Below are 72,089 nucleotides of genomic sequence, written 5' to 3'. Positions count from 1 at the left end.
ATTATATTTAACATTAAATCTAATTGAACAATTTCTAGGGAAATAAACTTTTCCTTGAACTTGCTTCACATAAGATGCTGATATTTTAATTTTTCACTTCAATTACAAATGAACTTTAATTTTTAAACACTTCGACTTCCTGCCAGCTAGGAACTTTGGCTCCTCAGTACCACCAGTGCAAGGTCAGAGTAGTTCACTGGAATCGCTGGTACCCCTCCAGCCTCTAGCTCCTGCAAGAGTGACTGGAAGACAGCCCACCAAACAGGTTATCATGGGGCGAAGCCAGCTGATTCAGCACAGAGCAGACATGATTAGCACACCGGCACTACTGGACAGAGCCTGCTCCTAGCTCACCTCTCAGTCTGCCAAATGGCTTCTCACCACGTGTAGGCAACTGGAAACATTTTTTTCCCTATTTGGTCCCAGTTTGTCAGTCTGTCCCTGAAGATATTACTGTTCTTTTCTATCTTCTGAACAGCCAGCGATCTCTATCTTGCATGTGCCACATACATTTACATACGTTATTAAAAACAACTCCATTTTACCCAAGTGCACTGGGAGATACATCACTTAAAGAACCATGTTAAGTCACAGCCTCAGCAGCACAGGCCAGGGGCCAGGAGCGTGGTGGCAGCTAGAAAGATACCATCTCTGAAGTGTGTTAGACTTCCCATGTACGACACCCGTTTAATCTGCAATTCAGTTGTTGTGCTTGCTCTGCAGCTGAAGTACCTACTTGCAAGCTTGAGCTCTTGAGGTAGGCAGCTTCTTGCTGTGCCCCACAGCTATACAAACATATCATTAGAGAAGTCTTCCTGAAGAAAAAGGTTTCGAAATTTTTTTGCACAGCTGCCATCTACCTTTCTTAAGCATTGCATTCATTTAAGTATATCTCTATCTATCTAAACTATACATATATATATATATATACTTATATATATACACACACACACACACATATATATAAAGTATATATATCCATCGCCAACATTTAGCCCAGCAAAATACTTTTGGGATTTTGTGTCTGTTTCCAGCCTTAATAGCGGATACACATGTAAAGGTGTTTGATCAGAGGGACTCAAAGCATGTTTAAACACTTAAAGAGTAGTTATTGAAGACAGACATACTCTCTTTCCTAAGAGCCCACCACACTTTCTTCTTCCTTGCCTTCTAGCTGACTTCAATTTATTAAGTCAGCTAGAAGGCAATTAATTTTCTGAAATGCCAATTGCATTTTCCTCCATCACTGAAACCCACATGCACTGCCTGGTGTAACCAGCCTCATTTTCCCCATCAGAAATGCTCTAACTGACCCTGCTTTGCACATGGAGGTTGGACTGGAGGTCCCTTCCTCTCTCAACTCCTTCCCATCACAACAAAACCAAAACAATGTGAGAGAAAAATATGAACAATAAAAATAGTTACTTCCAAAGGAATAAACCCTGTTCTTCCTACTTCATTCACACCCGTTTCCAGATTACCCCCCAATACTTCATACAGCCAAAACCCGATGTGTAGCTGTCAGCTGGATGCAGCCAGGAGTCTTGCCAAAATATTTATCAGGAGTCTTGTAATATTTGTCAAGCATCTTACAGCACCAACTGCGAGCCAGGTGAATATGGGAGAATTTTAACTTGCATTTGTTTAAACCACACACTGGTAGCTGTCCCAGTTACTGGAGAGGAGGAAGCGCTTAAAACAGAAGCCCAATGCGCCTGTAAAAACAGAAATTGGAAGACATTTGAGGGGCTTTTAGTCTAAAGTCTCATCATTTTTAAGGCTCTGTTTTGGTGCACCTGATTTTTAGTTTACCAATAGCTGGACTTGAGAATATTGATATTATCAACTGAGAAGGGTTTTGAACATGATAATGTAAAATAAACAGCGTTGCCTTATAACTGTAATTTTGGTATATTGCATGCATGTACACATTATAAAATATTTCAACCAGATTAGGAAACATAGAACACAAAGTAGGCTGAAAAAATATATAGTTAATTTCCTGGTCTTTGCAGGGTAATTTGAGCAGCTTCTTTTCTCCTCTTGCTTCACCAAAGGACTGTGACTGTGCTGAGACCCCACAAATCTAGTACCCTAGAGGGGATTTCTGAACAAACCACATATATACAATGGTTTGGGGAATCCCAGATCTGCTTTGGCCACACTGAAGGCTGACAACTGCCTTCCAGATTTTTCCAAATCCTACTTTATGTCTACTGACATTTTATTCAGAAGAAAAATGAAAAGCATGCCTTTTGGTTTACCTGTTTTACTGCACAAACACCTCTATACTAGCTTAGATACTTTTGAAAATGAGAAGAAGTCACTCACAAGCAGTAGGGATGCTGAGAAAGGCAGCAGGATGTCAATTTATCAAGAGAATTTGTCTGCAATGGTCCACACTGACCATGAAAGGATATTGGACCTAGCTATCCTTTCTGTCTGCACTTCCTACTAATCCTGACAACCTGCAAGGAAGCAAGACTTAATACTTATGATGTTATTACCCAATTCTTATATTTTCTTAAGAAGTTAGAAACAATCAAAATGAAAGTGTCAAAATAACTGGTATTTGAACTAATTCCTCAGCCCAAAAAACACATACGGCCCATTTTCTCTGTTAGCAATGACAGGAGAACCGAGTTAACTTGGAATCACCATTCTAATCAAGAATTTCCCTAAGAAGTGTTCACAATCTTTTGCTGCTGAGAACACAGAGTGTCTGTTTCTGGCACAAAAGGGTTAATAGTGTAATTTTCTTCTCAGTAGCTGGAATAGCTGTGGTTTGGTTTCAGTGCAAGACTTGTTATGAGAAGAACATTGATAAAAGTACTGATGTTATTAGTTGCTGCTGGAGCTCAAGGCCACCGTGTTTGGCTGTTCACAGCTGCATTAGGACTGGGAGGGAGAAGCGCAGTGGATGGCAAAGCCCAAACCTGGCATTTGGATGTGCCAGTGAGATATTCCATCATATCCCGTCATGTTTAGTGTATTATCCGGGGTGACCGGAAAGGGGGGTGGATTTCACATGGGTTTTCTCTCGGGCTCTCGCTCTTCTGGGATCGCGGTTTCGGTTCGGGATTGTTGCTCCTTCAGGATCATTATCTGGGAACAGACCAGGCTTAGTCGGCAGGTGGTGAGCAGTTGCACTGGGCTATCACTCATTTGTATATTTTATTACTGTTATGATTATCACTACTATTTTATTATTAGGGTTTTTTAAAAAAAGTTTTCTTTTATTTCTATTATTAAACTGTTCTTATCTCAGCCTACAAGCCTCCTAATCCTTGTCCCCCCCCCTGGGGTGGGGGAGAAGTGGGTGAATGGCTGTGTTGGCTGCTAGCCAAGGGCTAGTCCAGTGAAACTATCACACAGTGCTATACAGCTGACCTGCAGAATTTTGGTGGTTTCTGTTCCTCCTTGCTGGTCTTGGAAGCCGAGATACCAGTCTTATGAGTGCTGTAGTGAGTATCCTCTCCTATGCCCATTCCCCTCTGCATGCAACTGGCAAAATAGACACCACTGTGTATTTAATGTGCTGGGGTCACGTAGCCCATGGATTACCTTCTAGCATCATACCATCACAGGACACAGCCCTATGAGCAGCAGGGGGGTAGCAGTTCCTAACTGAAATGGCTCCTTCTCAAACAAGGGTGCTGAGCCAGGGAAAGGCATTTAGCCTCACGGGCTAAATGCCCCCCCCCCCACCTCAAGTCACTGCATCTTTGCCTGACAGCTCTGTTACTGACATGCAGCCTGTCTTTCCCACCTGATTGTGGCCAGCTCACTGTCCCTGCTGGCACACAGCCACTCTCTCTGCCCTGCCAGCACACACTGGCATTTGTGACTGCAGCCTTGAGGTGAATGGCAGGGACTTGGGGCAGGGAGTTACCACAGATGGCAGCAGCACCTTAGATGCTGACATGGCTTCACTCAGCACTCACAGGGTGAACGGAGCCACGCTGTGCTGCGGCTTTCTCTTGTTCTCACTCGCCCTGTAAAACAAAGCTCATCTTTTGTTTTGCCCCAGGAAAGTGCATGTCCTTGTTTGTGTAAGATGGAGCAAAGGCTTTTGCACCCCTGTTCTGGCAGCCCAACCTGGCCCAACATGGTTATGTACTCCATATTTTGCTTCTTGCTGGTCCTCTATGGCTTTGACCTTACAGTTATTCCTGTGCATTGCAGCAGCAACAGTTCCTTAATCTGGTGAACAAAAAGGGGAAGACTTAAAGGCAATGCTACCGATACAACTACCAGCCCTCTGAAGACAGCAGAGCATGCAATCAAGGGCTTTGGTAGGTAAGCAACATCTCACCCCTAGCAGCTTCAATCCAGGGGGCACAGCATTCCACAGTAAAGAAGCTGCAATATTCAAGCTACCCTGCTGCTGTCTGAGCGCTTAACACAGCGGTAGCATGTGGAAGCAAAGAAGCCAGAGGATATGTACACCCATGTTCTTTCCTTCAGCTGCAGCAGAGAAATATCCTGAGGTGCCCTCTCTCTCAGTTTCTCTGTAAACATAACCTATCTGTAATACTTCTTCCCTTCATCATACTTACAACTGAAAGGTGTTGAGATAGCAGGAAATGAGGGGTGTAAGAGTACTGCAGTGACACGTTCTACAGCTGACCCAGGAACTCCAGGGTGAAGGTATGAACCACCACTGACTGACAGACTTAGCTTATACATTCAGACCTAATGATTAAGACTACAAAAAAAAAAATTGTTGTAGCAACAGAATGATCCCGTTCTCTAACACATTTTCCACTTCCACAGAAAGCTTTATCTAGCCTTGATATCACTGATATGAGAAAGAGGTGTTCTTTCTGGGAAAGGTCCAGCAGCAAAGGCAAATTGTGTCTCTGTCATTTAAAGACGTACTGCTTGGAGGAGAGCTCATTGTACCATTAAGTGAACATTCATTTGCTGCATCTTTAAACTCTGGCACACTGTATCAGAAGACAACGCAGTCTTACCTGGGTCTCTCGTGTCAAGTACACAAGCTCCTAGTTAATGAGTTACTTAATAGCTCATAAAGCGCCCCTAGGCTCCCTATAACCATTCCCATGCAGTAAACCAAGCACTGATCACACTTACAGGTGTTTTTCATATCAAATGTCAGAAAGCAGAACAACTGTGCTAAGATCCAATAAATAAATTCTTGATACTTTTTACTGGGGGGGAATGGGGGAAGGTGGGCATCCTGCTTGCATGTTAGGGGACAGGTCCTTCTACACTGTTCTCTCATTTGGTCACTAAAATGTGGAGAGACAAAGCTGTGTAATCATCTCATAACATTTCAGCCTAAGCTTTACATCAGGATCCTTCTACTGAGCTAAACCAAGACACAGTTTCTGTTTTCCTGGATGTTAGGCACAACCACTCGCAGCTCACACAGACCACAGCAGGAGGTGTGTGGCAGAAGCTAAGCTTGATTTCCTCCAGATCAAAGGGTACAATCCATTGGCACCATAACCCCAGCTAAAGTGTCTGGATGGACTTTGAAATATGCCAGAAAACGTGAAAGTTTGCATATTAACTTTCACATTACATCCCACTCAGCTGGTGTGGAGTGCATTAGATGCTAGCATGGAGTCTGCCGTAGAGCATACTTGATGGAGGATGTTTAATGTTAACATCTGCACTTACAGGGTCACTGACAATAACAAGTGGTTATCCAAAGTGACTGATGACCCAAGCTTCTAGCACAAAGGTTGCTATTTCTTTCGTATTTGTGGTTATGTTCTGCTATTAATACATGTGGTTTTTTCCTCATGAACAAATCCTCACTAAGAAATCTACTAAGAATAGAGTATCTCATCAACAGTAACATATAGTACAGTAATGAATTATAAAAAAATGAACTACTAAGAATTTGAAACTATCTAGCATGTACTGTTAGGTAGCTATCACTCTCTCCTAAAGGGTTGTACTCTAGGAGAGATTTGGTCTAAGTAAGTATTTCACATGTAGTGACTTACGGATATGCAATGTATGCCTAAGCCAGTATACCAAATAATGAATAAAGTTTTAGCAGGGAATATAGTACACTTATTACAAGAAGGTTTTGTAGACAACTGTGATTTCAACAGTTACATTTGATTTATAAAGTACTTCAAGAGTCAACATTTCTTCATGGCACATCCTTACTACACTTCATAGCTTCAGCACTGCATGCAAAGCATGCATTACAAATCATGCATGCTCATGAGCAAGTAGCTCATATGTAAACATGCGTTTTCTGAACACATCCACTATACCTGTGCTTGCAGGCGCACAGTTTGCAGTATCCAACGTTCCTTAACTTTCTAAAGATCTATGGGCTGTTTTAACAAGATAATTAAATACTCTTTTCAGTAATAATTTCTCCTTCTCCTCAGCGTTTCTGGAGAATTTTGTTGATTTTTTTGATTATTTTTGCTGCCAAGCCATAAAATGCACACACTTCAGGCAGTATTAAGGTGGCTTTTGTCTTCTTCGTTTCCACCTTCAAGGCAGTATGGCTTCACTCAGTTGGTACACATGGCTGTGCTACTTGAGCTGCAGAGAAGGCCTCCAGGGCTAGGCAATTCAGCACGATACCAGCAATGATGCCATCCCCCAGTGATCCTTCATAAGCACCTCATAGGTTTGGATTGGGCTGAGCAGATCTGGATGAGTGTGGTCAGGCAGAGCTTTCCAAGAGCAAGGCAGAATACTGTCCCACCACAGGCTCACAGGAGGACAGCATCCTGTGTCCCTGCAAATGTGGTCCCAGAGCCCGAGTGCACCCAGTGGGAGAAGTATGTGTCGCTGGTACAGCTCCCAGGAGACACTTTTTGCTTCTTCTACCTCCTGCATGGGACTGTTTTAACACTCACACTTTTTAGTTCCTTTTACCCTTGTGGTAACAAGGGCTGTCTAGAGGGAACTGGTTACTTACTGACCTCTGATCCCACATCTGTAACTGCCTGCACTCTATACCCACACCAACCGAGGCCAAGCTGTGGCTGTGCAGGCTCCTGGGAGGCTCTGAACCCAGTCCTGCGTGGCTACAGAGTGGAAGGTGTAACTGAGCTGGAGTGGGCCTGAAAAACCTCACCATGCAGGGTGGTATTTGCCAAGGAAAGACGCAGGTTGACTTTAAAAGCATCATGATGCATTTAACCAAGTTGACAGAACGGGAAGAAAGAACAAGAAAAACTCAAGGCAAATTGCATTTGATCTGGAAATTATTAATATTTGAGACAATAAAGACAGACCCCCTGAATACTGTTTGCATAGAATCCCTCCTCAGAGCCAAACCACACTTTGAAGGACTTCATCTCGAAAGAGCACTGCCGAATTGAAACAGAGCTGCTACCATGACTAGAGGGTTGTGGTGCCAAAAGATGTCAGATTGAACACAAAACAGAATTTTCATTCTTTTGTGTACTCCATAAATATTAACAACTTGACACCCCATAATGAAAGCAAAATGCACTTAAGCACGGGCAGAAAAACCAAACTAGCCAACCATTCTTCTTTTAGGATTACAATTGGAAATTAGTTGTTGAGGTCAGAGTTTTCCAGCATCACTGTAGGTTGCTATTAACTCCACGGACACTGGGAGCACACAAGAGAAGAATTTGGCCTTGCGTGGTGCAAGAGGATTGCAAACACCACGAAACAGCCACTCCATCCTTCCAGCCCTTTGCTGGATGGAAGCAGTTGCCAAATCCATAAGTCAGTCAACTGGCCTCAGCCAGTGCTTGAGGCCAACAAACGGAGAGAGGTGCAGTGCAGGTCCACAACGCCCAGCAGGCCTGCTGAGGACCCCTCCTGAAGCAACCTAGCACCTGCTGTGGCCAAGGGGGACAGCATCACCCCCCCTCACATCCATCACGCATACTGACAGAGTTTGCAAGCCACACAACAGAGAAGAAACCTTAGTGACTGGGCAAGAAGTGTCAGAGAGGACAGTAGCCAGGATTTGCTGCAATGCATTGCTTTAATTCATATCAGTTGAGCATTTACCTACCAATTCTCACTTTGCTCTGTCTGGAATCTCTGTCTTTAGGAAAAAAGAAGCAATTGTACCCAATCTTATAATTTCAATCAGAAAAGATTTTTTTTAATTGGTCCTTATGCCCATCAAAAAAGGTTGGGCATTATCCTCTAGGCAATGAGGTGGCAGCAAAAAGGAAGTATTAACTGTAAGGGGGGGGAATAATAAAAAAAACTTTAAAAGACAAGAAGGTGGACTCCAACTGGTCTGTTTGGGTTCAACTTGGAACATCCACAAAGCATGAGACATTCTGAATTCTGTGTTTTGCTCCAAGCATCTCTCAACAAAACTTTTCTATATATCCCTTGAAAAGAGCTGAAGAAGGTGGGTAATTGCCTCCGTGTGTGGAAAGTAGCAGGGAATAAAAACTGGGAAATATTTGTTTCAGTTATTCCTACCCATTGCAGACCAGCAAAGGCTTCTTTTACACACTATTGGGGAAAAAAAGAAAATTATAAATATTTAAGTTATTGCCCAATAGAATGGAAGTCAGTTCTAGCACTGAGAAGGGCAAAAGTCACCAAAATATAGCTCTGTAGTACCATGCTGCTCCTCTTAAAAAGAAAATAAATCTACGAAGCAGAACATTTCTACCATCACATTTACCAGTGCCCTCACATATTTTCTGCCACCAGCTTTAAAGCCAACTTCAGGAACCGAAACAAGAATTAAAGGGGCATCAGGCAGTAAGAGTATTCCCCAACCAATCACAAATATTTCAACTTTTGACTCCTTCAGGCTTTGCAAGCCCCCAGAGAGCCTTTTGAATGCCTGCCCTTTGCTTACCATAGAGTTTCACTTGCTCTGTCTGAGGCAGGAGCAAGCTAACCTCACTGAAGGCTCTAGACACCAAGTCAAATAACATCTTGGCTCAAGAAAAGCTCCGTTTTGATAGCAAGGGTATGCATGAATGCTGTGCCTGCAAGCTCCTGTTGCAGGGATGAGGGCCTGCCTGAGCACAGAGTTGTTACGCTTCCACATGCCCCTCCAGCACAGGGGAAGGCACTGTGGAGTCTGTTACTTAAACAGCTCATTCAGGATTTATTATTGTATGGGAACAGGGTAGTCTTGGGTACATTTCTGAACCTCAAACTATGTGTTAGAAACACACAGGAGAGATGGTCCCAACCTCAAAGAAACACAGAAGACATAATCCTGTTGTTTCTAGCATTTAATGAAGTCTGTTTAAAGTCTAGGGAGCCCAGCAAGCAACTCTGTGGGAAGATATTTCAGCAGTAAGTCCCTAGAAATTATTTGGGTCACCACTTACTGCCATTGTCCTGGCTATTTCTTTAGTATAACCTTGGAAACACTGACCTTACCCATACCATCAAAAACAGCCCCCAGGAACACCTTCTATGCAAGTCTCAGGCCCTCCTGAGGTGAGCTCAGCACTGCCTGGAAAGTCCTACTGTCCCCTACTGAGACAAATCGTATTTTCATGCTCTGCTAAATAGAAACTGTGGGTGTACCTCCCTCAAGGAAGGGTTACAGCTCTGCAATGCTCCTAATCTCTAAATTGTTTAGGTAATTTCATTTGACTTCGCTGATAAACCAGGAATGTATTTTGCAGAATCATTTACTGATTGCCCATTTCATTCCTTTAGAAGTATTCCCAGAAAGGCGAGGAAAGGACAGGGACATTTTGTTCCATATTGCCTTTCCTCTACCTACAACCATTAAGATATTTGGATTTAGGTCTTGTTCAAATTTCCTCTCTCCATGAAAAAGTGCAATTTCTCTCTCCCTGCTTCTTGCTGCCCACCACTGCTCTTTCTACTCCCCTGGCAGCTGCTTTAGGAGGATGTGCAGGAGCAGCTGCTGTAGGCCCATACAGGGGACAGTGACCTCTGATAGAGGTAACTCACACCAGTACATCTGGAAGAGACACATGAGCCACCTCTTGCACTATCACCCTCTTAAAGCCCCTGCTACAAAAGCACTCTGAGCTCCCCCAGCTGCCTGCACAACAGTCCTTGACCAAAAGCAGCCCCTGTCTCTTGACAAAAAAAAAAAAAACAAAAAAAAACCCAAAAACCAACCAACCAAATAAAAACCCCACAAAAAAACCCCCCAAAACCCCAACTAAACAAAAACCACCGCACATCTCTCCCTCTCCCCCCGCAAAAAAAAAAAAAAAAAGAGTGGTAAAGGATTTTTACAGGGTTGTGCGGATAATTCACTGCCCAGCCAGCAACACATTCAGGTTGGGAGCTTCTACCTTAACCTCAGATGTTGGACCCCAGCAGTCTGTCCTACCCAGCAGATGCTAGCACCCTTCCCAGGCCTCAGGATGACTCGATCCAACTTTTATGTAAGAGTATGCAAGAACAATATAAACACATTTATATAAGAGACAAATGTGTGTGGTTTTTAATAAGTTCATTCCACAAACACAGGCTATTGAACAGCCCCATCTGCACACGGGAAGGCAGCAATGGCCAGGTGTGTGTGTAGGAGAGGGGAAGGATGAAGCAAGGAAGAAAAACCAGGAACAACTAGCTGAGTGCATCGTGAGGATATAGGAAGGAGGAAAGAGGACAGATCTTCTTAACACAGCTCAGCAGCAGACAGGGCTGACCTGCATCATTGCTGCTGAAGCTGGTGTGAAGTGGAAGGGCAATTCCAGCACTGTGTGCGAGATCCTGCAACCCCATCACCAAGCTTCACTCCTCAGGGGGTTTCTGCAAGCTGCTGGACCTAGGCAAGTCTGCCATTCACCTGAGAGTGTCTGGCAGCCCGGTGCTGTGACTGCCATAGCATTGCACTGGGAACAAACAGGGGCCTGGAAGAGTGGAAAAGGAAGAAGCAGACTGCTATCCTTGGGAAGGGAAACAAAAAACAAGCAGCCAATAATCTTGGTCCACCTCACTGCCATTTGCTGACACACAAGTGGCCTGGCTGGAGAAGGCTAAAGATTTACAGTAGCCCTAAGAATGGCCAGACCCCAAACTTGTTGGGGAACACGAGCTAGGGGCCAGAGTCCCCACCACCACTTCATGACTTTAACTCACACATCTCATTTGCATTTGAAAGAGGCTTTCTGAAACATGGTAAAGCCCAAGCTTAAAATTTAGAGGTCCCAAGGTGACATCTTTGGCTCTGACCAGGAACCCAAGATGGCAGGTGCTTAGGGACAGCAGGCAGATTCCTGTCAGAGCAGGAAATGCCCCCTTTTGAAAAGGAGAGCTGCATCAAGAGGGAATCCATAAACACTCAGTGCCTGGGTCTGGTCTGGAGCAAAAGCCACAGGGGGATCTCAGGTCTGTGTGCAATGCTCTACAGTTTAATAATACATGTCCTTGTATCATTAAACCCGAGGCATCTCTGCTGTCTGCTTAGTTGCAGACACTGTCTGAGCACTTCCTTGGAAAGGCTATGGCGTTATGTACCCAAATATTTGAAATTCAATGGACATTGGTCACATAAGTCCCACAGGGCTTAGCTCACAAGCACATTCTCAATTTCTATGCATCTTCACCTTTATACAGGTGCTTATGATGACCGAATACCAGTGGATTCCATTAGGAGTGTCACTGAAAACTACATGTTAAATATGCTTCCCCTGAACCAGCCTTAGACAGTCCTAGCTTTTTAACAAAGGAAATTGGAGTAAATAATTTTTTTTTAAATTACAAAACCTTCTAAATAGACAGACAAATTATTCTGTTAAACCTTTTGATACATACTAAAACCAACACTTTTAAACAAAATTACAATTTTGCTGGTTTAATTTAAACCAGACATTAAAACAAAGGATTTAACTGCAGCACAGTTAATGATTCCAATAAAAAAACCTAGCTAACCTAGCTGTTTAAATGTTTGACACAGAGGCTTTTCCTGTTCCCTTTGAGCTGTCCATACAATACACTGTTAACACTTAATAACACCAGATTAATATATAACAGAGAGAGGGTGTATTGTAGCCTCATTTGCTCTTTTTAGCTGTTCTATTAAATTCTGGTTTTCTCCCTTAGAAGATCATAAATATACCAATGTTCACCTTTGAGAATGGAAGTCTAAAGTGCAACTTAATATGAGGAAATCACTTGGCAAGTGATTTGTAACTCCCAATTTGAAATCATATTAAAAGTACCTATTCTGCCAAATGGGGGATCTGAGGCCAACTGGAGCATGAAACAGAAGAGCATGTTAGCTGCCCACTTCCCCCCTCCCCAAGCCTGTGAACCTAACCAAGAGCCAGGCTGGTCCCACACAGCCACTGCTGATCATGAACTGAAGAAATGCTACCTGCAAGCTTTGGCTTTCTGACAAATATTGCTGTACAGGCTGGCACTTTGGGGAATCTGTCCCTTGCCAGCTTGTGGTGATATCTGGTGGACTTTATGAAATTCCTGTACCAAGGAATCCTTGGACATAGTGAAGAAGTTGAGTTGCTAAGTGCTAGGGCACACATGTGCCCGACAGTGAGCATCACTAACATGGACTAACATAATAACTACCTCCCTCTTCTCCACATGGGAAGTGGGCAGCACAAAACTCCAAAACAGGGTTTGAAGCAGGGATTTTTGGAAGAGATATGTAAAGGAGACCACAGCTCAGGTTTCTGGGCATGCACAAGGATCCTCAACACAAGAAGGAAGGATCTGTCTTTGTAGCAGAACTATCTTCGTTTAACAGCAGCCCAAGGGCCTGTGCATGAAACCAGGTGCCCAGTGGGAGAATGTGCAGAGCACCCCAGGAGTATCTGTGCTAGAAAGATGCATGGGCACATCCATCATCCACACACAGAGCTAGACCATATCAGCAAGTCAGATATGGGGCTGCAGAGGGACCTCACCAAACTCACCATTGTTTGTAACTATCCTTTTAACCACCTCCTCAGGCTATGTTGACTTCCCACATCCCCTCCCAAAGCCAGAAAAGCTGTAAGAGCTGAATACTGCCACATCTGCACTAAGGGCTACTGTGCTGCAGATGTGTCCCCCAGGCACTCTGCTCACCCAGAAATCACACTGCAGCTGATTAGGACCACCCTGCTCTGAGCAAGTGGAGCCATCTCCCCGGCTCAGTGGAAGCTTTTTGCTGAAGTAACTTGGGAGCAGCCATGACTCGAGGCTCGCAACTTTATGTGGCTCTGCAGTAAGTATAGTAAGAGTAGTTTACACTTTACAACAGTCTAAACACAAGTTCTTCTGGTAACTTGTTGATGTGCTTAGTCCCTAAGATTCAAAGCCTATGTTACAGGAACAGGAAAATCAAATCCACAAACAAGTGTAGGAGGAGAAATACATTCTGGCTAAGATTTCAGCAGGGTTATGGTTCTCTCATGATAGCTAATGAAACACCTTCAAATATATGAAAGAACTATGAACAAAGCTACAAATACGTCTAGGTTTGAGTAGTAATGAGAAAGCAGGACTCCTGCAAGTACATTTCTGACAGTGCTGACCAACTCTCAGTGTTTTGGGGGTGGGGTGTGCATCTTAGCTCCTCCACAAGGGTCCAGACTCTTTCAAAGGACTTTTTATTGCAAGGCACTTAATGCCTCAAATTCTCACCTGAACTCCCACAGAACATAGGCACCCTCAGACATGAAGTTTAGTTCGGGTCCAGCTCTAACATGAATACATTTTTACCAGCTGTTCAAGGTCTAATGTAATAAATTATAGCAATTCAGCAGCAATTGAGCATGTATTTTTACACAGTATTCTAATAAACACAAATGAAGAGATAATTTCTAGATGTATCTTTTCTTTCTAAATCACAAACATATTTGTGATACATTCTAAATGAGGTGAACCGATACTGCTGCAACGTTACCGGAGCTCTCCTGCCTCGTACTGGGGTTGGGCCAGGAGAACCTGAAACTTCCCTGTGTTAGGAAGAGCATGGAAAGCCTTCCAGTGCTTCCAGTTGGCTGTACTATAAGTGCCAAGCATAATTGACCATTCCCTGATACACAGCTACCCAAACCACAGGAATACATAACAATTCTAGGCCCAATTCTCCACCACCAAGTTGCACTCGGCAAAGATGGGGAATACCTGCATCAGATAATTCAGTTCAGGGCAGATACCCAAGATCACTGGGGGCCTGAAGTGGTGCTGCCACACCAGCAGGGCGCTCTGCCCAGCTAATCAGCTGGTCTACAAAGAATTAAGAGCACTCCCAGGCCACTGCTCCCAGGGCGAGCACCCGCTTGCAGCTAGCTGCTCTGTGCATCTGTTCAAACATCAGGCTCCCAGCTTGCCTGCAGGTCATCTGGACTGTAACTTGCATGCACAAAGCAAAAGCACAGAGAAGTTAAGCTTTTCATGACAACCGCGTCTTTTCCCTTCAGAGGGCTTTACCAGCTATACTGGTTTTGGCTGGGATAGAGTTAATTTTCTTCATAGTAGCTTGTACCATGCCATGTTTTGGATTTGTAATGTAAACTGTTTTCACTGCACCGGTGATGGCCCTGGTTACTCATCCCTCCTGAACACAGACCTGCTGCAGATGAGCTGTCCCAGCTAGAGCATCTCAAAGGATTTGTTTGCCAGAGAGATTCTCTAGTGTTCCCAGATGAAGTTTAAGCATCACTCCCCTTTGCAGGTCCTACCAGTAAAGGTCATCTCCACTTCCCTATAAACACAGCACTTACACCGAGATCCAGCTCGCTAGAAACCATTACACACAGCACATAATTTAACATGGATGCTGCAGACTTAATAAGACACTGATTATACACAATTTCAGAAGACATCCAGCTATAATATTGATATGGGGTGGATCACAGGGCTGCAATGTTGCAGAGACGTTCCATAATCAATTGGCATTTAACATTACAGCTTGCCGGGCTACAGTACCTCTGTCAAATGCATAATAGGGAGCTTTAACTAAAGCACTACCCACAGTTTTGTAAAGAGCTAAAGACCAAGGGCCTACAACAACTGAAAAGAGATGAGGTTTGTCACGTTCTTGCTACTCTCAGACACACTATGAGCAGTGGTCACGTGCCAGTTACAGGTCTCTTACAACAGCACAGTGGGCAGTTTTCCAAACTGATATCTCCACTCCAGTCAGTCAAACTGCAGCTTATCAGACTCTGACTGTTAACTTTGTCCCTGCTGGAGATGTTTCCATAGCTCACCCTCAGGTCGTGGGAACTATAATATTTTATATTTCAAGCACTTAAGTCCTATAATGGGATACATTAATGAAGTTGCTGTTCCTCCTAGATGCCCATGTTGAGACATCACTCCCAGAACACATCTCATTTTGTGCAGGCAAAGTGAGCAGCAGTACCCATCTTAGTAGTGCCTACAGACTCACAGGTGATCCTGTTGTCCAGAGCACCTGCATTTGGGGCCAGGGAACCTGAGACCCAGACAGGTGGCTTCCTAGCTGCAGGAGCACTCATACAACTTGCAGCTGCCAACTTTTGACAACTGCATGGAAAGGATTTGTAGAGGAGAGACCAAAAGGCAGTGGAAGCTGGTACAGCTGCAGGGGCTGGTGACTGGCTGAGCATTCCCTGATGTAGGTAGAAAACACAATAATTTTGGCCCAAACTCTGGCCCCTTCCTGGTTGATAGTCCCATGAAATAACTCATTGTTCACCATGGCATTAGCTGCTTGAAATACACACCTTGCATGTACATTATTCTCCCAACCCATTCTGTGATTTGTTCTGCAGCTACTCCCAATTCCCCTGCCTGGGTACCCATTACAGTCATATGAAGGAAAAAGGTAAAGATTTATCCTTTAAGAGACTAGTGGATTTTCCCCCTAGCTCTGCACTGACTCTTCTGTGATTCTCCCTGTATTTCTCTAAGGCTGGAAATCCAGAAATGCAGTGTCCTGCCAAGGCCCTGTCCCTTTATGCAAACACTGTTTAGCCAGCTCTTTCTGTACAGCCCTGCCAATTAATTAGCAGTTACCCTACAGGATGGATGACAGGGGGAGGGTGATGTCTTATGGTTGTGCCAGTGAAACACAGGCTGCAGGACACCAGCACCCAACAGCAGCAGAAGGGCATTGGACAAGGCACACTATTAGAGCTGAGCCCTGCTGGGGAAAACCAGAGTGTGCTTCTTGCCATGGCATCTTCAGGAAGATGGCATGATGGGGCAATGCCAAGCTGGTGGCCAGCTGCAACAGCCCTAGGTGGTCTTCCCCTTTCCTCAGTTCTAACAGGGCAGAATTGCCAGCACTGGGCACAAAAGGCCTTTCTGTGAGACCAGAAATCTTGCCATGTTTTGCAAGTTAGCTTGATTTCACACAAGGAAATGTGCAAAAGTCCTTTCTAACGGCTGCTGAGCCTCCAGAGCTAACACAAAGTAATGGCTTTCAGGTTGTTTATTGCTCTCTGCTACCCCAAAACACATCTACCTTTTGCTAACACTGATAATTTATCATATATAGAGAGGTGTTTACAGTTTATTGTATTACTATTTCATATAAGCTCCAAGTGCTATTTGCTAATGGACTCAGAAGGTGTCTCTGAAAGCATTTTTGTTTGGTTCCCTTTCCAGATAGCAGAAATCCTAAATTCTCTGCATTTGGCATTGCATAATGTGTCAAAGAGACTAAATCCTAATGTACAAAACAATGACTATACAGTTACTTACCAGTGGAAATTACACATTAACAGCTGTTAATACAAAAATACAGTTGAATAGCCAAGTCTGAGGCTTCTCTCTTCTTGGTTTTCAGCTCAGTTCACACAACCCTAGGCCCTTGTGAGCTGCTTCTAAAAGGATCCACAAAAGATCTTCTCAGAAGAGCAAAATGTGTCAAATTTCATTCAGGATCCACATCTCTCCAGAAAAGGAAAAAAGCCACTGCTCCACATAAAAAAAAAAAAAAAAAAAAAAAGAGCTGTCTGTGTAATCAAGGCTTATATCATATATTACTATGCATGCTAAACCTACTGTTTATATTATAGCTATACCAAGAGCCTGTAGTTCTGCCCACCACACATTTGGATGCATGTGGGTTTAAAGCAGTTGTAGAACAAAGTTAATCTCACTCTGGAGCTAAGAAATGAATATAAGCAAGATTTTCATATCAGAAATCCTTCACATGGTTGTTATTACATGAATCCTCCATAATATTTTCTAGCAGGAATACTTGGCACAGTAAAAAAGTTCCAATGTATTTGTTCAGTTAAAAAAAAAAAAAAAAGAAACAAAACCAAAACAAAAAACCCCAAGAAAACCCCAACAAGTTAAGATCGCAAGGCCAGTCATACAGTCATATCCCCGAATATAACCCGAGACTCAGACAAACCAGTAGTGGGAGGACCATTTATACTTAGTGACTAGGTTGTCAGCATGAAAACCTCAAGTAGGTTGTAAGTGTAGGGTTGACTGTGTTTCGGGTTTTTTATATTTGCTGATTCAGCCCTGACGATCAAGGGATGTTGTTGTTTAATTTGACTAAGCAGACTAAATCAACTGATTTCATATTTATTTCAGTTTTGTTTGCCTTATCTCAATCCATTTGGCTGATAACTAGGACTGGCAAGAAACACTGGCAATTTCTTTAATGATCATCTTCTCCAAATATCATTTCACTCATTTTTGACACCATTGAAACCAAACATACACAAAAAAAGACCCCAACTATGTCCATTAGAAGTTAAAAATCCTCTGTATGCCATGCAAAGCCAGCACCAAAGGCACTTGGTCCACAGGAGAGGCTTGTATGCTAGTGTCAATTGCCAACCACACTGCCCAACAGATCAATAATGTCAGGATTTGTTTGTCTGGGAAGGTTTTTTTAAGTGCCCCTTAAATGACAAAACACTTCACACCATGTTTTCCTTCAAGCTTGGCTGTATGCCACATGTTGACCTTGCCCACAGTTATTGGTCACGTAATTGCAAATAGCTCTTCTTCCTTTTTCCCTTCCTTCAGAAAACCTTGCCCCTAAGTGATTCTGGTGCCATTTTCAGAGGGCCAGTTCAAAAAACTAAGGACAATAATTTCTTTTTAATTATCTCTTTTTAAAGGTCTAATGCTATTTTGAACATTCGTAAGCAGTCAGAACTTACATCACTTTTCTAACATATGTTCCTGAACATAAGTGGTGGGAATTTCAAAGCACACTTAGAATTGGTCTTTTTTCTTTTCCCACTGAATCAGTAGTCAGAATTCTATTGACCCTAATGGGAACTGAATTTCGTAAGTACTGTGAAAGCCTCACTCAAAGTAGAGCAATTAAGGATGTAGATGAAACCAGATGAAGCTTCTGTATTTCAGGATTAAAAGCAACACAAGACTCTTCATCTTGCTCCTCTTCCCCCATTTAGGGCCAGCATTGCCCAGGCTTCTTAGATAGTGCAGCCCCTGCAGAGCAAACACAGTCAGGGGCTTCAGAAGTCAGATTGGCTGCCTGAGCTCTCCTGCTCTCCAAAGGCTCCCTCACCTTCCTACACAGTATGAAAAAATAATAATAATAAGGCACTGTTTTGATAGAGACAAAATGGTTGTTCAAATAGTTCTGCTAATTTCACAAAGATGTGTGATAATGTTTCACATATGGCTCTGTGCCTTTTAATAACAAAAATTGAACACACATTTTAAGACAAAAATTTTGTTGATATGTTGCTGATAGTCCAGAGTAACTGTTTTCCTTGTGGTTTTAATTATTCTAAAGACAGCCGAGGGATCATTTACCCAGAGCTAATGGGTTTATGGGCTCTTTAAGAAGCATGATAAGCCCACAGATGTGGCAGTGAATGGCATGGGGGTCAGAGTCACCACGGGGGCCTATACTCTGGAGGATGGGAAGGTGGTAGGGAAGGATTTATCCTGCAGCCTCAGGCCTATTAATTATCACATGGCCATTAGGATAGCTGTGCACTGTGTAAATATCCCTGTTTTCTCTAGATGGGAGAGTGATCTCGAGAGCACAGTCCACAACCCCAAGAACCAGCTCCTGGCTTCACAGCAGCATACTCAAGGATACGGCTGGACCACTTGTGCCAGAGAGCAGGTCCTGGGGGTCCCTCCCTTTGTGGGCGGAACAGGGACCTGGCACTTGTCCACAGCAGTCCCCCCACCTGTGCTAGCGAGTCTCCCATACAGTCAGAATACATCAGGAGACCACAGCTGTTCTGCTGTCCTCATGTAAGTGTCTTCCTTGCCAATGCCTCACACCAGCCCTGGCCTGTTTGAGCTGGGATGGAGGCTGAACAGCTGCAAAAGGACAGGCTGCAACTAGTTACACCAGCTAAAATGACCACATGTTGGCTGAGAAAATAGCCAATAGGTTTTGGTTGCCATTAAGTCCCGTGCAAGGAAGTAGACCAAGACGGTGACAATGCTGTGCCATCAACTGCATTAGGGGGTGTGGGGAAAAGGGCCTGTATGTAGCTCATGTTTATGAACAGGGAGCGTGCCGGGGCCTCTCCGAAGCAATGAGGACTACTCCTCCTATGGCTGGAGCCTCCCAGTTGCAGTGCTTTTACCTGGATAGCAAATTTGGGGGGTTTGACACCACACCAGGATATTTTAGGCCCAACTCTCACTTAACACTGATCTAGCATAAAGTCACTGGCACTATTCCTGGATAACACCAGTAAAAGGCGAGTAGGAATCTAGCCCCTTCTATAAAGGCTGTGTTACACAATGTTAAGCATCATTCCTATTTAGAACATTACTTGTTAATCATTTGAGACAATTACTCATATTTTAGGGATTGAACATAACCAATTTATTGTATGAACCCTGGAAACACCTTGAAGGCAGAAGAGTTCAAAGCTTAGGTTTCAGAGTTAACAACAGATTTAAAGTGCCCAAAAATGCAACAGGCTGATTCTCCCTGCATTGGGAGAAAGTAGGAGACCAGCAGCTTCACAGACACCAACACAACCACACTTCTTGTCAGGGGCAGAAGGAGAACCCGGCCTCCCAGCTGCACAGAAATCTTTGCAGTTGATGTGGACCTTAAGAAAGAGATCAGGCCTGTCACATTAGAAGTTTCTCCTTCTTTGCAAGAGACCCTATCAATTTTGCAGAGGTTTTCAGCCCATTATCACATTACAGGTAGACAGTTGTCATAAAGCATTAGATCTAAGTGAGGCTGACAGCATAACTGCGGGCTAGCTCTAGGCTTGGCAGTCTGTGCAGCACCTGCAGGCACAGGACCAGAGCGCACTCCATCAAGAGACGGCCGGTGTAATCTGCTGTGAATCACTTTGAATTGCTGCCCTTAATTGACAGTGCACTCAAGACCTGGCCTGCTATGTAGACAAAAGCCTCAAAGTACTAGTGCACACACACTCCTGCTGGGAACCTGCTTGCCCTCAGATGAGTAACGGCTGGAGACCCACCTTTTTAACTAGAGTAAGAGCACTGCTCCTTCATTACTGCAGGCTCACCACCATCACAAGAATAAAAAACAACATTTCTCCTGAGAACTGTTGAGGTTTCAGAGGTGGGGGGGAGGACAGTCAACATGCTGTTACCCTGGGGAAAGGGCACACACACTTCAGGTAGGGTCACAAAAGCCCATACCCTGGAGAAGCTCATAACCAGTATCAACATGCAATGGGACAGCAACTAACTCCTCCAAGGCTCTCGGGGTGAGGTGGCAACTGCTTCCCTCTCTGGGGATAGCAGCATTCTAATGCAGCATTCAGGTTTCACAGCATATTCTCTTACCGATTGCATGGGAGAAAACGTATCCAGACAATACTGACAGCAGAGGACAGAAGTCATTGTCATCCTTGCACTCCACCTCGAGCCTAACCCTGCTCCCTCCTCAAGCCAGTCACCATTTGCTAGAGATTTAAATAGGCAGGTGCCAGAATTTCCTTGGCCAGGTGAGGAGGATTCCTCTTTTACTACTGCTGTCTCAAGTCACCTCCTAAGTAAACTCTCACCTCCTTGTGTCCCAAGCTAAGCTGTAAACTGGGCACCCCCTGTGGCTTCAAGGTTTGTTGTTCTTATTGATGTTAATTTTAATGGACTTTTAGACCCAAGTTCTTATTTATGCTGTACTGGAAGCATCAAGAAACTGAAACTGAAAGTGCTTAAACACCTAGCCCCTCTGCTGCCAACAGAGGATGTCGGGAGGCCAAAAAACAAGGGGTAGTCAGGCCTTAGAGGCCCCTTAGCAGTCTCAGTTTTTTAATTAAAGTTCCAAAAACGTTTGCTGAAAAGATCAGAGGGCAACATTGAGACTATGCTGGGGGAGGGAGCATTCTGGCTGTTGAGCCAAGTCCCTTCTCTGCCACAGAGGCAGTTGTTCGCTTCCTGGTGAGAAGCCAGCTGAAAGAAAAGCCATAAAGAGATCACATGGCTGAAGAAGCAGTTTCCATGACCAGACGAACCCTTCTCCTCATTCTTTTAAAGTCTACAGGGCCCACACTACAGCACCTGACCAGACCAAGAGCAGCTTGCTCAGAGCCACAGGATCTACCCAAGGCTGCACGCTGCGTCCTGCACCAGCTCTGCCTCCTTCAGCTTCTCCAGGGACCAGTCAGCCTCTTGGGCACTCGTTTAGCCCCACACATTCATTTCAAGGGACAATTTTTAAGAGGGACCACCAGCAACAAATGTCAGAACTGGTTTAGGATTTGGTTTGAAGGCATTTAGATAGAAGAATAATTGCACAGGGATGTGGTTTACTCTGGAGAAATAAAGTCTGTGTTTAAATGTCTGAAATTCCTGGTGACTCTAATAATTGCAACCTCCACCTCAATAAAATGCACAAATAATGTTATTGAAACATTTCCAATCAAAAGGTATTATTTTTGGTTTAAAACAGATGCAGTAGTTAGTATTTAAAAGGAAGACGTCTGGGCGGGCTTACCTCTATTTCAAGGGAAGAGAAAACTACTGGAACATTGGTTTAGTCTCTTTCTCTGTTTTTATAGCCTTCTTATTACAACATTATAACCTTCATACAGTTCCTCTGTTGCTTTTTCTAACCAACTGGAGAGTAGCTCTACAATCACACACTGAAGAAGTTTTATTACGTTAAGGTGTGTTTAAGAGTTTGACCTGGTAAGCCACCACATCCCCAGGGAAGCACTATCTGCAGCAGCTGAGCATCCTCAGTACCACACCGAGTAAGCCCGACAGGCACCAGCATTGCTCCAAGCATGGCTGTTGTACCAGTCTAGCAAGCACCAAATGAATTTAGGAACTTAAGAGCACCCGCCAATTTCTACTTGGAGTATCACAGGGCTACGTGACAATGGCTTGTAAGTTCAAGACTATATTTTCAGTGGCATCTTCACACTTCAAGGTACATCCAGGCACCTACTAGTAAGTCTCAGAAGGTATAAGCTGGTAAAGTGCCCACCTGCAGCTTTAAGTGCCTAAATATCAAGGGCTCTGCTTCTGAATAGAGAGCTCAGGATCCCCAGCACTCTTGGAATTTTGCCTTGAGCTCTCTGCTGACCTGCATTGCTTACATGAGCAAAGTCAGATGCATCTCACAGAAGCTGGCAGAAATTGGGCCAGCATTTCATGATTCATATGCCTATAGGATTGGCTATAATTAGTGTCTTCAAGGAAGACAATAACTGTATCATGCTATTGCACTCCATGGATGCAGTATCAGCACATATGGAAGACATTTATTACTATAAATATTCGGGCACTTGATAGTTATCCAAAAGTATAAAATCAGGTTAATCATTCTATCCTACAATTCCTGGCAAGAGATTTGAGCTCAGGTTTTTCTGGCTCAGCTTAAAGTTTTACATATATGATGACTTCTGCCAGCTGGCAGCACTAAAATCTTAGGCTGAAGTAGTTCTCTAGCAGCCAAATCTATCTGCATGGTAATGTTACAGAGCTTAGCTTTTTGCAAGCCATACACTACCAAAAGATACCTTGCTGTTCCATAGAGCTATGAAAGTTTCTGTAGGACAGGTAGAAGAATTACTTTTCTTTTCAGAGTTAATCATTAACATCTCTCAGGGAAATAAACAACTGAGGCTATTGTCTTATTTCCAAAGGTTCCCCAGAGTACATAATACAAGGGCAGCTATACTATCCCCACATGTGTATGTGTAAAATTGTTTCCAAAAATAAGCTGTGAAATCTCTGAAGAACACATAGCTTCTCATCAGAGTGAAGACAGGGGAACAAACCAACAAACTTCCCTTTTAAAAAAAACACTCAGCAACACCAGCAGCAGTGGTTATTCAGCTTCCAGTAACACAGCACACCATCCTTGGATTCATCAAATCTCCCACAAATGCAATAAAATTCAATGGCCATTTTACAGTCTCCTATTAGGTGTCATAAAAGCCACAAGACTCACGTATTACTCCCCAGCCCTTGTTCTTCAAGGGAAGCTACTGGGGTTTCAGTGCACACAGGTCCATGATTTGTGAAGTTAAAGCAAATACAGGCCCACCCTCAGTTCCTGGACCCACCTCAGCCCACCTGCACCGTCACCCATGCGCATAAGATGAAGACACTTCTCAGATACCAACTATTCAGAGGCCTGGCCATGGCTCATGAGCTCAGTCCCAGCTCTGTATTACACACAGGTCTGGGAACAGGACAGCTAAGTTCACGAAACACAGAGTCAGAGCCAAAGTAAGTGCTGATGGATCAGTGCCAGCCCAGCATGGAGGCAGCCCGGGCACCCCTGCAGTGAGCTTCTGGAACTGGGAAGCTGGCACAGAACCAGCTCAGGGCTCTGCAGGACCCACATGCAGCAAAAGCCTCCAGAAGGAGCCAAGCTGGCTCTTTGCAGAGGCTCTGTGACCTATCTGTGCCCCTGCCTTCAGGGCATCCCAGAGTGGACATACTACCCAGGTTGTTGCATCACCCATCAGCTTACAGCTAACTGACAGGAACCAGAAAAGCTGGTGGGATCTTGTTACAAAAGGAGATTAAAAAAGAAGATGGCAACTAATAGCTGAACACAGTGATGCTAGTGTCCCTCTAGGATGGGAAATCCCCCAGTCATAGAATCATAGAATGGTTTGGATTGGAAGGGACCTTAAAGATCATCTAGTTCCAACCCCCCTGCCATCAGCAGGGACATCTTCCACTAGATCAGGTTGCTCAAAGCCTCATCCAGCCTGGCCTTAAACACTTCCAGGGAGGGGGCACCAACAACTTCCTTGGGCAACCTGTTCCAGTGTCTGACCACCCTCACAGTGAAAAACTTCTTCCTAATATCTAATCTAAACCTGCCCTCTTTCAGTTTAAACCCATTTCCCCTTGTCTTGTCATTAGTTGCCCTTATGAAAAGTCCCTCCCCAGCTTTCTTGTAGGCCCCCTCCAGCTATTGGAAGGCCGCTATAACAGTCACATATAGCTGTTCAAGTGTTTGGCTTTAAAACAAAATGATTATTTTTTTTTTCTAAGTAGTGTCAACCTGACATCCCTGAAGAACAAAATTTCCCTGTACCACCACAGTACAGATGCCAAGTAGATAAAATGCCCGATCTTTGAGCCATGTGCAAGAAGGTTGGAGCAAGTAGAAAGTGTACAAGGTTTCTGCAGTACATAACATAGGGCCTCATATACTCTCCCTTCACTAGGAAACCTCAGGTAACTCAAATGACCTGTTCAAGGAGGTTCAAGTTTCCCCTTCCTGGCCTTCACCTACTCCACAGCTTACAGACTCACCACCACCTTACACACTTGCTCGGGAAGCACCCAGGCTCCTCCTTCTCCTTACCCCAGCTGCTTCCAGGATGAATCCACCAGCATGCTCCTCTTCTTCAGCCTTGCCTACTCCTCCACCAGAAGGCCACTCTCCCCTGCTCACCGTGCCAGGTCAGCACATAGCCACAGGCTACAGGGCTCCTTGCCCAGGAGACCACCTCTTTCTCTTGCCTCACATGACACTCCCCTCTAGAGTCCTTCACCACCTGCTAATTAAGAGAGCTCTCTTAAACCTTGGCAGCAAGACAATGGGCTGGTCTAGCCAAGCCCCCCTCACAAACACACCTTGAGGCATTTAAGCAAGTGGCCCCCTCCCACGCACCCACCTGGGTCAGGTCCCAGAGCAGAGCAAACCCCTATCTAGGCTGACAGCTGCTGTCCTAAAGCACCAATACCTTACAGTTCAAGCAACATGCCTCTCCCTGCACACCTTACCATTGTGTTCTGGGCAGTCAGGACAAAATAGCTGTGGAAGTGGATTGCAAGTTCCTTAGCTCAGTTTGGAAGGCTGGATCACCACCTGGATGTTGCAGTGGTTGATATATTTGTTTATAAAGCCATATATGCAGCATATACTGCATTTCACCCCATACATGCATTTGCAAGACAACATCGTCTATTTATCCATAGAACCTTAACTAACATTGCATCAGGAAAAAGAAAACCAAAAAACAACAAACCAAACCAATTTGCAGAGAGTGAGTGCCTATTAATCATAAGCTAAAGGGGAAAGGAAAAATTTTAAGTGAGATATAAAGGGAGGAAGTGACTCAGTGGGTGGGAGGGAGGGGACAAGCGTTCCAGACAGATGGGACATGAATAACTTTTCCATCTCCCTCTCTCTCTTCTCTCCCAAGTCTTGCAGGAACTGCTGTGTTGAAATAGTCAGTCATTAACTATTTGATGAGGTTTTAAAATCTGAACTGAATTCTCTGAACATAACCAACTATTATTACAGGGTCTGCATCACAGCAATGCAAGTGTTGGAGCCTTTTGGCAAGCCGTAGCGGTGAAGGCAGGACTAAGCACTCCGTAGGAAAAGCCACTAAATGGCATCAGCTGTTTAGCTCCGCGTAGCCCTGCTAATGCCGAAGGAATCAGAGCAGCAGTGATTAGTGAGTTTGCAGACCAACTGTGACCAAACAACAGGGCATCTATCTGCACAGCTGGCACAAAAGCTGATGTTCAGGCTCTGGTGATGATGCTCAGCCTGCAGGAGAACCAGGCCTCGGTACGCACCAGGCAAAGGTCACGCTGGAGGAAATTACTGTGGTCCTTCATAAACCCTCTCTCTCTGGCAGGGAGAGATGCCTCTCTCTTCCTCCAGTGCAATTCCTGGGACAGACTCTTCCACTTAACAGCATCCACCTTTTCCTAGGGCTGAGGCACAGGCAAAAATGCCTTCTGGTGCCAGTTCAAAGGCAGGAGTCAGACCGTGAGTGCTAATATGTTCCCCTGCTGCCCATAGGGAACCTCTCCTGCTCAGTCCACCTTATGCTACACAAACAGGGTCTGAGAAAACCTGAATGAAGCATTTCCCTTCCCGGATGCCAAAGGCTAATTGACCAGCACGAGACCTGCTGAACCTGGTGGAACCAGGGTGGATATAATCACTCAAGAGAGCCAATAACCAATTAACTGAATGGCTTCAGCAGTTTCGATATCTGCCCCTTTATTCAAAAGCAAAACAGAGATCAATTTCTTAATAAGCTTTGTAATATCTGCTATTCCTTCCCTCTCATTATTATTATTAGCATTGCAGCAGTGTTTTGTGTATGTAATGAAAGAGTAAGACAAGGGCTGGAATGGCCTGGCTGGTAGAGAAGGAGTGGGTGAAGTCTCAAGCCAAACACATGTACATAGTTATACATATATAAAACAGGAAGGCTGTACAAGTCCTCCACAGCACAGGCCCACCAAGTCATAAGAGGATACTTACCTGCTACCCCTGCTGATCACTTTTACCTGTATAGCAGAGGTGTTGCACGAGGAAAAACAAAATTTCTTAACTACAGTGACCTAGTGTGGAACTGTTGAGGCTCGGCCTGGCCTCCCCAGCACTACCACGATGGTCATGGGCTCACCCTAGCCCATGAGCTTGGCCAGTTGCTGCTGGCAGGCAGAAGCCAGTGGGAGCCAGTTAGTGATCAGGCATGGCAGCCCAGAGCCCAGCCTCTCACTAGCCCTGCTGCAGTGACAGCGTGTGGCAGGCAGGCCACAAGCACGTGCTTCCTTCTGCCACTAAGGACACTGACCCCTAGCAGAGGCCTGGGGCAGGTAATGCCTTCATCTGCCACGGCCACATCCACCACAGCCCCGAGAGATATGCTCCTCAAATCCCGTCATTGCATTGCCCTGCAGTTCCCCTATGTGTTTTGCTTTTGAAATTGCAGGTTCCTTCTCTCTCTGCAGCTACATTACCAACTGAAATCACATTGCCTTTGTCAGAAACCCTCCAGTACTCCTTGCAGTCTTCTCTCTTGCAGTAAGGTAAGAAACAGCAGAGTGATGTTCAAATTCCTCCCCGCCTCCCAATTCCTCCTTTTCCCCTCCCCTGAAATCAGGGCCACTTGGAGATAATGATCTCACCCATGAAGATACAAACAGCACCGTCTACATTTTTCAGCATCTCCCACATATACCGTCACGTGTTACCAGGCAGCCTTCTGGTGAAAGTGCAGATTCCCCTTCTGGACACATGACTGTGTGGCCCTGAGAAAGCCCCCTCCAAAATAGCAGCAGCAAGACTGCCTTCATTTCTCTAGTGTGCATTTTAGCTGAGAGTGTTTTACCAGACTGCACAACAAGCAAAACGTTGCAGAAGAGGTCTCTGAAGGGGAAACCGAGAACTCGGAGGAAGGAGATGATGCTGGAAGCCCTTTTTTTAAGGAGTTGTAGCTGGATAATTGTCCAAGACAGACAGGCTTGTTGACTTTCTCACAGCAAAAGGCACAGGGCTGTTTAATTGATTTTAGCCTGTAACTAAACATATACTTCCTTCAATATAATGAACAGCAATGCTACAATACTGCTCTCCTAATGTAAATTGATCCATTACAGATGAGTGTTTAGATCAATGTGTGATGTCCTGATTGGAAATAAAACTGTTTGCTCAAGATTGCTATAAAGACAATGGGCACTGATAGATGATATTTATGTGACAAGGAATTGCTCTTAAAAAGGAGATTGCCAAGACCATGTCCATCAATTATGAAACCAACATTCACCCAGCAGCCACGCATGCGTTTTTAAAGACAACAAGAAAGAGGAAAAGATTCCCAAGGCCTTTGAGATAAAACACACAAGGCACTAGAATGGCAGAGGGTCTTGTCAAAGGCCAAGAGAGCTTCATGGCCATACATAGTGACAGCAGAAGTCAGCCAGAGGAACAAAAACACCCACTAAAATTTCAGGGGCCAAATCCTCTGTGGCTTTAAGTGGATGAGAGGCCTGAAGAAGCCCCTAAGGCCTTACAAGTTTATAGCAGCACACACTTCCCAGGTCTTTCATTTCTAGTGTTCCCTTGAGAGAGCACCACTGGGCCCAGTTCCGCACGGTAGGCAAGGACTATAAAGGTACGGAAGAGGCCTGCTTACACCCCTCCCTCTGTCCCATGAGGACTGTCCCCGCCAGGCCAAAGCTGAGCTCTCAGCAGGCTGGCGCAGGTTGGCTTACCTCTCTCAGCTCCACAGTCCTGCTCACTTCCCAGCATGGAAACTTCCACAGCTCCAGACACGCTGGCGTGGGGGGCCACAGCTACCTGGGCAGGGCAGCCAGTGCCCGTGGCCACGTACGACTGAATGCTGCTGTTTGTCCACCCACATGATACTGGCGTTCAATTCCTGCAGAGAGCAGCCGGCCTCCCTGGGTAATTTTACCATGGTTTGTGTCCTATGTGCTCACAACCCATGTTTTGTCAACTCTGTGCATTTAGAGAAAAGTTAATGACTCCAGCTACCTTCCAAGTTGTGATTAATACATGCGCTTCTCTTGCTGGTAGCTATTCGTTATGGTCTTTCATTACCTCAGTTGCATGGGGCATTTTGTTTTCTTCCCTGTGTGCTGAGGAAGTTTTCTAAGAGTGCGCTGGATTGCATCCCAGCCATTCATTACTGGGGCAGCTGCAAGCACTTCTCTTTCTTCTAGGGATGGTTTTTGCCTTTGAAGCCTGCTGCCAGAGCCCATCCGGGCGCTTGGTGGGACAGGGCTGCGCCTACACCACCATGTGGGGCCTGGCGGCCTCATACACCACCGTGCGGGGCCTGGCGGCCTCATGTTGGGGGGACCCCTGGCTCTGCAGGCAGGAGACCCGGGCAGAGTGGACCCGCGCCTGCCCCACGGGCACGCTCTCCCATGGCAGGGCAGGCCCTGGCAGCGGCAGTGCTGGGCAGTCACAGCAACACGGCCTCCACGGGGGACTGACACGGCTAAGATGGCTGCCAGGGGGCTAAAATGGCCACCACAGAGATCACCACCACACCTCAGCAGCAAGCTTGTCCCACCCACCCTTGGCTCTTCCTCATCCCATTGGCTGGGGCACCAGCAGCACGGCTCCCGATTGGCTGTGCCTGCAGTCCATCTCAGCAGCACAGGGACAGCACGTTCCGGGGAGGGCGGCGTGAGGGAGCGCAGGCGCCCGGGGCCCGGTGTGGGACTGTCAGACCGCTGGGCTGAAGGCAGCTTCTGCCCTGCCGGCACTCCGGGTTCTAGAAGGCCTTATTTTGTCCTTAAATGACTCTGGTGCAAGAGTGGGAGCATGTGGGCAGCCCTGGTGGCTCCAGAGCTGGGGGGACCCAGTGAGGGTTGAGGAGCCACTGGATGGCCGAGGCCTGTGGTGACAGGGGTGAGACAGCACGGTTCAGGGCAGGGCCCGCAGCCCTGCACTGGGCAGGCAAGTGCTGGAAACCACGGGCTTGCCCGTCAGTTCAGTACCAGCCAGCCACGGATGTCCATGATGGGGACAGGGTTGAGCTGGTTCGGCACAGTGACGCTCAGCTTGCAGGGGTGCAGTTGCTGTCTATGAATATAATGGGTGGTGGGTGGCCAGAGGTCAGGAGGGGACGCTGGGTGGGGGAAGCTGAATGAAAGGACAATGTTGAGACAGAACAAATGATGCTAAATGGCTTGTGAAAATAAATCCATTAAGGGAATGATATTCTGCAACAGCCTTTAAATACAAATAGAGGAGACAAATAGCCTTTAAATACAGAGGAGAATTGGTCGGTTTGTGAAACCGATGGCTGGACCCTATGGTGAAGGATGCCATTTGCTGGTCATGTCCTGCTCCACTTTCCTTGCAAGAGTCTCCTTCATGTCCATGAGACCAATCTGCCGCATCTTGTCTTCCCCTGAGGGCTAACACATGCCAAACGCTTCTTCTGGTCATCTCTGATCATAAATAGCTGAGGCTGTGAGGAGTGTAGCATGTACTTGCATCACATAGTAAAGATGGACCAAGGCTGCTTTAAGGCAAGAAGAAGCTGGTCCCTCTCCTCTCAAAGCCAAGGGCATGTGCTCCTACTGACCTGGTCAGACTTGGGACATGGAGAGGTCACCTCTCGAGTCTAATTTTTAAAGAAGGTGTTTGGGGACATTGTGGCATCTGTTCCCACTCAGGCATTGATGCTCACCCTCAGGTTGCTCAATTATTTCAACCCAAGAGCAGGCATCCCGAGACAGTGACAGAGCAGCTCTGTTGTTCTCAGCATCATGCCATCTTATGCAACCTTGAATGGTGTCCCTCTAGCAGCTTCTTTCTCCCACCTCCATCCTTATAAAAGAAAAGCACAGTAACAAAGTAGGACAGAAGAGTTGCAAGTCTCTTCAGCACGTGGGTTGAGAAACAAGCAGGCACGGGCCTGCTGACAACACCTCAACAAGGCTGAGACTGGTGTCTTCCTCTGGAGGGGTCCACACAGGGAACATTATATTTCTGTATCTCTTCTTATCTCAGAAAGGTTGTGGTCCATGTATATGCACTTTGTGTTTGGCTGTCACTTTCCATGCTGAAGTAAGTCAGTCCCTCAGCCCCAGGCTGAAAGTTGTGCCTAAAGTCACTCAGAGAGGAGACGTTGGCTGATGGCACATTTAGTCTGGTGCTGTAATGGGAGCGGGTCTATAAACCTCCTCATGCTTACAGCATGGGGCCCTCAGAGCCACCCACTGTGGTCTTCCACAGGGCACACTCATCCTTGGTCTCGCTTTGGTCGCTCAGATAAGGCTCATTCTAACTGGCTCTTGCTCACTTCACCACAGCTTTTGCCAGCAAAGGAGCTGAGCTGGGTCTCAGCCAGGTAAACTGCTAGAAGGGGGATGCACGCCAGGCCCTGGCAGTGCCAGAGGTGTGAAGCACTTTCAAACATTGCCCCAGAACTACAAAATCTCCTTCTACTATTCTTACTTGATTGTGAAAACACTGCATGAGACAAAGGAGAAATTAGCTTGTCTGAACCTCCCTTGCCAATGTCCTTCTCGTGTCTGGATCTCTGAGCTACCTCATGGAGTAAACCCATCTGTTCTACTTCAGTTAGGGCTCTGATTTCTGTCTGAAGGCACCTGACCCATCCCTCAGGCTGAAGGTACCTTGCTGCTCATGCTGGTCTCATAATACAGCAGTTTACAGCAGCCCTGCAACTCTCTTGGTCTTGGGAGGAACGCTTAACCCACGCTGTGCCTCTCCTGTCCATCATCCAGTAAGAATTTGCTAGTGAACACTACCTGCATTTCTGCTTTTGCAAATGACGCTGTTTGTTAAGATTGGTTATAAAAATAAAGACTCTTTTCTGAGAACATTTCACTGGAGATCTTCACCCCATGCCAAGGTATGTCATTTCTCAGGGTTAATAATATGAGATGAAAAGCTACAATTACATAGCATATATGAAGAATAAAACTACATAACTTAAACAGTGACAGGTAGTATCTGTCAACATTCGAGGTTCACAAGCAGCAAATAGCCTTTTTCTTAAAAAGCTTCTCTTCCTGTAATTATCTTGATATATTCTCAAAATGAGTACAAGGGGGAAATCTGCCATGAGGTAGAACAGATTTTTCCTTGAAACAGCCACAATCAGCCTCCATTGAACACTAAGGTCTCAGTTCGGGAAAATTCATCTGATCAGAACAGCTACTTCAGAGGGCAAAAAATGTCCTTCAGTACCTGGGACTTTCACCCAGAAAAGAAAAGCCTAACAAAAAGCAAAACCAGGAAGGGAAAGCCAGACAAATTCCCCTTAGAATATGGTACAGATTTAGCAGGGAGAGAAACCACCATTGAAACAAACTACTGAGGGCAACAGTAGATTTTCCAGCTCCTGAGGTCTTCAAATCAAGACCAGACCCTTTCTGAAGGGTAAATCACACCACTCCTCTTAGAAGGAACTGTCTGTAGCTCCTGAAACACTAGCGCAGGACAGAGGGGGTGACTCTTGCTTTGAGCACGTGCTGCCTGGCAGAGCTGGCAGTCGCAGGGCCGGAGTGCTGCGTGCCTGGCGCGTGCGCGGGACCCCCGGCCGCGGAGAGCGGCTCGGCAGCAGGGCAGCCTTTCCCACCGCCAAACCAGCTGGGGAAGTGCAGCCACAGCTCACCAGCCTGGCACGTGAGCCTCACCTTGCCTCCCACCACCCTTATTCCCCCGGCTCCAGTGAACCACACCCGCCAGTCAGGCAAGACCAGCAACCAAAAATTTTGGAAGGAGAGGGAAAGCCTGCAGAAATCTGTGCTTGAACTGCTGCTGTCTGTCCCTCACCCACATCATCTTTTAGACTGAGGTGGGGCTGACTCACCGGCAGCGCGCTCTCTGGTTGGCAAGCTCCCTGCCCTCTGCACCACAGCTGAGGAGTGTGCACACAGGTTTTCTGCCATCGCCGTGAGATGGGCCTTTCACACTCCTGAACTGTCTGTAAGTGAGCAAAAAAGGGGATCTGGGCAGGAGCACCAGAGCCACCTCTTTCCATCCTTCCTTCCGTGAACTTTTCCAAAGGTTTCAAGGGTGGCCTGCAGTTGCTGTTCCCTGTTGTCTTTGTCACATTGCCAGCTCCCCAAGTCTCAGGCTGCCAGCATCTCTCCCCTGGATGACTTGGCTGGTGTTATTTTGTGTTAAAACCAGTATGTTTTTTTAATGGCTATAAATAAGTTAAAACTGCATCTTTAATTAATCACTGCACTTTATATTGTAAGTGGAGATTTTTTGTAATGACTCGTTTATGATTTTAAAATGCCTTTTGCTCACTGTCAAATGTATCGAGCTTTTATCTCTGCATGTTTGGCAGGTTCAGGATAGAAATAAAATTTCATCAATGGAGGATTCTGATCCATTTCATCTAGAGCAAACACTTGGTTACTAAGTAAGTGGGAGGAGATTGAGCGGATACTTTTATCTAAGCAACAGTGAACTTCAGGCAACAGACAGTATGTTCATAATCTTAAAACCATTTTAAAATAATCTTAAAATGTTTATTTTTTTACTCACACAGGTTTGAAATTGGAAATACATATGTCTGGATGACTAAAACATGAACAACATATAGGAGCAGCAGCATGTAAAGTATAGAGAAGTAGAAGCATTAATAGAAATATTTCTGCTATAGCAGCTATTAAATGATTTTTTTTACAGTTTGGAAGAAGAATCCATATGTTTACAGGATTTTTCCCCCCAATTAAAATATGTGTGTGTGTGAGTGTGTCTTCCTCCAAATATTATTTAGCCACATTCACATAAAGTGCATTTATAAAATTGCCTATCAGTGAAGTGAGAGCTGCTTCTCTTTTTGTTTCTTCTCCCACTGGCAGGCAGAAAAGAACACCCAATCCAACACCATCGGCATCTTCACAGCATCTGCCCGGGGCGCGGGTGCAGTTTCGAAGGCCAGTTCGTGCCCTCTGCCACCTCCCACACCCAGGACGACCAGCAGAGCCCCAGCCTGGCCTGCCTGCCCTGTGCATCGGGACTGCGCCCGCAGTTCAGAGCAGAAGCAGCTCACCAGCACCAGGCTCCAGCTGCCCCGAGTTACAGCCCTCTCCTGATACAAACAGGCTGCATCTCTGGCACAGAGAGGGTTTGTTACATTGTCCTGCGCCAGTTTACTGTTCCCGTGGAAGGGGCACGGGCAGCCACGGACCCCCTCAGAGGTGAGCGCACCGAGAGCAGTTGTGCACCCCAGCAAGCAGCACTCAACCAAATGCCGGTGCACACAGCTTCCAGGTGCCTATACATTCCCTGAGCAGACACAAAGATGATTGTTTTCATTTGGTCCCAGATTAAATTCAAGTGACAAGCAGGTGGCTGGGTATACAAAAATGTGGTAATTCACCCCCCTCCCCCCTGTCCTTATTTTTTTTTCTCAAGGGAGTGCATAGATATTTTATATAGGATATGAATAAGCCATGAAAAGAAGAACTACAAAAAAAAAAAAAAAGCTATTAAAAATTGCTCTACCTCAATTCCTAGACAACTCAAGTCTGACATGCAGTATATGATCTGTCTGCTAGGACTGAATCCAGGCACTCACCACTTTGTTAGCTTAAGAATTTTGAGCAATTTTTTCCATTTATCTGTATTCTCCCCAAAATCATTTCACACATTTCATAGATCAATCCTTCAGGCATTCCTCTAGACACTCAGTAGGATGCCCTGCTATAAATATAATAAAGCCTTTTATTATGTCCATTAACCATGGACATGTGTGCTCCAAAAGTTTCCTGACACGCAGTCATTTGTGGCTTTTTAATTATAAACAGAAAATATCTACCAGCCAAAGAAGACAGCAGACTGGAAGTGGATCTTTATGTGTGTGTGTTTTGAGTGTGTTCTCAGATGGGCTGATGGCATCCACACCCGCCTCCTAATACGGCCGGAGACTCTCTGCGTGTGCACATACGTGTACGTAAAAAGCCAGTAACACAGCAGATCAGTCCCAAGTGATACAGATTTGTCAGCTGTGCCGACCCCAGGGGCCTGACGCAGGTTTTCAAACCTCGCTAACACTGATCAACTCTTTTTTCAATATGCAAATATGTCACCCCCATTTTGCAGACCTCGCTTCACTTGAACTCAGCAGAAAATAAAAAAGGCCCAGTAAATTACTTGACAAATTAAGTCATATTTATTGAATGCGTTTTATTTCAACAACCAAAAAATTCTAACAGCCTAACAATGCACATAAGTTAAAAATTAATTATCACTTAGTGATAACAAAGATAAAGTTGATTTACATGGAAAAAAGAACATTTACAATATGTTAATCCTTATTCACATTGTTGATACCGCAATAAAACACAATTCGTTTTTTTTATTTTTTATTTCACAAAAAAGGCGGAAAATTGTGCTTTGTTAAGAGGCACTACAAGAAAAGTTTCTTTCTCCAAATAGATATTATATGATGGATATTGAATAAATAGACATATATGCATTGTAATTCGCAAAGTTCTGGCAAGACCACAGGCTAAAATGCCCACAGATTCACTTAGAACCACTGCAAAATTGGCAGTGAAATTAAAAATAAAAAGGCAAGACTCAGCATTGAAAAAATACCTAATAAAATTTTTGGTTGAAGTGTAAAAGATACCAAATGTTGATGCCATCATCAGAGGAACAACCTTACGCACTTGGCAAAATTCAGTTTCCTTTCACGTGTATGGAGTGATTTCAGCTACAGGATAAGAAGACAGTTTTGAAAGAGTAGCTCTGACAGAAACATAAAGCAGCAACCATTGAAACTCTGATTAAAGCTGCAGTATACTACAGAAATAAAAGATGAAGAGCAAAAAGGGCATTAAGTAAGCAACCCACCATCATTTCGCAAAGGTATATGAAATTTTTGCAGATACTCTTATGTTTCAAACATTAGTTTTGAAAAAATCCCTTAAAAACTCCAGAGGTTACTGAGCAGCTAGAATTAGCTTGTATTGCAACGTCTTCTCCCTGTATATTGTCAATTCTGAGTAAATATCTACACATAGAGGCTTTTTTTTTTCGTTTTTAACTCCTACCTTTTATACCTTTCAAATATATAAATAGTATTAACAGTTATATTACATTGCCTGGTGTAGTAAACAGAAAGTAACTTGCAAAGTGATATTGCATGAGGTCTTTCTCAAGGTTACATGAAAAGCCCATGTGAAAAAAGGAAGAAAAAAGCCAGAAGCCTTGTTGGTAGAGTTATGATTGCGGTTTGAACAGGCGTCTGAAATCAATCCAGCTGCAAGAGTAGCAAAGGTGAGGTCTTGTCTCAAAAATCATTGCACAGAAGTGAAAAGTAAATGCTACTTGGTGTCTCTTTCGACATGATGCCTCAGAATGGGTGGACGCTATAGTAGATTGCAGCTTTAGTGCTCAGGCCATTGAAGAGTCAGTCAGTATTAGCTCTGCTTTATGTAACGTAGCTGCTAGCTCGGTCGCTGCGAAACCCTTCGACAAGGAGGTGGCTGGGTGTGAAGGGCCTCACGCCTGCAGCCCCCCACGGCAGGGAGGCTGGGAAGCGCCCGCACCGCGGACGCTGTGCGCTGGAGGCGGGCTGCAGCCTGGGGGACCCGCGGCTGAAAACACTTCATTTCACCGGCACAACACGCGTGACACGGAGGAAGCCCAGCTAAAACAGAAACACGGGGTGGGCTGGCGAGAAGGGCGAACGGGAACTCAGCAACGCAAACCCTCGGTCTGTCAGCAATTCACCTGGACAGGATTGTTGGGACTGGCATTTTGTGTCTCAATGTAACTTTACACTTGTGTGTGTGTGTGTGTTTCACCTCAGTATAAACAAAAAGCAACAACAAGAAGGAAGCTTATAAATTTTAAGATCTGAAACAGAGAACAGGTAAATAAAATCCACAGTAAAATGTGGTTCATAGTATGAATTCCATACATCAAATCTCAACACATTATCTTTCTTCTCTTTCTATAAAGACCTCATAAACGGACAAGTCTTCTATGCACTGAATTTCAGTTTGAGTCATTCTGAAGCCCATGAAAATTCATCTGTTCACTACGGAAAGGACTGTCTGGAGAGTGGAACATGCTGTATCCTTTTAAGTGTGCATTGTGTTTAAAGTACTTTAATTTACTAGTTTTCTTTTTAAGGTGCCCTGATTTGTTTTTCCATTTTCTCTTTTTTCCCCTCTTTTCTATTTTTGGCAGTGTTGATTTACGTCTTTAAATACATACCTCAAAAATTACCCATCAAGTTGCCAGATAGGAAGCCATATAATTATAATTAAAAAAAAAAAAAAATCAGGGATAACATAGAAAATAAATAGGAATTCAAAAATAGTCACCACACCCTGAGAGCAGGCGGCAGTTTATCAAAAAGCCAAAGCAACTCATTGTGAAGTGGTTTTAATACATAAACAAGTCTCATCTTTAAAGAACGCATTTCACAGTCTATACTTTCAGGTTGTAAAGTTCCGTCCCATGCAATTTTAATATATATATATTTTATGTAAATATATATATATATATACACACAAAGTTGTGAATTTTCCTTCATTGATTTCATAGGACTTTTTCTTCCCATTTACTTGCTAGATGTCCCTCTCATAAGTGCAAGGTTAATGAAGGCATAATCCTATGTGATTACAATGATTACTTCAGTCAAATGTAGGAGGTGTAACACGCAAGTGTCTGTGTCAAGGCGATGTCTGATTGGGCAATGCTGAATTCGTTCGGTTTGCACATGGATCATGCGCAACAGAAACAAACAAACAAAATGTAAAAAGAGAAAAAAATTTAAAATAAAACCAGAAAATCCTTGGATCAATGTATTGCTTTCTGCACTCCTATCTCACATTATCTCTGGTCGATGTCCGCTGAGGCCGCCTTGCTCTTGTCGGGGTTCTCCTCCTCAGGCTCCACTTTGTACATTTCCTCAGAGCCCTCCTCGCTGTCGTTCTCCTCTGACTCTGTCAGCAGCTCCTCATCCTTGTACTCTGCCACGTCAACCACCGTTCCCAAATGCTCTTTTAGCTTCCCATGGTGCTTTACATGGTAACGTTGGTTCTGGAAGAATTTGATGATGGTGTGTTTGGGGAGATCCAGCTGAGCAGAGAGGGTGTGGATGGCTTCCTGATCAGGGTAGAGACCCACGTCGTGGATAAAGCTTTGAAGGATACCTAGAGCTTCCAAGGAGATCTTGGTACGGGATCTTGGCTTTTTGGCACAACTGTCCTCAGCGGGTGGAGGAGGAGCCTCTTCTCTAGGTGGAGAATTCTCCTTTGCAGGCTGGGACTGCTGTCTGTGCAGCACCTACAAGATCAAACAGATATGGACTTCATGTACATGCTGACCCCCTCGGTGCTTGAGGTAAGGGCACTTCTACAGGTCTTTATACAGGGTTTACTTTGTTTTGGTGAAGAAAAGTACTAATTAATATTTATTTTCCAGTATCTTTCTTACCTGTAAGACAGCTGCACCAGAAACTACAGACTGAAAGAAGAAAGCAATATAAAAGGCAAACAATATAAAATAAATATAAAACCATAAAATAAGTAAGAAATGCACAATGTAGGTAATAAAAAGAAATATCAAATAGCCAAAATAAAGGCATTAAAATCCATCACAGGTGCCTTATGACCAAAAAGTCCAGACATTTGTTAAGATTTGCCTTCTATGAAGAGCAACATCGTAGTCAGTTCAGTTGGTTCACAGAGCTGGTTTTAATGTATCTCTTGAACAGATTTATCTGTATTACATCTGTATTAATTCCTCTAGTTGAGGAGTTCTGAGTTCAAATAATTATATCCCTCCATTCTGAGAAACCCTCTGGGCAAACACAGTTTTCAGTCTTGTAACAGCAGTATCTCCTTTCGACAAGTTTAAAGCAAGCATATGTAGCTCTTAATCTTCCTAACAGCCACTTCAAATGACTAAGAAAAGGCCTTGTGCAGCCCTTATTCCAGGGGAAAAAATACCTGCTCCAAATAGTTAGAAATACAGAGGCGTGCCATATGCTTTCTTTAAAACCCAATCTATACGAGAGAGTACCAGCAAAAATTCCCTGCAGGATTGAGGGCTGCATTTGCCCAGAGGTTTCTTCAGATGCAGAGAAATAATTATTAAAACTCAACACTACAGAGCGAACAAAATCAATATGGCTAAACATTTCCTTCCACAAATAAGAGGGAATTCTGGCTCTTCATCCAAAGAAGAAAACATCTTTGCTGCAAACTGAAACATTCGGAAAATCAACCCTACATTAAAGCTCTGTAAAGGATAAAAAAAAAAAGAATAAATAAAGGAAAAAAAAGAAAAAGAAAATGTGCTGAGAACTAAATTTGGCACTAAATTTTACACATGTACCAAGCCCCCAGTAAAATGCCCCAGTATTCAAGTTACTACTACAAGAGAGAAGTCCACTGTGGAATATCAGCCTGTCCATACATGCAAATAAATAAAAAGGCTCTGTGCCCAAGAGTCCCTTATCCATTTCCTTCATCAAACGCTGCTGTCATAGTAATTTATGACATTAGAGATCTCCAGTCACAGTTTTTGTAAAGCACATGGAAGTCCCTAGCCGCTGCCCAGCGCACACGCATGGCCAGGGAGCTGAGCTGGAGGAGATGCTGCCTGGCCAAGGGCTTGTCCTTCTGCTGCTGCACCAGACAGCACCGGGCCGGCCGAGAGGGGCTGCACCTCCAGCTGCTGCTCAGCACCAGCCACAGAGGCAGGACCAGCACCACGTCCCCAGCACCTCGATGAGCAGCGGGTGCACGTGCAGACACACGACTGCGTGTCCTGGCAACTGCAGCACAAGTCTCTGCTGCCACTGCCGCAGAACAATGCTCGTGACACTGACGGGAAGGCACCTGAGTAAGGAGGCAGCTTCACGGCAGCTCCACACTGTCAGCTAAGAGCAGGTGTCACTGGTGGTGACAGGCAGGGCTTGCCACACTCTTGGCAAGAGCCACTGGTGGGCAGAAGTGCTGCAAACATGTTTCAGTGCCAATAGATTAATTTTCCTCCCAAGCACGTAAATACTGAGGGTGTCATAGAAATGGAGCTAACCAAGGAGCTGGGGGAAAGGAGTAACTCAAATGGAAATGACAGATATTCTGGTTTATCTTTTATTACATGTCTTGTAATAAAAGAGCGTAATGTTCCAATGAACGAAATCACTCAGCAGCTCCTTGAGGATTTATTTTTTGTCCATGGATTGTTTTCAAAGAGGACCAACGTTTCCAAATAGAGGGGTGACAGATGAGGGTTGTATCCGTACCTGCATCAGCAGGGAGCATTGAAAGCAGCAGAGCTGGGATCGCTGACGCTAGTTGAGGACCCAGCCCCATAAATTTGTTACACAGCCCCTACCGACATTATCTCCACTGTTGCACCCTCTGGTACTGTCCCCTGACGCCATAAGGCCCAGAGCAGCCAAAAAGAAAAGGATTTAACACCACAAATAAATTGCTAGGGAATTTACAGACAGCGTCATATGAAAAGCCTCAAGCAGCATTGCTAATCAGAAGCTGAATTCAAGTAGCAGCTAACAGAGATAGAAACACATCCAGAAAGGGTGTGAATTACTCAGTTCATTCTTGCTGGAGTTGGAATTGGGCTTTTTTTCCCTTTTCAGTTGACAAATAGCATGAGAAATGATCCAGCCTGAAAAACGTTACAAGACTTCCAATCAAATATAATGATGAAAAAAATCCAACAATACAGGATCAGCAGCAGTAAAATGTTTAATTTGAAGGAGATGAAGAGATGCCTACAGCATCTATAAAGCAATCAACCAAAGAGAAGGCTGAGAGCAGGAGGGAAAGAATAATTGTACTTAACCCTTCCTTTTCTGGAGTGACCTCTCCACCCTCTCCAGAAGAGAAAACACATAACTCAGGGGTTATCAGTGTAAAATATTAGAAGAAGGTTGTATTTTATTTCACTTACTGTTCTCCTAAGTAATACAAAAACCTAAAGCTACTCTTATAACATAAATCTCAGGATTTCACCAGCTTCTGGGGGCTTGCTCTGGGTTTCTAGCAGCCTTAACGAAGGATTTCAGTGACACAACAATACTGATACACAGAGAGATGGATTAGTGCACAGAATTTCCTTCAGCGGTAGGTCGTGATCAGCTCTGTATTTCCTTATGATAATATGGGCTATGTAATACAAGAGAGCACAGCTTTCTATGGAAAACAGATCAGCTGTTGAGGCAGATGATACAATATGAATCCTAAATTACCTTTTTGTTAAATATTTGCTTTGAACTACATTTTGCAAAACACGCTGGTCAATTTGGGCAATTTGCTTACTTTATATCCAGCTCTGCACACCACAGCCTCACAGTGCAAACTGTCCATTTCTGGCAGTTGTAGATTTTCACATTATTATTATGCATTATTATGCTCTTAAATCTGCAGGTAAAATTTCCACAGGCTTCACATGCTTCCAGTAACACTTTGGATTTTGGGCCAGTGCTGCTCTGCTTCTGTACTGCAAAGAAGGAAACCTCACTGATCTCCAGTGACTAAAGTACAGTGCATTTTCCAGTGCAGGTAAGCCCCCAAACGATGGTCTGACCTCCCATGAAACACCACACGTACGGTGGGCTTCAGAGAGAAGGGATAAACCAGCGGCCAGGCTCAGCTTTCCTTTTCCCAAGAAAGCTGATGCTGGGGTGCACATCCTGCCATAGGTGCACTGTGCCCCCCTTTCTCACTTCCCTCTCCTTCCTCTGCGCCCTTCCCCACTGCTCCCTGGTCACAGGTGGGGCAGCCTCCTCCTCCTCCTCCAGAGCCACCAACATCTGGAGCTGACTTCCCCTCCTTCCCTCCTCACCAACTCCCCATCTACTTTCAAACCAAATGTGAAGATATAAATTTCCTTCCGTGCCCACAGGACTTATTTTTTCCATCTCTTCAAGAGATTTCATTTTTAAACTCTACAGGCTGCCTTCTCAGCATTTCAGAACAGAGTGGCTTTAGGAGATGTTGCTTTATGAAGGTTCATTCAGGTAGACTTTAACCTCACAGACAAACTCATTTTTTCAAACAAATTAACCAGCCCTGGTAGAAAGCTTGCAAGAAAACAAGTATGATGGAACTTGACTTTAAAAGATAAAGTGACTGGTCTTAAGTCGCACTGTACTGAAACATGATTTGAAGGCCACAATGAAAACCAGCTGGAATCCATGTGTAAAATATAATAGCATATGCCTACAGGGAAGGAAGTGAGATATTGAATGATTAAGTTTAGGAGAGTATATAATGTAGTGTATCATTACGGGAGTGATCAGGATTACTTGTAATAAGCTAAGGGTTTGTGGTCTTTCTAAAATCCAAAGCCAAGAATTATTGGGGGGAAGGGATCACCGCACTGTTTTACACGTATCCGCTCCCCACGTCTCGTGACGCTCCGCAGGAGAAACCTGACTTCGGCAGACTGGGACAGCTGTGTTCCCACAGAAAAGAGAGGTGAGCGAACCCAAACTGAATGATGAACGTCATGTAATTGCAGTCTGTGTCTGCACTGTATTTAATTTTGGCTGGATTCACTATCCCACTGATGTTTGTTTCCATTTCCACCCACTTTCTAGCTAGAACTAGACACGTGAAAATGGTGAGTCGCTAAGGGGAGCCAAGCAGGATGCTTGAGCACGGTACACACACGCACTCGGGCACCAACTGCAGCGAGGCACCGGCTGACAGCACTGGCTCCGTGAAATGCCACCTCTCATTGACTGAACAGCCCTTGCAGCAGATTAGAAACAGGAACTGCATTTCTACATGAAAACAAGCTCTTTTGTTTTGTAGCGTGATTCTGCTCTTCCCTTTGCAGACAGGATTAGTCATGTGAGCTCCTTTCAGATGGGTTTTGCTGAGATGATGAGGTGCCCCTTACTATGAGATGCACCAAAAATGTTACATTCTTGGAAGACAAGATTGTGCATGTGCAACAGCCACTACCTTGTTGAATAGACACCACCTTCCTCTGTGCACAGGCAGAGGGAGCACCCCCAGGTAGGTACCTCAAGTGGCGTGTGCTGGCCAGTACCGACTCCCCTAACCCAAACTCATAAGAAGTAAAGTTTTATGGATTGGCCTCTTTTCCGTGGTGGGAAGGAGTCTCACTTTTTATCTTTGCTTCACACTTACATTGCTCTCATAGCCAGCCATGACACTGTATCACACCAAAGACTTTTATGCCAAAGACAGTAAGTGTTTAGCCTGCTTAAGGAGCCCGAAATAAAAGCCAGAGAATGCCCACACTTTACAAAACATGGGTTCAGTACCTGTGTTTGGTCCATCTAACGCTGGTCATCTATGACATCCCTTACAAGCACTCAAGGCTAGTCAGCAGGATTCACCACCACTTTGACTCAATGCAAAACCAGATCCACTATGTCCCTCATGTAAGCAAGCCTGTTGGAAAAGCTCCTCCTCAATGACTAGCTGAAGTTAACGAGAGGGCAGAGGATAAGCCTAAACAAGGTTTTCAGCTGCATTTTACTGAGACCTGTAGCTGGAATTTGCAACACTTCACCACCAAAGCTGAGCTCTCCCAGGCAGTGCCCTCCATCACCTTGCAAAGAAATCTTATACCTAGAAGGCGGTATTGTCTGTCCCTCTTAGCGGATCTTACAGGAAAAATCTGCAGGAGATGATCTATTCAAACAACCAAGCTTACACTCGTGACTCCCAGTGTCTCCCAGCTTACCGCTGCATACGGAAACGTGCAAGAACAGAGCAAGCTGCCGCCATGAACGAGCTTGCCCCCTGACAGCCTCCCGGTCCGAGGCTCACAGGGGTAAGAGCCTTAACTAGATGCAATCACTCTGCCAAGACACTTTACAGGTTTCCTAGGAATGTCTGTACAAGAAATTGTAGCAGAAGTTACAATTTGCACCTGTGTTCATTTCTTTCCTCTTAAAAATGTGCTTGTTAGACTACTCTTTTTTTTTTTCCCTTGCAAAAATATAATCATTTAGGTAAACACTGCAGCACTACTCACAGCTCCAAATGAAGTATTTTCTTTGGGCTCATTCTTGCAGTGGTGATTTCACACCTTGACACCATAAAGCTGTGTTAAAGACTGTGGTTTAGTTTCTCTGCTTTTCTTGGATTATACAGTATCCTAAGGTCAAAACTCAGGAAAATCCAAAACTGTTATTAAAAAAGAAAAAGTATCTATGAAGTGACGACAAATTGCAGACTACAGGTGTTAGATTAGATTTTGACTCCAGGCAGGTTTAATATACTTCAGTTCCCTTTTACAATTGCCCTTAGCAGGCACTGTTATCAGTAAGGGATTTAAAAAAATATATGGTACTCAATAAAAGAAGACCATGTCAAAAGAAATCAATATGAGCGTGCAAAATGGTAGGAAGTCTGACATGGATAAATATGTTCACTTTCATCTAACTTCAGTCTGAGCTTCTCTTAATTTTGTAGCTCAAATGCTAGCCACACATCCTGTGCATTTTCCAATGCAGTGTAGTAATTGCTTCACAAAATAACATTATTAGAGATAATTATAATACATGTCTGTGATATGATGTACCCTGTCGCATGCAAGCCAGACCAAATCAGCCCACCAGAGCTGGTGGCTACAACTTGTAACCCCAGGGTCCTATTCAACTGCAAAGACAAAGCAGTCACCCAGTCAAAAAATCCCCCAAATATTCAGGCCTTTCCTATGATCACCCTTCAGCTGCTACTGACCACCACTGGAGCCAGAACATTGGTTCAGGCAGACCCTCAGGCCTAAATCTCTCAGCTCTGAGGTACGAGTCACTCTCTGAGCCATGCAAAAGGAGAGTCCGAGGGAACTGTGGAAACAGAAACGAGTTCCACAGGGAACTTGAAGTCAAAGGCAAGTTTGGTTTCCAGGCTGGAATGTGAGCTGGTTGAAGCGATTCATTTCAACATCTTTGGAGCACACTTGCCACATGATTCCCTTTGCTTTACAGCGGTCGCCTTGCTTAAGGGCAGGAAATAGGCAGTGATCTGAAAACATGGCAAGACACTGAACAAACACCCAGTCTCTGAAATAGCGGCCCCATCTTGCAATTATTCTCCAGGACCAAACAGACAAAAATATGGAGACAAAAACGACAACAGGAAGAAAAAAATTTAAAAAACCACAAAACTTTCAGTTGTGCCTTGCTGTTGCCACCCCACGCAAAGTGATAAGCATAGGCATTAGCAAAACACAATTAATCTTGACCTGAAGGCAGGGTGAAGGTGTCTCCCCCCGCCCCCAACCGGCACACGCTGCTCCCATTAATGCTAACAGGAGCTTAGCATGCATCAAAGAGCAAATACATCACAAAACATTTTTAAGAGCTATCATCAGTGGAGATAAAATATAAATTACAGCCTGATTACACTGTGCTGCTAAGAGGCTACATGTGCAGCGTGGCTCGCAGTGACAACTGGAGATCACCAGATAACTTTTGGACAGGTCTAAGGTTACCATAAAACATCTGTGCAGAAGAATCTCTCCTTGTCTTTGCTTTCCTTTCAAGAAGCCGTGGCATTACTGTCTGCACAGTTGTTTGAAGAATGTTTACAAATCAGCTTGACAAAGAGAAAAAAAAATTCTGCCATCACTTGACCACAATCATGATCTTATTCTTCAGTAATGCGTGGTTTATTTCCCTTTCCTGATCTCTGTTAATAGACAGCACGTGCCTACACAATAGCCACTATTTTGTCTGTATAATGTTAAAAAAATAAATCACAAAACTCTTGACAATGCAGAGCAGTGTCCCGGTGTTTCCTGGGGTAACTGCTCTCCCTCGAATGCTAACTCAACTCTTCCCACAAAAGCACAGGCACAACTTTCATTGCTGTGCAAGTGCCTGAGAACTGGCTGATTTTATGGGGTAGCATAAATGAGCTCATGCTGCTGAACGTTAGTGGATTAGCTCTGAATTTCCCATCTTTGGCTGGTTTAAGCCAGATTCTTAGGCTTACTGCATAGTAACTGTGGCCAGCAGTGGATATCCCTTTCTCCAACACCTTGCTGCAGCCTGGGAGCTTTGTCAACAACCACTATTCATCCCGCAGGTGGAGCCGGCACACACCTCCTGTATAAATACAAACCAGGCCAGATTCATTCCGGCTTCTTCTGGCACAAACCAGGGTGCTGGTGACAGAGAGGCCGATGCAGCCAGCAAGCCTTGCACAACGCCACTGCAGACTCTCTCCTCAAGGCATCGGTGATGGATGGCTCCATTGTCTGGGGATGGGGCATGGCCAGCACAGCTGGCACAGGGGCTGGCTTGCTGCATCCCCCAGCAGGCAGACAAGACTCTGCCGGCCTTGAAGAAGCCATGCAAGCCTCTCTTGTCCGTAACCTGTGGTAGTAAGGCGGCCCCCCACCCCCACAAGTGAAAAATCCACAGCCCTGTAAGGGTTCATGCTGCCCTTCTGTGTGGTGATGCTCATTGGAGACCCACTCCAGGGGCACTTTCAACATCTGCATGTGCATTGAGGGACACAAAACCTTCTAGTTAACACTTACCTTCTTCAAAAGAAGACCATAAGCTTTGTGGGCCTCTGACTCGCCTCTTTTTTTTTTCTTGCATCCCTAGCAAGGCTCTCCAGGGTGCTGTGGTGTGCAGAGCCCTGTCTAGCAGCTTCCAAATAGAGCCTGAGCTTGGCTGTGGCTGGAGAGAGGGTCTGTCAAAGATTTTGGGTCAATTCTGAGTTTTCCCATCCCAACCCTGCTAATCCTCCTAATGAGGAGCTGGCAGAATGCCACAGGAACTACGGAAGCAACAAAAGGCTTTTTGGTTTGCTTTTCTCCAGACAAAATACTTCTGGTATCCTCTACATTTTCTTGTTTAATTAACTCTACACATGTTCTCCTTTTCTTCTGAAAATCAGAAGAGTATTTTTGGGCAGTATGAGCAAGATCTTCCCTGACAGGCCCCAACCTAGAGCAATGCTTAAGGTCAAGCTCTAAACCCCTAACTACGGTGGCACAAATGGCGCCACTATAATCATGTTGTTTTCCAGTTACTCAGATCAGGAGTAGGCACTGCATTATTTCAGGAAGGATATGTTTGGATTAGACAGTGGATTCTGAGGGGGGGGTGGGGGAGTAATTATTTGTCCCATCAAACTGTTTCAGGCCCTTGCAGATGGCTATTTGGGGTTCCAGGAATACCCAACTGCACTGCTAATTTTTACAATGGGGGCAGTTAGAAGTCAGGAGAACCTGACTGTTATGGTTAGTGAAAATAGTAGATTTGTGCTGATAAAACACTACTCAGCATGTTTTTTGCTTTCTAAACTTAACCACCAATGCACTTAATAACAGGACTTGAGCAAACTATACTGTGTGAATCAAACACATAAAAGCATAAATATTCCTTTTTTTAGAAAACAAGTCTAAAAAGTGCATTATAATCAAGTACCACGGTAAAAAGCAAAATATTCAGCATTACCACACACGCAACTGGCATAATGTGCTTTATTATACCCTTAGCTTGAAACTGGGTAAATAAAAATCAAATGACCAAAGTACAGTCTCCTGCAGAGATTAGGGCACTGAGGACAGGAGGCCTCAGAGAATTAGATCTGAAATCCTTTGTCTTCCTGATTACACTCTGGAAAAGGTGGGCACATCTGGAAGACTGAGGAAGGTAAGCTGGTGTTATGGCTCTCTCTGTCTCAACACTCTGACCTGTACCTATTTTACAGATTCCGGACACTGGAAGAAGGCTTTACAGAAAGTAAACAGCACCTGCAGTTTATATTCATAGTACTAGAAAATATGCAGTTGGGGGGGAAAAAGAAGGTGGTTTGTTCATTATTAATATAATGATTTCGTTTATGGCCAGCAAGGCAGGATTAGGACAAAGCAGAGGATGACACTGCTATGGCCCTAGGATCCAGCCCTGGCTTTGCCGCTGCCTGCTGTGGGGAGCTCAGCGGACGGCTCAGCCCGCGGCTGGCTGCACACACATCGTCGCAGGGGTGAGCTCACACTTTACACAAACCTGCAGCCAGTGTAGGTCTGTGCGCAAGGAGACCCAAGCTTTAGTTAGAAATGCAAAATACCATTCTTTGCTTCATTGAGATGAGAATTGTGTGGCATTTTCCAGTCAAAAATCTTTCTTTTGGTCAAAAATGTCAACTGAGTGACATCAAAGTATTGCCTAAATGAAGTCTACTTTGCCAAGCTGTCTGCCTGGGGTGGTGGGGGTGGATATTCTGACAAAGTATAAGCAGTTGTTTAGGCATTTTTCATGAAACAGCATATTCTGGTTGCTTTTACTCAGAACAAGTTTTGCTCTTCAAATTCTTCCTATTTTCCTTTGAAGCATTCTGTTGCTCTAAACTGCTGCAAACTTTTTTTTTTTAATTTAAATGGAAAATAATAATTTAAAAAGCACCAACATACTTTTTTCTTTCAGTATTTCAGAAATGTCAGCAACCCCTTAAACTCAGCTCAAGCACTTCCATAGCTCTGGGCTGTACCACCCAAGGAACAGAAGCTCATAGCCATCTATCTACCCACCTACCTCCTTCACCATCACAAAGGGTTTACAAAGGGTTGTACTGATGGGAGCTCTGAAAGAATGAAATGTAATACAGTTTATAAAAGGAGCTGGATGTGAATCTTTTCTATCTCAGAATCCAATAAAGCTTATGATTTTTATTGCATGTGGGAGTCCTTTAGTCTATGTAATACTGATTAGGAGCTTGGCCAGTAAGTCTGATAAAACCAGAAAATACTTGTGAATACATTCTGGCCAGAGACACCTGGGAGTGCAGCGTGTGGTTTGCAGCTCACGGCCCCAGGGGCACACACATACCTTGGGATTTCTTCCCTGGTTCTGTTCCATCTTGCCATGGTTTTGCTCTATTCTCTCCAAAAAGAATGACTCCAAGTCTCTCTTCTCCTTGAATCTTCCCAGAAAGGAGGCATCATCTCAAAACTATTCCCCCTTACCTTTCACAATATGCACAACCCCCAAAAATTTACAACCTGCTTCAGTCAGGGCTCCAGACAGACTTTAGTAGATCCCAAACAGAGCAACGCGGCATTCTTATTCCTGATCTCATTTAAACAAAGGAACATCAGGAATAACATTACTCCAAATCAGCAATTCTTCCCTAGTGCTAATCAGGCCATTAAAAACACATAAGCAGTTTGTTTGATGCAGAAGGACAAAGGCAACCACAGAAATGAATCAAAACCAGGGAAAAATTAGAGATTAAAAGTAATAATACTCCTTTCAGCAAACCACAGTCTGAATGCATGGTAAGTGGCTAAAAGACACTATCACTGCAAGAGCTAGAGACCAAAAATGTCTCCTGACTGAATGAAATGTAAATTAAACTTGCTCTTGTACAGAGGCATTTCCTTCCCAGGGCAGTACTCAGTGCCACCAGGAAATCCAGCCCTGTTAGCTGCAAACGAGGGCAGCCACAGCTGGCCCTCCCAGATCTCCCTTAAGGAAAACACACACGCTCAAAGTCAACAGTTGGAGGGAACGGAAGAAAAACCCAAATGCATCAGACTAGCTAGAAGAGATTTCCATGGAGGTTCCCTCCCCAAATAAGCAGATGGTTTCCAGTTAGTCAGGGTCAGGGACTGCCCGTGTGGTTTCCTGCCTGCTGGCCTTTGTAGCTTATCTAGATTTCATCAAGATATGCAGTCTGAAAAAATTAGAATGGTTAAGTATAGAAATTAGGGAAAGCAAATACAAACGAGCCTCGGTTTGCAATTATGCAGGGGAATCTGTGCTGGCGGGCAGGATGAAGGCAGCGGTGCCGACCCCTCTGCCAGGGCAGCCACCTTGGGCTGCAGCACATCTCATCGGCAGAGGCCGGGTCAGGTCTTGTTAATGCCATGGTGCTTGCCCAGGCACTAAAGTTGTGCCTAACTCTATCCAAAGCACTCTGGGAAACAGCTCAGCAGCTTTGAAAATACCCCTGACGCCAGTTCACAACCCTGCCTGCTCTAACTGTGGTGCCGGTGCCCGCTGGCAGGCCGGCTCCGCGGCGTTACCCCAGCCTCGCTCGCAGCCCTCGGAGGGGCGGCACACACGCCGCGCCTGTCTGCGCAGACCCTGGCTCTTGCAATGCTGTGAATGGCAGCAAAGCAAAAATCCGACCAGGAACGTATGCACGAGCTACCATATGGAAAGGGCATTCTCAAATTAAACCCTGAAACCCAGATGAGATCTGAGCGAAGGACAGTTTCACTTAAAGGAAATCTCTGAGGTCAACCAGCAATTAACTGAAAGGCTCTGATTGACTACGCTATTGACTGCGCTCACATCAGACAGCTTCCTGTTTATTATACCTTATGGGCTGTCTAGGTGCCAAGACATTAAACTGTCAATAATCTATTAATACTAAACAGCTCCTCCCTCCTTACTCCCCCCTGTAAATACTCGTAGGCTAAGAAACTGCACTAGAAAGACAGAATTTTTTTAAATGAGATGGAAATGAGCTTTTTAGGATATTTCTTTGCTTGGTTCCAGCTGAAAGTACAGCAACATTCATAAACAATGTAACACGCAGTCTATAACTACATGGAAAAAATTGTGTTAAAAAAAATCAGACATGATTGAGACCATATCCTGAAATCTGGCTTTCCTTTCCAAGCCATCTTTAAACAGTCTAAGTTAAATTTAATTAACAATTTACAACAAGGAGAGAGAAGTTATTTAAAGAGAGGCCTACAGGTCCTTAACATTCAGTGTCTGGGAAACAGTTGTATAAAAAAAAAAAGTTTTAATGAATTTAATAGAGAAAAGCACTTTAATTAAATGCTGTCAAAGAGGATTGTATTAATGACTGCACACAAAGGAATTTAAAGCAAGCCAAGTATATTTAGCAAATAGGAAGTAGGCTTTCAGAGGCTGCAACTATTTATGTTTCTGCCATTGCAATGCATCTAGGAGATCGTGTTGCCAATTGAAAGCAGTTATGTTATTAGATATGATTTTATTTATTATGGATTATTAAAATTTCAAATGCTGCAGGGAATACATTTATTTCCCTTCTAAAATGAAAGAACAAAGATATTTCCTGCTTGTTCTGTAAGAGGAAAAATAGAAGAGGAAATAAATAATAAATAATAATAATAACTTAGCACTTAACTAGTGAAGTGCTGTCCAGACAGATCTTTTTATGGGGCTTGTTGAGTCCTGGAATTTTAGTGCATCTCTTTCCTTCTGCTACAAGTGGATGGATTTGCAGTTGCTACCGCACAGAAAAAGGAGCCAGCTCTTACTCCTCGTGGGCAGGATACAACTCCTCATTGTATCCTGCGGTAGCACAAGGGACTTCTGTGATATCCTGCATGTTTCAAACCTAAAAATTACCAAAATCCCCAGAAGTAAATCTAGGTTGACAAACGTTTTGCAAGCAAGATTGAGAGGACTAAGGTTCTCCAGACCTAGCCAAGAGACTTAGCCACACAACTCTCATAAAAGCCCCAACAACTATAGGTCTGCTTTAAGCGATTTTGCAGAACGTGCTCGCCTTCCTCGATGCTGACATGATGGGACTTGTGACAGGAAGGAAGGGGACAATTCTCCCTGCCCACATGCCTTGGTTTCAAGTGCAGCACATCAAATGAGCATGGTTTAATAAGAGAATAATGTAAAGATGCAAACCATAAATTTGAGAAAAAGCAACTAGAAAATCCAGGGGTGTCAACATTATTTTGGACTATGATGGTACAAATAGCATAAAACTAAATTTAGTCCAAATTGGAAACCGAGGAATGCTTTTTGACACAAAGTTAATGAGATGGCTGTGTCTGTGATACCCAGGATACATTCTGTGATTTACCACATCCTTTCTGCCACACATAATGGTAAGAGGCTAATAATGATTTTAGATGTTTTAAACTTCAGAATGCTGTACCAGAGGCACCTTATACACGCTTGTATTCCTTGGTTTCTGAACACAAAGTTGGGTACTGGGATGTTAGTTAGTCCCAAATTACTGGTTTTAAAATCTATTTATTTGTACTTCAGTATAAGATTTTGAAACATGAAGAAGTGAGCAGAACTGGGAGAGAAGACATTGGAAAGGAGGCACAACCTGCTTCCTTTCACAATGTGAGAAGCATCATAAATGGTGAAGTTCAATTTTCTAAATACATTATCTGATTTTTGTTTAAGCCTTTAATAAAAGTCATGTGTGATGTGTGTTGAGAATGTAGCCTTTGTTGTTCCACAGCTAGGGATCTTGCAAACAGCTTCGCTTTGTCTGTGCCAAGATATTTTGGAATATTCTTTGAAACACTGTAAGCATAGATGACTGTGAGAAAAAATATGTGCTACTGTACTTCTGGATACTCGAAGTGTGAGAATAGTGCATACACACAAAAACATTTCCCATTTCAATCTGCAATTCCTGTAAAAGTTCATACAAACATGGAACGACATACACAGCATACTAACTCTGAAAAAACCCTATCCCTGCACACATTACAGTATCTGGGTATTTCCAACCATTCGGGGGGGGAAGGAAGAAAAAAAAAAAGTTCACACCAATGAATTTCTGAAAAGACTGGCCTGGGGTAAGGAGATTGAGCATCTATGTCCTGCTTTGTCACAGCCTAACTCCCAGCACTGCCCAGAAGCTGCACAATTTCCTTGGGGGAAGCTGTGCAACACAGGAAGAAGAGCAGCTCGCTCCTTCTCAGAGACCTTTGGGGCACACACAGTGCAATATGCTCAGGTAGCACAACACAATCTTGCTTCCCTCCCCATGTAATTTTTACGATTGCCTGTCTGCACAGAAAGGCCAGCTGCAATGATCCAGGGCTCTAACTTTATCCTAAGCTTTCTATAAGGAGCCCAAGAATAAAATGTTGCATATGGCCAGTAGCCTATTAACATTTACGCATCTCTAAAGACTGATATTATCATTTATGTACAAGTATGAAGGGCAGGGAGTATTTAGAGAGCATTAAAATGAAAATAAAAAGAGCAATATTTTTAACTGCAAAAATTTTCAAACATAAATGGAACAAAGGCTCATCTAGTGGCTTTTCAGCCTTCAAGATTTGCCCGCTGCCAGCCAGCAAGCTTCAAAGGTTATGTGAATTTAAATGACTTTATTTAGTCATCTTGCTCCAGGTGTTTGCTCATCCTCAACCTACTATGACTGCTTCCAAGGCTGGCAGCTTAGCATTTTTGAGAGGGACAGGACTGGAAGAAATGAGAGCTAAATCTAATCAAATTGTGGGCGAAAGGCAAAAGGGTGAGACACCAGGGGCCAGAGCTACAGTGATGTCATTTGCTAAAAAGATGACCTGTCAGAGCAACATCAGTGCAAACCACCACCCTGCTGATTACTGCCAAGTCTCCACAGTGCTAAATCTGCACATTCAGATTTTAAGTGAAGTTTCTGCCTGGAGCATCCCCGGCGGGAGCCAGGGCAGCCTGAGCAGAGCTCCTCTGGGGCAGCCTCACACAAGCCGCTGTCTGGGCAGAACTGCCTCTGCCTCAAACGGGGCAGCACATCCTGCGTGACAGTGCACGTGTCCTCAGCCCCAGGGACTGCCTTTACCTCCACCGGGCTGTGAGCACCCTCACAGTCATCTTCACTGCAAGAAGCTGGTGAAGACAAACACCAGCCGTGCTCTCAGGGCTGCCTCACTTAAGAGTCCCACCTCATTCCTGCCCTGTGCTTGGTTGATCCTGGACCAAATGAAAGCTGCCTGGGAGCAGGTAGCACTGAGGTGGCCGAATATGGAAAGGATGTACTACTTTGACAAGACTAAATTTGCCATCTCAGAAAAAAAACTCAAACTATTCCATTTTACTTGATCTCCCATTTCTAGGGTTAAATGCAATAGTACTAAACCTAAACTAATTTCAGAACAGAAGCAGTTTTGCTTTAATTGCACGTACAGTCCCCACTATCATTTCACGGGGAATCGCAGGCTTAAAGTTAATAAAAATCAGCAGTACTTTTCAGCCACATTAGATATCCACACTAAACAGAAACAGCTGAGAAGGCACAGTAGGCAGGTTTGGCTACAGCAGTCAAAGCTCAGTGGCTTTCCACTGCAATTGTGATAACTATCAATCACAAGAAGTTCTATCAGACATCTCAGAGTCAGATGTAAGGGCTTTGTTGTCTGATATGTGCTCCTGCTGCCTTTGTCAAACCTCATGCAAGACTCCTGAGCTACTCTGGCTTGTCAGGAAAATGGTGTGCACCAAAAGCATGGACAACCAGAGCACACTGCCACAGCTTTTGTTCCAAAATGCAGTGTGTCTGGCTGCAGGGCACGAGTACTGCAGCAGTAGGAGAAAGCAGTTCAGAGGTGGAAGCCTTCTCAGAGTTTTCCATGTATTGCTTTCTTCGAAGAGAGTCTCTTAGCCCCACCCAAAAGCAGGCACACACGACAGAGATAAATGCAGAGTAAGTGGCACTTGCAATATGTATTGCCTTCAGCTTTAACACTGCACAGAAATAGGAGTTACATAGTTTGAGATTTTTTTTTCAGTTGTTTTTGAATGGTTTAGACTGAAAGGAGAAACTGAAATTGACTGTTATTGTCAATTTTTATAAGGGAGAGAGAATGGAACTCCAGATAATGCAACAACTGAGGACAGATACTCTCCACTCACAAAATTCACAGATCTCATTCTGACATGCATTTCCCCCTGTAGTTCTAAATCAAAGGCAAAATAAATACTCCAGCTGCAACCCACCCAAACCAAAGCTCTGAGCTTTCAGAGTGGAATGAACAAACCTGTGATGCAAATGTATCTTAAAAGTCCATGTGAACTTGTTGAGTACAAGCTGTCTCACCAGTCTTGACCACACCTGTCTGAGCAGACATCACATCCCGTAAGGACCAGATTCAAAGAGAAAGCAGGTGTGGGTTGCTTTTTTCTGGAGAAAGTTGTTTTTGTCCAAGTCTCTCAGACAACTCAGTCCTGATTTCCAGTATGTGAAATCCCCTGCTGTATCCCACACAAACACGGTAAAAACTCACTGTGAACATCATCCTATAGATCATTAAGCACACCATGTTCCCCTATGGAATAAAACAGTTTTGCTTCACTCATCATCTATGATTGCCTAAGTATTATTAATTAATATTATTTTTTAAGAAAAGAAATTTTAAGTCTCACTGTTTTTTCATCTGCTTGCTATGCATTGTGTGACCCATGAACTCCAAGTTATTGTTTAGAATCAGATATTTCATTAGGAAGCATTACTGTGGTGTTCATTCCCCTCTTTATTACTTCTAGAAAGAGAATATGAAATTAGTTTCATTGGATTGCCATCGCCACTTGCCTTGACCCATTTTTACGAGGGCTCCATGTTCTGCTCTTTTGTATTTCATTGTCATTTCTAAAATATTTTTCCTTTCTATCCCTCACAAAATGACAAAATTAGTATTTCATTTACTTCTGTGGTATGTTATTTTCCGCATATTTAAAGAGAGACCACAATGTTTGCAGTGAACACACAATACAAAAGAGCTTTCCTACAGCTTTCTGCTATGCCTTCTTTTATTTACTAATGTTCCTCCATGATTTATGATCTGAACTATTATAAATTGCCAGATTTGTCTAAATCAAAGCTTCTGAGAAAAAAAGGGCAGACAGACGTCATTTTAAAAAGGTGACAAAAGTAACAGTGTATCAGAAAGCATGTGAAAACCGTTCCTGTTTCTTTAAAGTCAACATTTGACTGCTCTTAAATCAATATGTACCTCCTAGCTTCAGCAGATCTATCTGTCAGCTTATGTAGAAAATGAAAGGCAAGGTTTCCCTGCTCTCTGAATAGCAGGTACTTTGCTGCAGTGGTGGCTCATTACTCCAGAGAAGCAGCTTAGCCACCCCAACACTCCAGAGACAACAGCTTGATTCATCATTTTCCCAACTGAGTCAGGTTTCTCTGCCCCAGCAATTAACAATGAATTAGCACTATATTAAAGTGCCAGGCAAGATGGTTATTCTCTGGAGTAGTCACCTTGGACACAGCAGATGAATAGTGGGAGAAGGGAGAGAAATTAGATTTACTGTGTCCCAGCACGTCTGTAACAAACACCTAATCCCTGGCTGGCAATGGGAAGCGGCTGTAGGGACTCCTCGCCATTAACACTCCAGAAAGGTCCGATGCCAGGGAAAAGCCTGGGAGCACTGGGATTTAGTGAGGGATGGGAAGTTAGAGAGGGTGCCACCTCTGCAGAGCAGGAAGGAAACACAGAAGCATGAGGACTGCTTGCTACAGAGTGACTACTTTGCATGCGGTTTGTCCGACAGATCTACATAAGAGCCAGGCCAGGCCAGGCCAAAGGTCCAGCCAGGATCCCACGTCTGATGGTGGTGGAAGAGGACAAGAACAGGGCAAAAATATAATAATACTTTCCAGCACACCCTCCCAGCCTCCAGCAACCTGTGGCTCAGGCATTCTGTAAATTGGAGGTGATGTCCTTGTGGTATTCAGTTAGCAACAAACTCACAGGTCTTTTCCTTAGTCCCACAGCAGCACTGCCTGACTACATCACATGGCACGGAACGGGAGGCAGAGAGAGTCACTTAGTGTACACCTGAATTTCCCTAAAAACCAAGCGAACAGCTGTGGTGAGCTCAGCCTGCAAGCACAGCAACATGTAGGTGTAGCGTGGATGCTCTGCAACCAGCATGTAAAGGAAAATTCACACTCTGGCACGTCCATATTGTCACACTCAATGCTGCTGGACAATACAGTCATGCCACAGAGCTCCGCAGGACTCACATTTTATGACTCCTCAGCACAATAACAAATAAATCAAGTGTGCAGGGAGGAATTTCTAGTGCACTGAGCTTCCATGATAGACATTTTTTATTTCAGAAACAGGAAAATACTCGATTAAATGGATTACTATATGGCTGACAGGAAAACTAATGGAAGAGAGAAAAAAAGACAATGTTGCTTTTTAAAGCCCTGAACCTAAAACTAAACAGTGAAGTACAGGCTAGTAATACCAAAAAGAGGGCAAGAACCTGCCACAAAAGAAACAACAATCCCTTAAACATCAAAAGCCAAATTGTGCCCAGCCGATCTCCTACAGCACTACAACAACCACCTCACTGTGCTCACCTTGCCGTTAGAGGAGAGAAACCAACCCAGCCTTGGGCTGATTCCCTCACTGAAGGTGTGCCCCACCCTGTCATCAGCAAGTGAACTACGCAATGAAATCTGCCATTTCCAAGAAGCCATACTAGGGAAAAGGCTGAATGTTATGTATCAGTTATCTTTTGCCTGGTTGTGCCTCTTATGATGATAGTCAGGAGTTTCTTCCAAGTCCTTCAGTCTGATGGAGGAGCATCCCCAACCCAGAGGGGGCTCGATCATGGTGGCTAGGAGCTCTGGCAGCAGCATGGGGCAGCCTGTTCTCAGGCTCTCCCAGTCTCACAGCTGGAGGAGCAGGAGAGTCAAGCATGAGACACAAGTTACACACATCAAATCCATCAGAGCGGAGAGAAAGACGGGGTGGGCAGAGAGAGAAGGCAGAACTAAGAGGCTCCTGCCTGCTTTGGTATTACCCTACTGCACCTGCTGTGAATCACAGCACTGCTACTTGTATCTTCTTCAAAGGACTCTCCTCTTGACATCAAGGCTGCAGGTAAGGGCTCGACTTAGGAGTGTACTTTTCACTAGCAAAGCCTGCAAAGCAAAACAGGTCGGTGTCTGCAGCTCTTGGATGTTTCCACCCCCTGCTAAAATGCAGCCAGGCACCGCGGCAGACATTCTGCACCCGCCACTGCTTTGAGAAGGAAATGAGAGTCGCTTTCCCACTTGACACTATGGAGGGAATTTCAGATAGGCAGAATGTAATTACTTGACCTGGAATTCGGCCAGGAGTGGGGCCCAAGACCCCTACCCTTATGCAAAGTGTCACAAAATCTCCAATGACTGCAAGTGTGAGGACCTCAGCTTTACATCTTTGGCTGTTGTCATTGATTCTTCATGGCTAATTACCTAATAGTGACTCTTGCAGCAAAGCCATAAAACAAACATTGCTGCTTGAAACAATTCAAGTCCCAGAGACCAAAAACTACACAAAAATTGCTTGGTGCAGCGTATCTTTTGACAGTAGGGAGCAGGTGGACAGCAAGCCTCCTGTCTCTTGCACTGGTTGCGTGCCACTCAGAAACCTACTGGGGTTTTTGGATGGGCAAACATAGTTTTAAAATGTAGCACCCACAAAACACAAGCCTACTGTATCAACCGTATACCATGGTCTCTAGAGTTTTGCTGTCTGTAGTTGCCAGCTGGTTCAATTTATTTTTCTTCATTTTTCATATTTTGACTGTAATAAATAATTAATCCATGGCTTTGTAACTTGCTGACAAATACAAATGCATCACATTCCAATGCAGTGTAATGTGTCACTCAAGAAAAGCCAGCCTGCACAATGCAGAAAAGTCATGTACAGAAGGCTCTGGAAAGTAGGCTGACCATCAAGGTCACCCACAAGAGCTCAGGGAAACTTCTTCAAACTGTCCCTTAGAGGATATTCCTACTGGCTGTGGGCACCAGGACTGGGTTAATATGTTCAAATCTACACAGGTCTAGTAATCTTTCCGCATGTTAGCTTGGCCCTTTACCCTTTCGTAGCTTCTTCTCCAAGATCCTACAAACTTCTGGGAACATAGAAGACAAAACTTGCTATGTTAATTACTGAGAGCACTTCACCTACTTTATAGCTCTGAGAATCCAAACCCCACAAACCACATTTTTTCTTCCACGTAAAGAGCAAATGGAAAGCAAGGAGGAAGTTGGTAGCAGAAAACGCAAAGGAGACTGAACTAGGCAATAATTAATCTGGGTGAGACCAACGTGTTTCAGAAGGGGCAGGACTACGAGACAGAAAAACCTCCCACCTTTGGAAAAAGGTGACTAGATAGTTGGCAGCAGTGCTAGCAGCAGCCGAACAAGAGTAGTGACAAAGAATAGAGGCTGAATGCCAAGGTTCACAGCAAGAGCAGCAAAGCAGTGTAAGCCATCATCAAACAACAACAGGGAGAGCAAAGGTGGGAGGAGAAACTGTGAGATTATCAGAGAGAAACACAGTATGAACGACTCTCAGAGTGGTCACACAATGGCATCAGGTGAATGGCACCAAGCACCAGTGTCAACCCAAAAAGATCATCTGCTGTGGAAGGTGTCACCTCAGCTTTTTAAATTGAAAAAACATCTCCCAAGCCTCTCTTGACCATCAGCAGATGTTTGGTTTTGTGACATATATCACTAGTTATTAGGAATAAACATAAAGCTGATTTTCACTTCTAACTGAAGCTGGAACTGCAAAGTTGAAAAATCTTGCAGTATTTTCACTTCATTTTCCCTACGCATATTTTTATCTATTTATTTCTCATTCTATTAAGACCTGAGACGAGGACAGAACAAAGGTGCACAAACCAAAAATTCATAAGTCACAAAGGTGGTAGAGAGGAGCAAAACAATCCTGAGGAAGCTGTGAAATGAAGGCTTGTTTCCTGCGAAATACTCACCATTGTAATTTTAGAAGTACTTTAAAGTTTCAGTGAACATATAAAAAAACACTTCTCCATGTTACACTCTTGAAAACCCCTGCGTTACCCATGCATGGACAAACCTCCTCTCCTACCCTCCTACTTCTCCCAGAATGTTATCTGGCTCCTTTGAACAATAGAATATGTATGGTTGCCCCTTGGCCACCGTTTGAGAGTGGGGTGCTCAGGTTCTGTAAGTAGGAGTGAGTGAGCAAGTCCCCACTCCTGTTCTGCTTCCTAAATAACTACACACTTCTTACTGTTGCTGAGGAGCACACTTAAGACTCCTCTAAATGTCAGCAGCTTTAGACAGCTAAATTGTGTTTCAGCCACAACACAACTACTGACTCCAAAGGAGCTCCATAATATCACTACTACTGACCTTGCTGTTACCAGTGGCATGGGTTGTCAGATCCCTTCTCTTCAACCACCAACACAAACCTGCACACACTCACACACATGCTGCAACATATACCCAGTGAGCTCTCAATCTGAGAGCTGTGCCTTGCATGTGGCCCTGCAGACAGATGAAAACTGGTGTGTCTCAACCTGCAGAGCAGAAGGAAGCTGCAACTAATTGCTTCTCTCTACCTCTAACAGCTATGCTCCCCCGCAGACACCCTGAGAAGGAAATTAGCACTCTGACCTGCACCGGCTCAGGAGTGAGCTGGACAACGTGCTGCATACGCTCACTGTGGTGATGTCTGGACTCCTCCTCGTAGATCACGTCCCTCTCATGCTGGGGAAGGTTCAGGAAGCGGCGAATGGTGCAGAGGTTCTCCCAAAGGGTGCGGTTTTCTGGACTTGGGTTTTCTTTCCAGCGAAGCAGCTCACACAGCCAGCCCTGCAACAGTAGGGTCAGCACAGTTAATTCACGGAGCACCGAGGTACCAGATGTGAGTGGAAGGTCTCCTCGACCTAAAGCTCTGTGCTGCAAGTTTTGCTGGTCTCATCTCACACAGAACACCCCCTGCCCTCAGCTGCCCTTTGGTCTCAACAAATCCTTGATGTATTATATTTCCCTCAAGTTGGAGAAACAGATACAACCAGCAGTGTTTAACAGGAACTAGGAAGCACAGCATCTTGCCCCCTGTAATAATCATGCTGTGTTTAAAATGCCCAGATAGGAATATTTTTCCTATAGAAAACCAGAGTTGAAAAAAAGGTGCATCTCCATTTTGTTTCAGAGTCCCTTTATTTCTTCATCCAAGCAAGTGAAAAGGAGATGTAATCCCTGAGACTTACTAACAACCCTCATGCTAAGGGCTGCAGCTGTAGGACCAGAAATTCAACTGCTATTTAACACCTTCAGAAGAAGATAGTATGAAGTAAAGACCTGTGATCTGCTGTCACTATGTTGCATTGACTCCTCCAGCTCTGAACCCACTAAAATTTGACAGCTTTAAATAATCAAATAGCCACTTAGAAAATGCAACATCACAGAGAGGGAATCCTCTAGTATTTAGCAGGAAAACAGCAAACAGGATCCTGCAGAAGTTACTAGAGAGATCAAGATACTAGGTGGAGGTAATTCTAAACCAAACTACAGATCATAATATTAGTAGATTTTATTCCTGCTTTGTTTTAAGGTCAGTTTGAAATGCCTTCAAAACGTTACCACTGTATGAAATCCTGCAGGACCTCTCCATAGGGGCTGAGAGCTCAGACCCCTGGAGGGGAAAGCACCAGTGCTTCAGGAAGGGGAAACCACTCTAAAACACAAAGCCAACCAGAGAGCACAACGGCAAGAGCTGTTAAGGTGAGGACAGCCCCTCGTGTGGTGGTGACATGGTGTCCCAGCAGGTTCACCAGGGATGGTGGCACCTGCCCTGGCCGGGAGGACACAGTCAGGTCCCTCCTGCTTGCCAGCAGCCAGCCGCGCTTGGGAGGGGCAGGAGACACCATGCAAATGACAGCATTCGCGAAGATAATGCCGAGGATGCTGTCAACGCGCCTTACTGACTCCTGTCAAAATATTTTACCTAGTAGCTTTATAACCCATCATTTTTGAGCTACAACTCAGCATTCTGACACCGTTTTGACAAGCACCTTAAAATACCTAAAAGATAGACTGATCAATGTTAAAAGCGTTTGGTATGAGAAGTAGCCAAAACTGTGTTTTTCCGAACAGCGACCAAAGCAAGCCGGAAAGCCAGGTTCATTACCGACCCACGTGAGGGCTTTTCGGCATTGCTTTTTTGTGTAACAACTTGTAAGCCATTGACAACTTCTACCGTGCACTCTAAACCCCGAATATAATATCATAAGCTGTTGTTTGTCTTACTCTCCACTGTGTCTTCTGCCTTCACCCCCCCAAAAAAGGCAAGATTTGATTATCTCCGCTGCATCAGCCAAGACAGCAACACCAGCTGTTCTCATTGTGCAGCCTCTTCCTCGCGGCCTACATGTTAATAACCTGATCATTCCATTTTCTCCTTCAACTGCCGGCTGCAGCATAGCGAAGAGACAAAAACCCAGGCCCATCTGCAGCAGCTGTAGGCACTGAACTGTGAAGCCACCAGGGATTTATAAACTAATCTGTAACACAACACTGCCTTGTTTTTACAAGTGAGAGGCCACATTTGTGCAGACCTGATCTTTTCTTGCAATAAACTAGGAGGGTTGGCAGGGGTGGGGGGTGGGGGGGCAAGGATGAAAACAAGAGATCTAATAATTTACTTAGGGGAAAAAAAAAAAAAATCTGTATTATATTTTCAAAGTATTTTGACTGCTATTTGGGTAATCTCTCATTCAGGTGATGTCCGTTTTCTAATGTGGTTTGACCATATCCCTTGCCCTCACTTCTCCTTCCCTTTCCTCTGCTCAGAAATCCACCAAAAACTTTTTCTCTTTTAAAGAAAAGACAGGAAGAAAATCTCCCAGCTCCAGTGTTTTCTCAGGGGTTCCTCCACACAAAGAAAATAATTTTTGAAACAGAAAATAAACCATCTGTGGAAAAAATAAGCTCCCATTTCTTCCTGCTTTCAGTGATCTGACTAAGTCTCCAACTGAACTCCTTCAAATTTTTCAAGCAGGTATGTTTAACACCTCCCAAGGGATGCTGCAGCATGAAGACCGAGCTCTTAACAGCGAATGCACACAAAACCCTGCACCTGGTGGAGCCGAAGCCCCATGCAGGGACGGCTCCCGGGGCTCTCCCAAGGGCTGCGAGGTGCTGCGTGGTGCTCGGCTCCAGTGGAGCCTGGGGACAGCTTGGCAGGACCACCTCCCCTTCCCAAAGTTGGACCAGCTAGCCTGACGGTGACTGCTGCATTTTGATTTATCTGTCCCGTTATAATCAGCGCTCATTACAATCACTTAGAGCAACACTACAGGCCTCATTATGGACTAGGCACTTGCTGCCATTAGTCTTTAAGAAGGATAGCGCTCAATTTGCCTGGCAACATGCGAGGTCCTGACCTTGGAGCTATTAGGGAAAAGATTAGACTGCAGTGTGACCATGTGTGCAGACATGAGCAAACCAAATTAATTTCTGGCAAAGGGAGGCACCAGGCAAAGACCCCGCCATCCTGAGGACACCTGAGAACTTCTCCATTCCCCAAAGGAGATAAGCTAATGGCACGTTTAAAGGAGCCTGGTTCTGAAGGTGAAGCACATCCGTGGTATTTAGAGAGATATTAATCCAGTTTCCCCACAAAGTATTTGCTTGGCTGATCAGATTAAGGGATCTAGCCTTCAACAGCACACCCCCACCACAGCAGGCCCCAAGAAATCTGTGATACTTCACAGCCTCAGACATATTGCACCATGTGTACCCAGCTGCTACAATAATTAGCTTATGAATGTATCAGCTGGTTCTGTGATTTTTATAAATAATAACTAACCTACAGAGCAGAAAGATTTTCATGAGCCTAATATTAGCAAGAAATTGCAAGGTGAGCCTAACTCTGAATTGTCATTGTGCTAAATGCCCTGTCTTCTCTCACGTTGTGCGGGACTCGATCTCCCCCAATGCCAGTTATAAATATTTATTTTTGCACCGGCAACGGCAATGTATTTGTGGCAGCTTTCTTCACAACAGCCATCATTCGCTCACCCCCACACGTACACACGTGCACCCACTGTGTGCATGTGTACACTTATCTGCATCAAATCTGTCCTTTCATTGCTCTTTTCCTATCCTTCCCTTTATTTATTCAAGCATTCATTCTCTCACCCATCCATTTGAGACCCTATCTAACTATCTGTGGGGCTGCTTATTAGGTGATAGCTTCAGCTAATACGTGAGAAAACACGGCGCTGCAGCTTACTCACACATTCCTTATGATTGCAAGTAACTGTCTTCCCCATGCACAGACGAAAAGTCTGCATTAGATTTTTAAATTATTTATTTAAATAATCTTAGCACACCATCCAAGAAAGTTTTGCAGTACCAGGCAAAAAAAAAAAAAAAAGTGTAAATGTCAAATAAAACAGTGACAGATGACAGTATTCTCTATTGAATAGCACCGTTTCTTCGTGCATGTTCAATGAGAACTCATGAATTATTAATACACAAATCTCCTTTTTCTCTTAAAAAAATTGCAACCAAAAAAACTTGGGGTTTTTTGGTTGCAATTTTTTTTATTTTCTTTTATTTATTTCTTTGGGTCTGTGTATGTTACACAGAGATTTCCATGAGAATTATCTCATTTAAGAAATGCTAACATACAGAAATTCTTGGAGATACAGCCATTCACAGCGAATTTTCCTCTATAGCTACATTTATTGGCACGAAGAAGGAAAAATGAAGAAGGAGATGTTATCTCACTGCCTTTTCCCCCACTCATCCACAACATGCGAGCTCATTGCATTACAAGTAAATCCAACTTCGGTGAGCATATTCTGAAAAGCTAACAAATAGCACATCCTTCCCCAGATCCGTGATACGCTGTGTGCCTGATCCTGCCTCCTCTGCGCATCGCAAGTCTTGCTCCACTGCACCAACAGCCCCCTTGACTACCACAGTTACCAGGAGAGTTTGATAGGCACCAGGGTGGCAGAATCCAGCCCTTAATGTCAGCTTCTAAGGTTCTTAAATGGGAATGTCTTCCATTAAAAATAAGAGGAGGAAAAACAGCACAATTAAAGGATGCTTTTGGCTCTATAGTCAGGCACACCCAGTGCTTGTGGTTACAAGGAATTCTACTCAGAACTTCCTTCATTTCACCCCAAAACTTCTAGAGGCATCGAGAATGCAGCCCAATTTAGCTCATTAAAGAGAGCTGCAGAGAAGTGCTGGCCTCTATTTTTGTTGTTCTCATGAGACAAGATAAACATTTTCTAAGCATTTTATTTGATAAAACAAATAATATCATATTAATGTCCTATTTTTAACCTCTCTCTCTGTCTTCTAATCAAATACATTTCCACATAGCTAAGCAAACAACAACAAAAATCTGCAGGAAGCCAGCCATTCCCATTGTGCTTTTATGCTGTTAAAGAAACAGCGTGCTCGCTACACCAAAGCATTAGCCTTGGCACACTCAAAGCCCCTTGAGGGACAGTTAGCTGGTGCAGCAATCGGGAGCCGTATTCTCTGTCACTTATCCCTGAGCCCTTTTTAGCAGCTCAACCCTTTCACTTTTGCTAGACTTACCCTGGAGCAGGGGAGGCTGCTCCGGCAGCCAGAGGTAGCAGACTGCAATACAATCAGGTTTTCCAGCGCTCAACAAAGGTATGCACAAATATCCCGACCCCCCAAACTGCTTCCTGCAGATAGGCTGACGTGCAGTCAGTCAAGGACCACATTTCTGATGAAAGGACAGTCAGCAGCAGGCACGTGGGAAGAGTTCAGGCCCAGTTCTGCTACGGCTATAGGCCAGTGCTTATACTTGGAGCAGCACCTCTATTGAAAGCCACCACAGAGGTGGCAGCTGGGTGTCCCTGGTGACTAAGTCACAGACAGCTTGTCTGCTCAGGCTGGACCATCAAGCACTTCGAGCCTGGTTAAAACTGCAATTAAACTGACCTTGTGCCTCCCTGTAGTTACACTGAAACTAATAATAATAATACAGCTAGTTTTTGGTGCTGACATTTTCTAGGGTCTCCAGTGAAAGCATGAGTAGGCAAATGAAGAGATTTTAGTACAAGTGATTCAGGAATAAATCTCAAAAATAAATGCAAAAGGCCATTTTCTCACCCACATCATCAGTGCAGAAAATGTCAACATATGTGACAAAAGGAAAAAAAAAAAGGCAGCAATGATTGATGCAGGTCTTGAAAGATTAGGAAAGAAACGCTGCCTTCCGCAGAAATCTCCCTTTGTACACAGGATCACAGGAGTCCTCTGGACAAACTTCTTCAGCCTCTCTTCCCTTCGTTCAGTTTGGGACTATCTGCAGTGCGAAATGAGCCAGATAATATTCAGCTCTTGTTCCTTAGTCGCCAAACTCTCTTTCCATGAATCCAATAAGTGTCTATTAAAATAAATAAACCCCCTAATGATTCAAGATAACCTAATCAAGAAAGCTGAAATGGATAAAAGACTAACTGTAATGGAGAGTTCTGTCATGGCTTCAATGAATTCTTGATGAGGGCCGGGGGAGGGGGACTGAACCTGAGAAGCTTTACTTGGAGCATTTTGATACAGTTCAAGGTTAATCACTCAATAGCCTGGATTTTTTGAATGCTTGCTACTTTTCCTCCCCTCAAAATTTAAGGCAAAATGCAAAGCAGTTTCATGAGGGCCAGTTTCTCACTAGCCTTATAAAACATGAAACAAGACCAAAAAATAATGAGGTACATGAGGCCTGATGTATCTTAGATGCATGGGAATACTAAGTCTGCTTACAGCTCTTGGCCTCAGAGGGAGGGATGCTGTGAGCTGAGGATATTTCCAGTGTGCCAAATTGAAACTAGCTTCTCCCCACCCTGGAGAGGAAGTGTGGGCTTGTGGTTAGGGCAAGCAGCCTGCCATCAGCTCCCAGCTCTGCCAAGGACTTCCTGAGCAAAGCCCCAGCTCCACAAATGTCCCTGCCTCACTCAGCTGCTGAGAGGCTAACATAGTGCTGCAGATGCTGTCCTGGACGAGGGTCACACTGTGACTGCATACAGAAGTCTGTAAAAAGTAGCTAATATCTAAAGGTAGTTCAAAGAAATTTAAGTTCAGTCAAGGAGAGAAATGTTTTTCTGTATTTCCTCCACACGTAACAACATCAAAATATCAGCACCGCAGATATGCCTCAGCTGTAGAGATTCACAACATCATAAAAGCATCGAGATGCCACAGCAGTAAGAAGTGCCCTATATGCACACACTATATATGCTATGCATCTTCACCACCAGCTGTTTTTTCTAGCTGTTGTTCATCATCACTGGAAGCTAATTAGTTTAATGGCACAGAAAATACCTATAATAAGCTAAAAGGGCAAGAGAAGGCATCCTATCATATCAAATGAATACAAGGGAATATAAGTTGGGAAGGAAAGAGAGGGAAGGACAAAGTAAGGGGTTTCTAGATCTAATCCTGCCCCAGTGGTGCTGCTCAGCCCTGTCACAGTACCTCTATTTTCTTCTCAGGCATGGGCAGGTGGTTATGGTGCTGAGACCCATCTAGTGTGGGCTCCTACTGTGGGGCTAACACCCCCCTTGGCCAGACAACATGCTCCCAGACAATCCTGGCAATGAGGCAGGGATCTCAAGGTGAAAAGGAAAAGTCAGAGGAAAGGTGAGGAACTGTCATAGTGATTTCCATCCATAGCCCTGGATTTCTTTTAACCTGAAGGGCCTCAACTGAAGGGCTTCTCTGCCCCCAGACTCCACCTCACATGGTCAAGTTCATTTTTTGGTGTTTTTTTTAATTTTTAAATCGGGCAAAGATATGAACAGAGACTGAGCTTTGCCAGCTTAACGTTTTTTCAAATGTTGCTCCATGGGGACTCTCTTGCTTTACTGTGGTGCAACTGGAACAAATTCCAGTCCCTTGAGGAAGAATTTCAGTTTCAAGGGCTTATTTTTTGTTTTCACGGGACTGGTGAAGGTCAAACCCTTCCATTTGCCCTGTCTGGGGCAGATCCCCAGCAGCTCATGCCCCTGCTTCCCCACACTGCCCCTGCCTGATGCAGGAGAGTCTCTTGCCCTGGGAGAACTGTGGGAAGTCCGGTCTCCGCATTCATACAAGCTTTGCCCTCCTCCTCATACAAGCTTTTGTTGTTGACTCAGACCGTCAACAAGGGCTCCAGCCAGCTATGCTCACTATTTATTTTGATAGTGACTGTTTATTATGAACAGAACTATATTCTTAAACTCATTTCACACAGACTAAGAAAAAAAGGTCTGCTGAGCACAGCACAGCCTCTGCTAGGACTCTCACTAGCAGAGGTCAGAGGGGTGATGCTGCTGCACAGTATTACAGAAGTGCTGGCACATGTTCACAGGGGAAATGTTTTTTCTGAAGTCGTACTGTAGAGCAGTTGCAGAACCGGATGTAGAAGCCAGTTTTCAAGACCAACAGTCCAAACGTAAAGCAACCCAAGGTCAAAGCCTCTCCATGTCCCACTGCACAGCTGTGGAGACACACAGGTCACCTGAACCTCTCTGAACTGGTACATTGGAAACCCATCTCCTTGTGAATCAAAAATAACCAGGAAAGCCTGAAGCACAGATGGGAAACCAAATCCTGATGTTCCGGCCACACTCAGAAACACTCCCAACATGGTAATACAGGTCCCAGGTTTAGCCATTTAAAGGACAAAGGGCACTAGCAGGTGGCACCTCTAGAGAAGCATGCTGTCCAGTGAGTACATCACTAACAGCTGGCAACTAAAATAGGATGACAGTTTTGGAGGTTGTGTTTGGAGGGCACCAAGCCCCTCAGCTCCTGCTGCCTTCAAAAATACAAAGGGTTGCACAGCACTCCACAAACAAGACTAAAAATGTCTAGCTATAAGCTGCAAGGAATTAAGGTAAATAAGTGATGAATAACTCAATGCCTTAAAAATGGCTTAAGATCTTTATGAAGACGGATTCCCTTAAAGAAGTCTCACCATACTACCTTGGCACCTCCATGAGGCCCTGCTCCTTGCATTTATGTCGACTTGTGAGCTTTGTGATTTGTAACCTTTGTTTCTAGCAGCTGCCCTTCCCTTCAGTTGTGACACTGCCATGACTTAAGAATAAAGATGGCTACTTGTTAAATTAGAGGTCAATTAACTCCACCAGTAGATGATGCTGCTTGCAATAACTGCTCTCAGTGGGTACCACTCTTCCTGTACGAAGACAGGAGACAAAATGAGGCCTCCATTGGCTCTGGATGCTCTCTTGGGTACATGACATACAGCCCTGTGTATAAAATGTCAAAACAGCCCTGTCAGAGATTCACTGGCTGCTAAAACTGTGAAGATCTCACAGCACCATGGATTGCTGTTGACAGAACAGCAGTGCCCAACATAACACATGCCTTGTTAGCAAACTGGAAGCCTCTCAGTAGTCTGGGGTGAGGGAATAATAGAGGAAACCAATGCAACACAAGCCAGGCCTGTGGAGAACAGCAAGTGAACGAACCTTGGCGGAGAGTCCAAGCAAACCCTCAGACTAGCTCTTTTTTCCCTTCTTTCAATCTCTCTCTTCTGCAGCCATTGGCAGTTTTCAATGAGCACTTCCCACCATGTAACTCAGCTGCTGAAATCGGCAGCATCTTCACCAGAAATGCCTGTGACTGGCACAACTGGCCTGCACAAAGCACTGGGAAAGCCCCATCGCTAGTTTTCAGACAAGCTAGACATAAGGTGACACGCCAATCATCCCACCATGCCAGTGGCTCTCCACTACACAAGCAATTGTATCCTTGCTTTTGGCACTCCTCCTGGCCAGGACACCCCAGCCAGCGGTGGGACATCACAGGCACACCAAGTCAGGCTGGGAGGCAGGCACGCAGGTGGACTTTGGGGCAGAGGGAGGCCCCATACCGCTATGGTTCTTGGCTACAGCTTCTCTGTCCCTGCCTTCCAGTTTCCCCATAAACCATTTTCATGCTCCAGCAGAGCGCTATGACATCTCAGCATGGCGAATGCTGGGTCATCCCAGGGAGCCAGTATTGCTTTGGCAGGGCTGTGAAACAAAAGAAACATCAGCCTCAGAAACATTTCTTTATGTGCTGCTGCTGAAGAAACAAAACCTTTATGTGCAGTAACTTTGCTTTAAATAACATTTGTGGATCCTGTTCTTAACCTTTTGCATCTGTCTTTCAAAATCTGCCCTGTTCTTTTTCCATGTGAAAGACTACGAAGCTTATTTTTGGTTTGGTGCCGGTGTGCAATGCTGCCAGAGAAGTGCACTCAAGCTGGCACAGACCAAAGCTGATGAGCCACCCAAATTATTGTTGGGTGGTTCAGTCCCTCTCTATTTCAAGAAGCCTCTGGGTATAATGACAGGAAGCTTGCAGGCAATTTTAAGCCAAACCTCAGAGAGGCTGGCATTCAGTCTGTGTTAAATGCTCCTTATTAAAAGCTGTCCAGTCCGGATTCTGGGTGGAACTTTGATATCTGCATGGAGTAAAGAATAAGGGGCACGTTTGCAAAATCAATTGTGCAGTTTTTATATTTACTGCACGTTTACCACATATGTCATTTATTACACAGTGGAAAACCGTTAAATGCACAGTAGTTGTGCCAAGTGGCATTATGCTTTTAACAGCTTTATTCGTTTAACAGCTCCAGTTCTCATTATATTTTGCCATGTGGTACATGAGATTTTTATGCATTTAACAGTTTAAGAGGGTTCCATGGTATTTTCCTTTTATGTATTTCATACTATGCCTGGGATTTTGTTGGGGGGTAGAGGGGTTGAGGACTGTCACCCTTGTACCCTGACAAGAGAAAGTAAAACACAAAGAAAATGAATGATTAAATGAGAAAAGAAAAATGAATCAGACCTCCATGTGTCAGGGTACAAATACCTGTAACAAGGACAACGCTCTTGTATGTGCTTTGATAGCCTTTGATGCTTCGTTTGTATGTCTTTCAACCTCCTATTTTACATCTACTTTAATGACTACAATGTTGTCTCCCTGCACAGAGGAAAAGAAAGTATGTACTTTGCAGAGTGCGTGCATCTAGATACTTCTATCCCCCTCTCTCTATGTCACAGACTCATTTGTGCGTTTTTGTGTGCATACTGATACCCTCTCCTACCACAACTGAGTCATTTAATCCAGGATCAGAAGCAGCCCTTTTCACTGAGTAAGCAATTCCTTCCCATGGTCTCCAATCCACTTGGTGCTCTTCCTACAAAAAATTCTGTCTGTCCTCCTTTACACAAAATCCCTTCTGGTGCATTATATTTTTTTAAAGAGTTGGATGAAATTTTTAAATTAATGGATTCTCTTGAAGAATTTCACCCCAACCTAGGCTTGCCCACATGTATTTTTTACGCCCAAGGTGGAAATTAATCCAGGAGAACACACTGCGGTGCCCTCTCATGCCTTTTTGTAAAAATGATTGGATCTGAAGTGAATTATTCACATGGCAATACGGTAAGCAGCACATACAACATGCAAAAAAAAAAGGAAACACCTGCCTAATATGCGGTTTCCCATTGCCTTCCCTCAGTTAATCACTTAAGAAAACAATTTCTTTACCTGCCAAATGAGGAGGATACCATCATTTTGAAAGGTCCTTGCCCCACTAGCAGAGGTGTAAGTTATATACTACAAGGGAGAAAAGACATGGGTGTTTGTACAAAAAGGGAGAAAAAGCTTGGCTGTGAGCTGATCCTTTCCTCAGCCTATTTTAAAAGGGAAAAGGCAACCACTTAAGCAGGCAAAAGCCAAAAACACGACAGGTTCCCCAGAGATGAAGATTGTTATTATTATTATTGTAGGAACAGATGTATTTTTATTGGTGGGAGGAGGAGATGGGTCTAGTTTCAACCCCAGAGTTTGCTTTAAAAACAAAACCCCAAAAAGCCCCGTAACAACGAAATCCCCTCTACCACTCACCTGACTTTTATTGGCAGCCACTTTGGCAAACAGAGCTTGAGATACCTTGGCCCTTTTCATCTCCTGTTGGATCTCGTCATAAATGGCAGCTGTGATGTTGACGTTGGCGCCGTCCGCCTTAATGGGGAGGTCTGTTGTTGGTGTCGAGGTTTTGGCCTACCAAGAGACCATGAAAATAATAATTAAAAAAGTGCTGCTTTCAGCTCAGCCATCTGTGCAGAAATTATCAAAGGATTTCAGTCAGCTGATGCCAAACTGCATTAGCTACAGAGGGACACTTCCTGTCCATTATTCTAATCAGGTTAATTGTGATTGGAAATAATTGCAGTGCATTCCTATAGGACATGCGAGGCCCTGTCAACTCTCCCCCTCTCCCTCTCCCAGCATGTTTATTGAGCAGCTCAACAACAGGATAGGTAGCCAGGGCACTCGGCTGCAGGCAGTCGCTGAAGTTGGCTTTGCCAGCTAGCTACTGTGGCAGAGGCACCAGCCTCTGCCTTCTCCCCCCTGCTCTAGAAGTGGCCTACACCTTGGAGGAAGAGCCAATTCTCCCAGAAAAAATGAGTAAATGGGTAGAGGTCTCTAAATAATAAATTATTACTCAATTTAATGCACTCCCTCAAGTCACCCTCATCCTTTATTAAAACTATACGTATGTCATTTGAGTATGTATGGTTTCCCAGCCTTATCATCATTATGCTAGCCAGACAGTCACCTAATTTCACCTAGGAAATCAGTGCAAATGAAAAAAAAACCAAATCATTTCATAAAGCTGGGCTTTGGCATGCCTTTCATGTGCTGCCCTCATTCTCCTAAACTCATATTGAGATTTTGTGTATTCTGCTGCACTCCTTTTAATTGAATGATTTCCCATCAGCTTCTGTGACAAATGAAGGACAGTAAGAGATGCCGCCAGTACCTTCCCTGGACTTGACTACCCCTACAAGGCTTCTATCAATACAGCTCAGCAGGCTGGCACAAGACTTTTATTTAAAAGCCCCTCGGCTGTGGTAGTCCCCAGAACACAGTGGCAGGTGAGGGAGCGAGAGCGGTGCGATGCT

The 72,089-nt window shown here is 44.4% G+C and overlaps 1 protein-coding gene across 1 annotated transcript; it reads right to left on the bottom strand.

Annotated features, from left to right (window-relative positions):
• Nucleotides 1-36,747: 36,747 nt before the first annotated feature.
• Nucleotides 36,748-71,184, bottom strand: LOC104524747 (DNA-binding protein SATB2; the record flags this gene model as incomplete). The annotated part of the gene is made up of 3 exons (XM_010167716.1): nucleotides 36,748-37,861; nucleotides 59,737-59,934; nucleotides 71,029-71,184. Coding segments are annotated over 3 exons (810 nt in total), but the record flags the coding sequence as incomplete, so codon positions are not given.
• Nucleotides 71,185-72,089: the final 905 nt, after the last annotated feature.

This window comes from Antrostomus carolinensis, unplaced genomic scaffold, assembly GCF_000700745.2.
Source record: "Antrostomus carolinensis isolate BGI_N321 unplaced genomic scaffold, ASM70074v2 scaffold24335, whole genome shotgun sequence".
NCBI classification, from domain to species: domain Eukaryota; kingdom Metazoa; phylum Chordata; class Aves; order Caprimulgiformes; family Caprimulgidae; genus Antrostomus; species Antrostomus carolinensis.
The sequence above is the reverse complement of the archived record's forward strand: the minus strand, read 5'-3'. Positions and strand labels throughout refer to the sequence as shown.